The sequence below is a fragment of the Amphiura filiformis genome, chromosome 15 (assembly GCF_039555335.1).
Source record: "Amphiura filiformis chromosome 15, Afil_fr2py, whole genome shotgun sequence".
Lineage (NCBI taxonomy): Eukaryota > Metazoa > Echinodermata > Ophiuroidea > Amphilepidida > Amphiuridae > Amphiura > Amphiura filiformis.
Window position 1 is genome coordinate 17,121,193 of NC_092642.1, and position 72,089 is coordinate 17,193,281.

Below are 72,089 nucleotides of genomic sequence, written 5' to 3' on the forward strand. Positions count from 1 at the left end.
AAAGTTTACTTCAAGTACTGTTAAATATCAAAAATATCAATTTTTAATGATTTGCCATAAAATGTGTATTAAATTGCGAATTTTAAAAAGCAAAATTATTTGATATCAGAATGACATTCTTCGTATTCAGAATGCAATTCGATATGTCTGATGTGCTCTAATGTCCCACAATAAATACTGTGCAAACGTTCATCCCCCAGCCCTTAATGCGTGTGGCATTCGAGTCGGAAGGGAGCCCAAGGCTTGAGGGATAAGTGGATAAGGGATGTCATTTCTGCATCATGCGCGTAATTTTTCTCGAGGTGGCAAAATGTCCAAAACTATTGTTTTGATATTAATTTGGCTTTGACTTAAGAACCGCAATCTTGACCGGGTTTTGGGGGAAATTATGAGGTTATTATTTGAAACTCAAAAAACCTATACAAACATTATTTTATACCATGTTCAATGTCGCCAAAGTACACAACCTAGTCACCAATGGAAATAGAATAATATGAATGAAGTGATTGCCACAGCAGCAAAATTGGGCGTGTTATTTAAACTCTAAATTTGACGTTTAGCACATTTTGTGATATTGTCAATTTGCAACCGATTTTTAATCTCCCTTGCAGATTCACAGGAAAGTCAAGAGTACGCTCTTTGGGGTCCGACGTCATTGTCACTCAGTTTCACAAACCAAGAATCACCAGGAAACTGTACAGAGAAGGACGAAAACAAGAAGGGCGAAGGCATTTCCAAAATGAAGTCGAATGAAGCGAAATTGTACAAGACGGAAAGCGATTTTGAAATTCTAAGTAACAATGGACAATCAGAGGAAATATGTCATACGGTTGAGGTGAAAGACACACACTCTAACTCGAGCTATGATCTCTTGTTTGATTTAGAAGATGACGGTTTGGATCTTTATCTTCCAGATCAGCATGATCAGGGTGTGATAAGAAAATCAGAGACAGCTAGCCCGCAAATGGATGGGCTTTCCATTCTAGCCGATTTAACGACATCATTGTTTGATGACCATGACGATGGAATAAAATCCAATGACAATGTAAATCGCCGCTCTGTTTCAATTTCAAATAACGACATCGAAAACATCAAAAGCACCAGTCGTAATGGATCTGTGGAACCAACCAAGTCTCCAAATGTTTTTGCAAACCAAACTAAATCGTTGTCCCAGAAAAGTGATTCAGATTCCCTGCCAGATATTAAAAGTTGTCGAAGTAAGGAACTTGAAGATTTAGAGAATGAAAAGAGCAGTAATACATCCGAGGAACTATCCATACTTGAAAGCGAAAGTTTTGTGGATTTATTCTACAGGACCAGTGACAATCCGGGAGCAAATGAGCCACAATTTAACCGTTCAAAATCGAACTTACTGAAAATGTCAGAGAGCTCGAAAGAAAACAATGCAGTCGAGATCTCTCTACTTGCAAGCGAAGCTTCTTTTTTCTCCAACACCAGTATCGAGTCTGACATTGTCATGTTCTCGACACCACAAGAAACCTCGTCACCTATACGATTGAGAAGCAGTGAAATTATAACGACTAGCCCGTCTAACACAATGGAGGATAGAACTCCTTACACCAGAAACGACTTAGTAGGATGCAGGCTGGATTTTTCAGATGATGATTCGCGTGATGCTTCTTCCGATGTTGTACAAACTTTTGAAAGAGATCATCTTAAGACACTAGGGGACGCTAACGATAAAATGAACACAGCCCAAGATACAAAAACATCGTCGTTGCTCAGTAGTGACGATTTTGATGATACAGATTGTGACGAAGACAAGCAATCCAATACACCCGAGCTTAGTTTCGAAGATTATCTTCTCACCATCGACGAACTTCAACGCTTCAAGAGGAGCTGCGCAACAGCCAGCAGCTGCAGCTCTGTTTGCGATTTAGATACTGGATGTTCTGCAGAAATTGCCGACATAATCGCCAATGCCTCCTTGTCATTAGATTCGTCTTTTTCTGATGATGACGACGAAGATGACGACGAAGATGATGACGACAAATGCTCTTCGGCGAAGGCCGAAAATGACAATGCAGACTCAAAAAGTGTTGACGAAGGTAAAGCTGGTGCCGTCCAATCTTCCAATCAGAAAGCTACCAAAACTAAGGCAATACCTAAATATTCTAATGGAGAATTGCATCCGCGATCATTTGGATTTAACTCCATATCAAATGGACCTAGATCGTCCTCTGGAGGGTTTTGGGCTCGCCCATCGATACCAAGTCACCACGTCAGCAGTGTGCCCAACCATCATAGCAATATACCCGATCAAGGTCTTGAATTTTGTCGGAAAAGGGGATATACTCATAATAGGCATTCAAGAGCAAATAGGAAACTGTTTGATCCTTATGTTGACAGAAAAATAGCGCCTACAACACCGAGAAAGCGTCCGTGGCGTCCAAATGTACCTCGCGAACAGGGAGAATCGCATGAAGAGTGGCCGGCTCTTCCAGACGGGCCGTCGCCTGAGATACCCAATGAGGAAGCCAAGGAGCAAGCCCAGTCACAAACGTATGCAGAAGTGTTGACGTCACCTCCGAAGGTGAAACCCAAAATCGATCCCGCATTAGTGTCAACCTCTCATAAACCGATCCATGCTGCAAATATTGAGGATTCCATGGAAGCGTATTGTTCCATAAGACCATTAATGGTAGGAAGCTTTGTTTGCGCTCCGATTAGTCCTTGTCGAAGAGAATTCTTGATTTCAAATGGTGAAAATCCGACCAGGTTAAATAATGACGGGACAGTGTCTTTAGGAACTCAATTTGAAAGTAGTGAGGCCTTTAACGCAATCAGTTGTGCTGCACATGAAATAAATGGATTCCCAAATAACATCGTCAACTCTCGATACCATCAGGATCAGCAAAGGCCAGTTGAATTCCAAGATCCTGCAATCGTTGAAATAGGCACAGGCTTTCAAATTCCCTCCATGGTCGATTCCTCTTGCGGGACGATAGAATCACAACTAAGAAATGGTCCAGATGTCGACTTAATGAGTTTGTTTAGAAGCAGCAAAATGCCGATAATGTATTGCCGACCTAATGTGCAACAAGAAGATCCGGCCATTTTAGGCGTCCAAGGTTGTGGTCAGCAACCCTTGACCACTTTTTCACCTATGAGCCATGCCTTGCAAATACAACATGTCCAAGTAATGACAAACGGTGTCTCCCCATGTTATGCCAAGCCAGTAAGTGAAACTCCATCTTCTCCACCGAAGTCATCCAAGAAGAACGCCATGTTTGACGATCCTGCAATTATTTACGCCGATCGTCGGAAAAGTCCCACGAATCCGCCGCAACATGAATCCCTTCCATCGACAGAGCTTATCCAGACCGGTTTCTGGTCGGTACACGAAAACACACGTTGTTTGAACAACACGTTCGTCGAGAGCAACCCGTTGTTCAATCAATCAGCTGCTTTGCAGACTCAGACTACCTTTTCAGCGGGATATGGCAATCACGGTATTAGTCAAGAAACTGTTTTTCCCGGTCACGATGGCTATCAGCAGTTCCCTTTTCAACCTAAAGCGGCAACTTTTAACTTGATTGCAAGCATCGGTGGTACTACATTCTACAATCCACTTATACAAAATCAGGGGCATGACGGGATAAGTATATGTGGTGTGTAACATAATTATATGATCAAGACATTTCATCGGCCACTTTCGTATTCTAAAAAACCTCTAAAACCTACAGGCAAAGAAACAATATACATATAGTGTTTTTTTATGTACAACGCTAGAATGGATATCGTGACAAAAGTTAGCTTTCATTAAACATTTTTTTAAAGATTTCAAGAAGTATAATTGTAGGTAATGTCAGTTCACGTCCCAATCCTTACAAAGGCCTACCAGTACAATAACCCTTCGCTATGGGACCAGCAAAATCCGAAATTTGCTGAATTATGAAAATAGATTGACTCACAAAATCCGACTAAGCAAAAACGCATTCTTTTTCCCCGCACTGTCAAGCAGCCAGTTAGCTAGGCTCTGTAAAGCAACATTAGAAAAAGAGGCTCAGTTGACTTTTGACCACATTTTTCAAATTTTAAAACCTTTACACAATTAATGTCACTTCTTGAGGAATTTAAAAATACATTTAATCATATACGTTATACCGGTTATTTTTGCTCTTTCAAAGTCAAAGTCGTCATTAAAATATTATAAATTTAGGAGACTTGAAAAAATAATGCGTTGCAATAATTAAAGTCTTCACTGATATATATATGCACGAATAAAATGAAGAAATGAACAAAAACAATTATTTGTTTCTGCAGTGTTAATGCTATTTTGCTATATCACCAGCAATTATTATGACGTCCAAAACATGATAAATGCACGGGCATGTGGCTCGTAAAGCCATAATGTACGATCTTATAATATGAAATTGGTACATTTTTTTTCAAACCTGATTTTTTGGCATATTTGTAATGCTTACACATGTCCCAACTTGCACCTAAATAGTAAATGGAATCGGCCAAATTTTATGTGATTGTAGGTCAAACAGAGAGCAAAGTTCGACATGAATTATGACTTTTTGTCCTCTTATATAATACATGCTAAACGGCCAAAGTAACCAGTACGGTTTCTTTCACTTAAATTAGACAGAAACCCTTCCTGAAGTATTGTTGCATTATTTGGAGTATATAAAAATTATAATAAGAATAACAAATTAAAAATTTGAAGGAAATCAAACACTAGGGGTTTAAATCAGAACCCTGAAATGACACAGGTTAATGTGACTCACCTTTCCCAGTGATCATAAAGCAAGTCCAACATGTCCAAGGATGGCGAATTTCCAGTGACCGTCGCGACAGAATTTCGGTACGTGCGCGTCGTCGTCTTTTCAGTGGTCATTGTGCAAGTGCCGAAATTCGGTGACTAATTCCGTGAATTTGAGTGCATGCTATTAATATGAGCCCTTCTATATGACTCAATCAGCGTTTTAAAGAATTATTCCGGTTAGAAATTATTCCTGCTAATCCTGAAAATCCAGTGTTTGCCCCTTTCGAGTGATGCACAGCACAAGTACCGATACACTATTGCAAAAGTCCAGTAACCATCCCGTTCTTCCTATGTGTGACCAATGACCATACATATCACCATGGCTCATCCAGTGATCACGAGATGCGTCAATTAATGGTTCTTACACCCTCATTCCCAAATGAAAATGCTCTATGGACTTGTACTGTAGCTACTTTTGCCGTCAAAGACTGAAATGATTGTTGTTAATGTTGTTGCTCTAAAAGTGTTTAATTCCGACGACTTGTGGTATACGTCGTACAATGTATTTAGTCCATCAAGGAACTTCGGCAGCCGGCCATCCAACTGACGAGGAATCTTGACGGACTCTTTCAATACCACCGGTCTACATGTTTATATTTCTTTGTAATTGAATAGTGCAAGTTGAGAAAGAATATCGCTGTCCTTATCATGTTGATAGGACACGGTGGCGCAGCGGTACGGGCTCTGCCTTGCAATCGATGAATTGCGGTGCAAATCATCATGTTGGGCAAGGCGCTTAACTTTACTTGCCTCTCTCTACCCAGGGGTGAAATGGGGAGTTGTTATGAATTAATTGTCCATTGAGCACTAGTTGAGCGCCGCCCAAAGGTATGAGCATGCATAGCGCGCATTGGCCATTGTATGTCAGCTGACATATTCTAACATGTCTAACGACACAGCTGAATAAATGCAAAGCGCTTTAATACACGTAAATCATGTGAAAGACACTTCATTAATGCCACTACATACGCCCTCGCTCAATAGCGCCGCATAGATATACGCGTGTAACAACTGCCTCAATTCGTTGACGTCACTGCCACATTAGGGTGAAAAATGGTATAGTCAAAAAATCATGGAACTCACTTATCACGGGCCATGGATAATTTTTCCAGACACTTAATTATTATTTGATAGCTCCAGCAGTATTGACCCTTTTTGTACTTTAGTCGTGCTGAGCATGCCATTCAAAAAAAATGATCAAGGCATAGTGTTTTGGTTTCCATGGGCTCTTGTGGTAGTATAGGCCTACTATGTATATTTGATATCTGATAGACTTTGAAATTGAAGTACGGTACTTAAAACATTTTTGTTAAAGTAGCATTGATACACAAAGGCTTACTCAACAAATACTGCTGTCCAATCCACATTGTATACACAAGTATATACAAACCGTATTCAACAGATGTTTGTAAGACATGAGACTTTAGGACGCTATGGCACCATGATAAATGTTAGAAAACGTTTTTTTAATCGAAATTTTGCTTCAATTGTTTTTAATATAACATGAATCTCACATTTCATGTAGAATTGATTTTACTTTCAAATTCAATTTATCACGCGCTTCATTTCATCAGGAGAATAGTATGAAATTTATATGGTATCTAAAATCGATCGACAACCAAAACAGTGTTTCTACTCTATATCATAGGCTTAATCTCAGAGTTTTCAGCACAGTTGTACATCATGAACACAATCTATCGCACGGTAAATGCCACAAAATCATCACTAAGTTTTAAGAACGTAAACTTTCAGGTCTGAAAGCCTTTATTCGCCGGCATTTTGGCAATCGTGTAATGAGTTGAAGCATTTCACGGTTCAAGTTTTTAAGACGTTTACAAAAGAGTCCAGCAAAGTTTAAGGTAAGTCATCTGAACTTATGTATGGTAACATCATTTTAGCGATGTCTTGTGCACTGCAATAAAGCCTACACCTTAATTAAGCAGAGATTTACAAAGGTAATTTGAGACCCAGATGATCTTAAATCCAGATGAAGGACAGACCCACACTCAGGTATGACACTGTATACATGCGGGACTTTTTTTTCCACTTCATGACTCACCAAAATGAGTTTCATCATCACAAACACCACCCCACCAGTGTTGTAGTCGAGGACCTCATGGCCGAGGCCAAGCCCAAGGCCAAGGACTTGGTGTCCGAGGCCAAGGCCAAGGCCAAGGACATGGTGTCCGAGGCCAAGGACAACCCTCCGAGGCCAAGGACTTTTGTCTCCGAGGCCAAGGCCAAGGACCAAGGACTTTCATAATAATGAACCATACTAAACCACGCCCGATCGGGGGGGGGGGGTCATATTGTCGTCAACATAAGGCAATTTTATATGTACTTTAAATAACGCTGCACAGTAAGCCTATTTATAGAACTTTATAAAATAAACATGCCTAAAATGGACTCTTTATCCTAGTTTCAACCAACAAAACTCAACTTGTTCACTATATTGATTTGTTTCTTAGTCTTATAGGGAACAACCCAAAAGTTCGATGAAGTCCTTTCGCTAGAGCTACCACCTCCACTCTAACGCAAGTGTCAAATATCGAAAACTCCCAACCTGTATTCATATAGGATACAGTGCCGTCGCTATGGTGGATGGGGGTGCGACAATGCTTAGGATACTAGTGATCACGTTTATGGAAGAAACAAATATTCTATTTTATTTCGTATAGCGAATACCGTATATCGTATATTTCCTTCGTACAAAAAAAATAATTAGGACTTGCTGGATTTTCAAATAAAAAATAATCAGCTGCTTACAAAATTAACTTACAAGTTGCAGGTTGCGAGTACTGTACACTATATTGATTTAAAATCATTTTGAAGCAACCACTGTAAAATTTCAATATCGTAGGCCTACTTCAGAAAATACTGAAATTTTATATTAAATCCTTAAAAAAATCAACTTTGACCGATGTTTTAATGACTTTTTTACAAACGTAATCTGACTTTTCGACCCCCCCTCCCTCCCTAAGGCTGCGATCACATAGAAATATACGATATACGGTATTCGCTATACGAAATACACTCGTTCGATCAGGGTGAGTTCACATAGGAGTATACTATGTGAACTCAGCCTGATCGAATGAGCTGTTCCCTTATCTAGACAAGTAGATTACAATATAACACACTTATGTGTTTGATCCGCATACCTACCATTTTGATGTCAAAAGCTACACAGTTATGTGGTATATAATAATGTGCGACAAAGCAGTCTAAAATGGGCACTGATCTATCTTAAGATCAAACGCAGCAAAATGTAGCTGATGAGATTAACCAAAATAGATAAAATTCATATGATCACAGTTAGGCCCACCCGGTAATCGAAACATGTCCTACAGTAGCGTCCAATGAGTTTTTTAAAATATCTAAAGAACCTCTTGTGTCTATTCGATATTCCAATTTTAGGAATCATATTGGCTGAGTGGAATTTTAATATAAAACCACATATTTGGCCTCCATGTGCATGTTTTGCAAAGAGCAAAGATGATAGTTAAGAGTGCACCAAAATATTGACAAACTGTTATGTATTTCAATCAGGTACAATAAAAAGCTATCCTTGTCATGTTTCTCTGAAAAGTTTTAATTTATAACTAAACAGCAGATAGTACTCTTTCACTCTTTAAACATTTGCCTGCATTTTTGATGATTTTGCCTGTCCTTGTCGGGTCCTTGTTGTCGAGGACCAAGGACTTTGGGAGTCCGAGGCCAAGGCCAAGGCCAAGGACTACATGTCCGAGGCCAAGGACTACATGTCCGAGGACCAAGGACTTCAAAACCTGTCCTCGAGGTGTCCTCGAGGCCGAGGACTGTACTCGAGGACTACAACACTGCACCCCACCATCCTTCGGCTGCGGAGCAGACCATCACAAAATTTCTACATGCACAGCGACTTTTGGCAAGCTGAGTGCGACTCTCTTCTGCTTGAAAGCCTTCACCATACCCGGCAAGTTTTGAGTTCATAACATAATATACCCCTTCATCCAAAAGTAAGGTTATGACCAAACGTACTCTTTTAAGACTTATTTTATAAAAGGAAAACAAAAAACGAACAAAGTAGTTGTATGATATTATATTATAGAACGATATAACATAGAGATGAAAGGCATATTTTTCTTCGAATAATTATCTTCCTTTTGAAAGTTGATCGTTTGTTATTGTTCATGATTTTGTCTGTTTGTCAACATTTGTGGAATGGTTTCTTTTATTGTAAACAAAATACATATATAAAATGGGCTACATGTAAGTGTGATAGTTACTTTTTTAGTGTGTGAAATTAAAGAGTGATCGATATTTCATACGAAAATATTGTGGTACGTTTTTGTTATCATCGACACCAGAAACTTAAATTCAAATTGATTTGGAAGAGAAGCAATAAATGACCAATAAATCCGATTGATTTATCAACCATGAGTTGTGATAAGATACACTGTATTCGTGTAGTACCAGGACATATAATAAAGGCCTACATATACGTATCGACAGGTATATAGTTTATTGTTGGTTTTAACAAATTTATTGTGTCTGAGCAAACCATATCAGTGCCAGAGACGACAGATCGTCGATGATATGACTTCTCTGTTAACTTCCAGTCGTATTATATTTCAGGTCATCATGGTGGTTGTTTCTTGCAAACCTTTTGCACAGCAGACTATAGCCAATATCAGATATAACTTGGTAAAATAATGCGTACTGGACAAAATTGTAACACCAATGTTTTTGATTGCTGTCTCTGATCTGAGGAAAAAGAAGTATGGGAAAAAAGGCTAATTTGCATAAACCAAAATGGCCGGTAAACATGGTAAATGCAGATTTTCAAATCTCAAAATTGGACAAAATTAATATGGATTGAAAAAAACTAGTCTCATTGTAGTTCTCTCATTATTAGGATTCAGAAAAAGTATAGTTTGACCTATCTGCGATGTCATATAGTTCTTGAGTTATAGCATAAAGGTCAAACGTCAAATTTTGGCTTCCACATGGGTACAAAAAAAAAGTGTTTTTTCGAATTACTCGACATTGCGCGTCGATAATCCAAGTTTTTCGAATCTGTATTGATAAACCAAGATTTTGGATTTGAAAAAAAAATGGTGATTTTCGACGATAAACTAAAAATTTTGAATTGAAAAACTTGATTTATCGACTGAACATTGAAAAACTTGGATTTCCGATCGGAAAACTTGGATTATCGATGTCCAGTAATTCGAAAATCCAAGTTTTTCAATTAAACAAATTTGTACGGGAATGCTTTCGGATGCTGCTGCTGCTGACTTTACCTAATTTGCTGTTTTTGCCCATAAAATTATCAGTATACCATTTTTTTTTCACAAAAAGCACACAAATTTGACATAATTTGACGGTTTTAACCTTTTTTATGGGCACTTTTGATCCCGGCTTTTGATATAAAATTGGATCGGTTCATTCATTGAGCCCATATTTATTGGTCGAGCTACGAGTTTTAAAATATTGGACGAGACGTACATTATTATGTTTTGGATCCAATATTTTCACATACTTGGATCCATCAAAACATAATAATGCCCAAATAGTCCAGTCAAAGTGGGTTTTGACTCACCACTAATTGCAACAGAATTTTTTTCACTCCTATGAATGTCAGAGATGTCCACTGAACAGCATACAAAAAGTATACTAACATATACTTGGTGGAAAGGTAGTTTTTGGCGGGAAAAGGTCATACAGGGGTCAAATTTCAAAATCGCTCCAATCATTTTAAACTGAACTATACTTAATTATTCCTCTAGTCATAATCATTCAGAAAAAAATATAGTTTGCCATATCTGTGATCTACGGTTCTTGAGTTATAACCGAAAAGGTCAAAGGTCAAATGTTGGGTTCAACAGAGGTCAAAAATCTAAAAATTGTCTGATTTTAACCAAAATGGTCTCAAATTGTTCGGCTTGCAACGGTGGGGTCACTCCCTGGCAAGGGGGACACGTAGGACCGTTACCACAAGTACAAATTACCCCCTTTCGCAGTCGATTTCAAGGACAAATCATGAAATTTTACCCCCTTTTTCACTCCAGAACAAGGACAAAATGGTACTCTGAAACACCCCTATTTTTTAGATTCCGAGGACACATTTGCAATTGACCCTATTTCAACATTTCAAGGACGAGTCTTTTATGAATCTTTGCTAACGCTATGCACAAAATAGAACGGAGAACAATATTGATCACGGGATGAGTACGAAGTAGGAAACCAAATTTATTCCTGTGATTTAATATCTGGCCAGCTATCCACGGGATCGGGAGAAAATAATAAGAACCCCTTTTTTTTTAATTTTGCAGACATTTGTGCGATAAAACACCCCTATTTTTCCAATTTCACTGACAATTTTGTCCGCGGACAAGCCCTAAAATTGACCCCTTTTTCCGCGATTTTGGTAACGATCGTGCGGTCAGTATTGCAAGTTGAGTGACCCCACCGGGGCTTGCAAACATAATCCATTTAAAGAATATGTGCACTGTTTAGGTTGTTTAATTACATGTGTATCATCGAAAACTAGGTCGGGTCAATAGAATTCAATGGTCAATGACCTCTTTTACCCTGCTACCTAGGTAACGAAACATCCAAGATATGGCAAACTATTCTTATTTTGGAGTGTTTTTAAAGGACGAACACATTGAGACCATTTTCAAGGAGATCGGAGCATTTTTCGAAGTTGACCCACGTGGAGCCCAAAATTTGACCTTTGACCTTTTTGCTTATAACTTGAGAATGGTACATCACAGATATGACAAACTATACTTTTTCTGAATCCTTAAGACTAGAGGAATGCTTTGGTATAGTTTTTAAAAAGATTAAAGCAATTTTGAAATTTGACCCTCGTATGACCTTTTCCCGCCAAAAACTACCTTTCCACCAAGTATATTTTAGTATATTTTTGGTATGATGTTCAGGGGACATCTCTAAAATGTATAAAAGTGAAAACAATTCTGTTGCAATTAGTGATGGGTGACACCACTAATTTGTTTAGATTGACTGGACTAAAATGTGTCCAATTGGACGCATTGGTCTCCACTGAAAAACCCCTTGGAGATGGGAAATATTGTTTTGGTGATGCTATTATTTAAAAGAGGGAGCAGTAGTTATCGAGCCTAGACAGGACTATGCCACGGACCCCGGGGTGTGGGCGTGGTTGAAGGTATACGGGGACGTGCCACGGTTTTGTGGTACCTTTTCAGCGATTTTTGTATATCGACGGGTCCTTTAAAATAAATCGTCTTCCACCTCTCCTAATAGTCCTATGCTTGCCGAACTTCACTGGTTGAATAAATCAAGTTCAGTACCCTGTTCACGCCATACAAAATGCCTTAGTTTCTCTACCATATCTAACCATTCGCACATATAAATCCTACTAGGCCACTCTCTCATTTATTATGGCGTTTGTTTTATACAAAACCCTTGTTTATGTGTTTCTTCCTAATGAATAGATGTCAGAGGTTCCGTTGCCTTGGGATCAATCAGATACGGACATTAATGACTACATCTCTACATATCTCAGACCAGATGAAGATGTAGCCAGGAATTTGGATGTTGCCTTGGACAACTTGATGATTACACACCTGCGGGATGCAGTCACGTATACTATTTCACGAATTAGAAGAGTAAGTTTGTGGGGTGAGTTGGGGATGTGGGGTGAATGTGTGGGGGTGCCTTTGCTTTTGCAATACTTCCGAGGACTCCAACATAACAACACACCGACACACCGAGGACCGAGGACCTCGTACTTAACGAGGACCTAAACGGCATAAAAATGAGGTCTTACATACTGCAGTTACTGTCCGTTTTCCTATACACAATACACAGTGCTCTCACCATTGACGCGTGACCTGTACAAATGATGTATGTTGGGAGAATGGACACTTGCCTAGTTAACATCACTGTGTGAAAAATAACCAGCCAATATTTTATTTATTCTCCAAAACTTCTAGCAAATATATTTCTCTAACATGACCTAAAATTACAGCTAGGTTAGATGTTCAGAAATGGTCGCACTTTTGTAAAATATGAGTGAGGGCAAGGCATAGCTAGCCAACTCCCCGTGTTAATTGAATGGAGATTTGACCGAAAATATTGGTATCGGACCGCTCACTTCTGAAGGATGCCACAAAAAACGGTAAAAGCTACATTTAAATTATTCTAAATAGGTTCTAGAAAATAAAGTTTTGTAACATGTCCTAAATTTTTAGCTAATTTAGATGTTTGGAGAGGGTCGCACTTTTGTGTTTTAGGAAGGATATGTAAACGACAGATAACACCAAAAATATGAAGAAATTATTTCCAAACCGTGTTAAGTCAACAATCATTATGTTGCTCATTTTGAAGAATGCTGGTTAACAAAAAGCAGGTCTTTGTCTCATTTCGTGAACAAAAGTACACATACCATTGTTTCCTTTCGTTTCCTTTATAATCGGTTACCCAACTGAAGCTATAATACGCAAACTTTATTGCGATATCGCACATGAAAACAGTCACATGTGCACAGCCAGAGAAGATCCGATTTAATCAGTTGAGCTGTTTCAATGAGTGTTATCTTGGTTTAATAGCTTTTAATGGGGTTAAGTCCTGCAAAGGTCGAGATGAATTCTACTGTAGACATGACTGCATCATGATACCCTACTACCCCCTCTATAACTGACGTCTTTGCAGCGCTAACCTTTGTAATACTTGTTCGGTATTACCGAATTTTTGAGCACTTGACATGACAACACCGACACACCGAGGACATTTGGACTTGTATCATGTATGATGATATAGCACAAATTATTTGTGCTGTGGATTCATCAGTTCATTTTGTGAGGACATCCAGACACAGGAAAGTCTACTTTGATATGCTTTCATTAAGTGTGGATAACAATGATATTAAAATATTAATTATAAGCTATTATACTCGTAGGCCTACTTGTGAGGAAACAATTGAATATATGAATACAAAAGCCACCCAAGTCCATACTGTGGCCAAATTGATTTAAGCATGGGAATTTGTTGCTATGCATAGGCCTGTCATATGTATGAAAAAACAACTCAAATTCATCCACTGTGTCTATTGAGCATGTGAGAAATAGCATGTATGAAAGAACCACCCAAGTCCATGATTTGAGTCTTGTAACACATTGATTGAAATCCAGTATGTATAAAAGTCCACTTGTAACACATTCATTGCTTCAGAGTGACTTTTGAAAAAAAGTGGGTTTAATAAAGGAAAGTGTGTGGTTTATATTACATGGCAGAATGCTTGTCAACATTATACATACCTGTGTGCTTTATTTTGTATTATCTTACTAGTGGTAATCTCATTCAAACATTGTTGTCTTTGTATATGATTCAAAAAACCACCCAAGTCCAAAATTTAAAATGAACCCCACGAAGTCCCTGAAATGCTAATCGTCATACTTAATACAGTTTAACTCACTCATTTGCACGTAAAACTTACCATATTGACCAGGTAAATATAACTGAAGGAATTAAAATGATACACATGTTTTTCTCTCAAAATCACTTCCCATGGACTTGGGTGGGTTTTGTATTCATGTATTCAATTTGAGGAGTCCATATAGGCCTATGCATTTTCATTTCTCATAGCCTGCTGCTCCATTCCATCTCCTGGTTGTGACAGTTTGGTATGTGTGCGTGTTGGGGGGGGCTCGTGTGTTCAGTATGGTGATTATCACTTACGTTCTACGGGGGCTAGGACTCTACCGGTCCAAAATGTTTCATTTTGGAACTTCAATATCTCACACCAAATAACAGAGAATGATACGTGGGAAAAGGTATTTTCTATGATATTTGTGTTCTCTCTTGCAGGGCGGTGGTTTAGCTCAACGTATCCATCTGAAAGAAGATGAACTTGACTTCGAGCTCTACGTATTCATCGGTGACCTTCGCGGTATCGATGAGCATCGGCAGCGTATCGATAAGATATTGATAGAGACACGTGACGTCTTGGATAATCCTGACCTGATGCATCTTGTGATGGTCCGAGGGGAAGAAAAGGAGATGATCAAAGAAGGCAGGATCTCAATCAGAGTGACGGCTGATGATGAGTGGTTTGAAGGAAAGCTATACCCAACAGTGGACTTGCTTGGAGTCAAACCTAGCAATGGTATGTCGGAAAACATCTCAGCAGCCTACGTTAGTACAAGTAATGACACTATGATTAGGCTTATGTTGAAAAATAATACCCGCCATACACTTTGTAAGCACACTTTTTGGTATAAAAACAGTGTGACGATATTCTCGCGAGATCTCGTTTAAAGGTTGTGCGCGAAGACATTATCCATCATACACTTCGTAAAATTCACTTTTTATATCTATATTAATCTCGTGACAATAATAATTCATTCCATCTCTATTATTTACTTGCTGTAAACGAACAGCAGCAGTGCTACACTTAAGATATTATATCAATGACGCGCTGTGGAAGCTCAGAAGGTAAATAATTTTGCATGGATGAAATGAGACATGACTGCCTATGCCAGGAATGCCTCATGAAATAAGACATCGATATTAAACAACCGAGAAGTTTGGGTTTGCAGGATGGTACCTCAGAAAATCTGAAAGTGGACCCATATTTATACAAATTTTCCAACAAAATAGATACATAGGGCCTATATACATTGTTTTATAATACTGATACCCAGGTCTTTCAATTTAACACAATTTCGCAATTTGGACTCCAGTTAGATGAAATTGTGGTATTTTTTCACCAAAATATTCGAAAAAAAAAGTACTAATTTTCATATACCAAGATTGACCGAAAAGGTACTATTGTTATACCAGATCAGAGGCCTGAACATGAGCCACATAAATTTGAGGCGCATCCCCATATTGTCATTTGTACTAAGTGCCCCTAAGATTATAGAAAATAAACTGAACTGAACTGAATTGACCATAGATCATCACATTTAGATAATCTATGATTGAACTAGCATTGGATTATCTGTTTTTTCTTCTTGCAGCAACTCTGGAGATCATGTATCGTCAATACACAAGAGATGCAGACAAGGCGTGTTTCCTTCCCGCACTCAGAGTTCTTTACATCAATCTGATCCAATCATTACCACAGAATGTCAGAGACTTAATCCTGCTCTTAAAATACTGGGAAAAGTCTAAATTGCAACTCAGGGGAAGAAAACTACCAGATAGATTCTGGGAAGTGATATGTATTCGTCGGTGGGAAATGGCGGGCTCTCCGAAGACGTTCAATTGCGCACGTGGTCTCTTCGATGTACTTGAATTAGTAAGCGATTGGCGCGCAATTATGATCACGTGGGAGACAAGTGAACATAGATTTTATTCGAAGAAAATTGCTGATGAGAAAAGGCGGGAAATTGACAATCGTAATCGGTAAGGATACCTTATGAAACTTATGATTCAGATTTTGAATACCAGTTCAGTATAAATATATCAGTATAATTATATCTTCATGTTAAATGGACATTTTCTTTATGAAATAGACACAGCTACATCTGTGGTGCGCCTGTATTAAAGGCGGAAAATCCTACCAACCAACCTATACCAATCTGGAATTCTGGGGCTATATTCAATCATGCATTTTAATCAACGCTGCAAGTGCATAAATTCTAAGTATTTCATTTAGGGCCTAACTCACTATTTTGATCCTTTGAAAGTTGATTAGTAAATTAATACTTTAACTTGAGGTATTCAACAAACTTTTTGACTAAATGTTTAGGAGAAGTCATATATACCTTACTTTAATTCTACCCTCAATTAATATACGAGTATTGTGGCATATTCTTTGCTCATTTGGGGGAGGGCGGATAAAAGTGTTTTTACCGTTATATAATTTTTAACCGCAAATTTAGAACATAGTTATACAGGTCAAATATAGCAACCGGTAAGCATGTCAATTAACATGATTAAGTTGACGCGTTGAAGAAATGGTATTATTTTTTATCGTTTTATATTTTTATCAGTATTATTATTATTATTATTATTATTATTAGTGTTGTTATTATTATTATTGTTATTTTCTTCTTTTTTTCCCAGGAAAGGTGAGCAAGTTGCAGTTATTTACGATCCCGTGGATCCTCATTTAGACCACACACGTGGAATACGTTCTTTGGTTTGGGATGAAATAGCCAGGACAGCGATGGACTCGTGTGAAGAAAAACTGCTTAAAGTACTGAAGAAAACCAAAACTTGGACAATATGAACACAAAATAATGGTCTCTAACTTTTATATGAAACATTATTTAGTGGATCGCTACATAATATTGACTTGAGATGACCTCAGCTACCTGCTCATATAATTAATCTGGTCTACTCGGGCAGCTGATCCTCGTGTGATACTCGGGGAGTGGATCCTGGCTGCGATGGTTATCATATTATATGTAGGCCGACTAGGGTCTGCGCCTGTATAGAGCTGCATCCTATTATCAATTTCTAAGCGCTCTTTAGCAAAGTCAAAGTTCACTGAATTTTGAACCGTATGACAAAACAGGCGAAAATGGTAACTTTTTGCACAAGATTTGCAATTTAAAAGAGAATTGGCCATTGCTCATTGAAATGAAGCTAGTATATAAATAAAAATAAATGTCGGTGATTTAACGTGCGCTACACCTAAGTACCAGCACACTTCAACACTTATTCCGCTGCCATTAGGGTATATCAGAATCAATTTCCGCTTCCACAAGTCCGCAACTGATGCACAGGTACTCTCAGCGACGTAGATTGTGATTACCCCCAGTAGCTCCCCAATTTACACCTGGGTGGAGTGAAGCAATTGGGAATTCAGGTTGTTCAGTTCCCCGAATGGAGTCTGATTAGGAGCAAATTTTGACGTTTTTAACGTTTTTCCCCCGAATCCCCCGAATGACCAACAAAAGTGGGGGGGGACATGGCCCCCCTTTGCGCACGCCACTGTTAGGGACTCTCATTACGACTATCTGCTGCTGCTGTGAATACGTCCCTTTGCGTAATATCCTATGGAGGCGGTTGCAGAGAAACGAACCAGACCCAGAATGACGCAACCACATTTCTTGAAAGTAACTGTAAGCAGTGGTAAGGCCACTCGCGACCCCATTTAGAAAAAAAGGACAAAAAATGACATAGGGGGAAAATGGTATGGCCGCTATATGCAGGTGTAAAAAGAGTGGAAAAAAGAGTGAAAGAGTGAAATGGAGGACACCCTTTTTGAGTGGAAAAATGTTACTCTAAAAAAGTAGTCTGTATACTCTCGAAAGAGTAAATATTGCCTAAAGATAATGATAAAAAAATATATTGTTTCTTTCATTTTCGAGTGTTTTCCACTCAAAAACGGGTTGTCCTTGGTTCAACTCCTTGAAAGTGTGGAAATTCACTCTTTTACATTTAGAGAGCTCAAATGACAAAATTTGGTGAATGTGGATAAAAACGCATGTAACTGCATCAATATTCGCCCAAATTTAAAATTTGAGCCCTACATTAGCGGTTAAATATTGGAAATATGCAATTAAAGACTCATTCAGTGATTCCAGCTCAAGTTTACAAAAATTAAAATTGTTTATAAATTGCTTAAAAGTGAAGGATAAGTCATTCAAATTGTCATTTGGTATTTTTGAATAGACAAATTTGGCAAAAAACGAAGAAACAGCAGTATTGACGAAGTTGAAGCCCCATTCAAATACATGTAGCTAATTTAGATATACATGTATACTGTCAGTATCTAAATTACAGATTCGTGTAAAATGTCTTATTTTGTCTTAAATACACGGCTTTCGGCTGAACCACTAGCAGGCTATGCTATGACAATGACAAAGGTACCAAAATCTGAATTTTGATGATTTTTACGATCACTGAATGGGCCTTTAACATTCCCCCTATTTTGGATAATATGTTCAGGAGGGTTTTAGACTGGAAAGCAAACACATTCGTGTTCACATTTTGTCTATGCACCCATTATTTTACTTAAATTGCCTCGTCTACATGTCAAAAGAAATAAACTTCCGTCAGGTTGTTTCAAAACCCATAATTCAGGGGCGTAGCCAGCTTTCTTGGTGGGGGGGGGGGCAAAATAAAATTTTTGGGGCAAGGACGTCGGAAAAAATTGCAGTTGCATCATAATACATAGAGACTGTGTCTTCGAGCTTCCCGAAAAAGGCCTTATTTGGATGATGTGCTAGCATAGGGCGAAAAAATGATATTTTACACTATTTTCGCCCATTATCCTGCTGAAAAGGGCTTTACTGTTACAATGTGCGCGCGTAGCGCGGAATAAAATTTGTATTTTACACTATTTTGGCCCTGCTCCTTGCCTTTTTCTTTTCCTTTGCCCTCCTGATTTTCTCTTTCATTTTTTGTCAGAGAGGCACTTTTTTCTTTCATTTTTTTTGTCAGGGGGCACTCTGCCCCCTGCCCACCCGCTGGCTACGCTACTGTCATAATTGGTGCCACAGAGCATTAGGTGTAAGATTATACCCCACACCTCCTTCATCCATACCCAAATAAATAAATAAATAAATAAATAAATAAATAAATAAATAAATAAATAAATAAATAAATAAATAAATAAATAAATAAATAAATAAATAAATAAAAATAAATAAATAAATAAATAAATAAATAAATAAATAAATAAATAAATAAATAAATAACATTTCACTAAAATAAAGTTGGCTTCTCAAGTTTTTTCCACATGCTCAAGGGGGAATTAACTATATGTTTTTTTGCTACCACAGAATAGGTTTTGTGTTGTGGTGGGGGGGTGTCGAATGCGTGAACATTTCATATCAACACTGCAAAAACAAGTGTTTTTATTTAAACACCATATTGTGCTTATTGGTGTTATATATCACCAAGTGTTAATTTATGAACATTAGTGTTAGAACCATTAACATTAGTGTTAGACCATTAACATGAGTTATGTGTTTATTAAGTGTTGCTCTAATAAACACAATATGGTGTTTAAATAAAAACACTTGTTTTTGCAGTGAAGTATGCACAATAATTGGATTTTTAGCTTTGTGAGCAAAATGTTGTTTTTTTTTGCTTTTTTTTTTAAAAACTTCTTATGTCCCTCGAAATCTAATGGTGCACACACAGTCTGCGCACTGTGCAGTTTCCCTGCAGCAGACATTTGTGTAAATCTAATTCAACGCATAAGGTGTATCTTTTTACTGGGATAGCTTTTTTTAATTTTCAAAATGTAGGAAAATACACTACATGGAGTAAGCATATACTTCTACAAGCTTCTACATTAAATTATTACAAATACTCTTACATGTATTAGGCCCGTACTGTTTAATCATTGCATGTACTGCTTTTGCTTTTACTAGTGCGTTTCCGAAGCGAAGCTGGAAGCCAAGTAGGCCTACTATGATATAATACTACGTGACGTCATAATGATATTCATCGGGAATTCCCAGTTTAAATTTAGCTAAAATTCTTTATAAATAAATTTCCGAGGTCAGTGCGAATACAATACATTTGACAGCTAGTGTACATGTATTTTCTGGTGCCTTGTTAATTTTTCTTTAGGATTTCTGCAGTTAAAGTGAGTATAAAATCATTTTTATCTCATTTTCACCCTGACACTATACGAGTAAGAGGATATAGATCAGCAAGTACCATAGAATTGCCTTCGTTTGTGTTTTATTTTTACCATATAATTCGATGAATCAAAACACGTAAATCTAGCTTAAAGTGCATGCATATATATAATAAACAAACTTCAGCCAGTAAATATTAATATTTTGACGGGGTTTTACTCCAAATCACGTCGTTTTTAATCAAAATGTGCCACGTCTATAGCCTGTAGACCTACACGTATAATCGCACTTCCGGATAAGTATGTAACTGAGCCAGCAGTTTTATGAATATGTGATATCAGGTGGTGTTTACTTTAGAGTGATAAAAATAATATTATGAAAAAATGCATAAAATTATCATGAAAAATATGTGTATTTCAATAATTATTTAGCCTGCAATATTAAATTGAAATACACACCTACTTGAGAATTGTGCGTGGGCTATACATGTATTAAATAATTAGCAAGACATTTCACTGAACATGTATTTAGTCGTTTGTATTCACTGTATATTATATTCTAATTAGTTCGGACAATGAAGTGGTGAACTTTGTTTGACCACAGATAAGTTTAAAGTACGGTCATATTCTGCACATAAACCGTGGAAAGGTTAGCACTTTTATCATGTTTATTTATAAACTTGGGACTCAATACCTATAGGTGGTACTACACCCCTTGATAAATTTTTGACTATTTTTGTATTTTTCTCAAAAAATAATAATATACTGGTAACAAAAGTTATGTATATTACAGGGGCAAGGAATCCAGTTACTACACTGGAATTTCAGTGACTCAAGACGTTAAAATGATAAGAAAAGAAGTACCACCGCTAGAATGTACCTCACACCAACCCTAAAATCACAGACTTTCCTTGAAATCTTCTTGAGAAGAGGACCTTTTTCCCTGGCCTTTTTCACTGTGGGTGTCAACTGTTTTGGGTCAAAGATTTTGTTAGTCTGTAAAATTGTGAAATGGCCAAGAGAGAAAACTTGAAAGAGAGTTTAAATATGAATACCTAGCCTAAACGCGGGCCTAAACGGTGATTTGGCGCCGAATTCGTCAGCCTCGCTGGTGCGATAAGAAAAAAGCGGAAGTTATAGAAGTTATATCTTCATTTTGATGGACGGTCCGATTTTGTGTTTAAAAGATTGCTTTCAACCACATTTGTCATTTGTCAGAAGTCGCACATCTACATGCTTGTTCCATTTATGCAAAAATCTCAATTAATTTTGGTTCGGCAAATTTCTGATAATTCCTTTTAAAGCTTTTTAAAGGGGAGAACTTGGACATGGCAACCCGGGCATGGCAAATTTGCTGGATGATCGATTTGAGATAGCGCTGATACTGGATGGAAACAACATCAGTATAACTGAGGCACACTGCGCCTACCGACATTGCATTAATTTGAACCAATTTGTCCATTTATATAATATATAAATATATATGATATAATTTATTAACAACATTTGACTAGGCCCCCTATGTGATTGCAACAAGTGAAATCATTTTTGAAAGGGGGTTTACCGGCTTTAAGTAAAAAAAAATACACACATTCAGAAATCATTGGTCCATTGTGTGCGAAATACCCAGGGCAAATATTAATGTCGAAGTCCCGGTTATAAGTGCACATAACAAACTGGTTGAATAACCATTTTATTTATAACCCATTTTTCTCCATTTACACATTTCATTGAAGAATTACTTAAGGTGGTACTACCCATTGATAAATTTGTGATTATTTTTGCATTTTTCTCAAAAACTAAGAATACACTGGTAACAAAAGTTATGTATATTATAGGGGCAAGGAATCCAGTTACTACACTGGAATTTCAGTGATTCAAGACAAGTAGTTATTGATTTATTGATCAAATGTTGGTTTTCCCTCATTTTGACTGTAACTCCACAACTGTTGTCTGTGCTGAAATAAAATTTTCAGTGCAGTAGTTGTAGTCCTTGCCCCTATAATATACATATCTTACTTGTCACCAATGCGCTATAATTTTTGAGAAAAATGCAAAAATAGGCATAAAATTGCGGAGTGGCCAGGGGTGTAGTACTTAAGTTAGAGAAGAGGACCCGGATTGTGATTTCTACTATATAATTATGGTATTTGCATTCATTTTCAAGATGACAAATTGTATTAAGATGCAAATTCAATCATTACAGGTCAATCTCAGCTCCTGTGTCTCAGCTGGGTTTTTATCTTTCTTTCTTTTTGCATCCACCCCCCTTTTTTTTTGCCATAATAGCATTTCTTAAAGCTGTCCATAGAAAAAGTAAGAGAGAAATATGGTACGGTATATATTTTAACCAGATTGGAGCATTTTTAATTTTCAAGAGAATGCGTTCATCATGATTAATAACATAATTTCTCATTTATCAAAAATTGACTTTGGCGTAGTCTACCTTAGTTGACTCCCGGATTACTAGTAATTGTTTTTGTGGCGCCCTCTACGGAGGCGCCACAATATAGGCATGATTTTGAGAAAAGCTTCTAATTTCACTCTTGCTAGATTGACTTCGCAATTGTTTTGCTAAAATTATGCCCAGCTCAGAAATAAAACCACAATTTGCTTGGATTTTATTTTATTGTTGTTTTCTGATATGCACGGGATAAAATGGTGAGCGTATATTCTTTGTTTAAAATACAAAATTAGGATTTATAAAAACACCAAATAAATCCTGACCTTTGTATGCGTTCAACCAGTTTACCGTGTGCCTTAGAACCCGATAGACGGTGACATTTGACCATACACTAGGATCCACAACATGCTCATCTATCATGGGAACAGTTCTTAAACCCTAATACATTTGTACATTCATCCTTTGAAAATATGGGTACACAAACTCATACTCTGCAACTTGAGGTCAAATTTTGCACTATGATTATGTAATTGAGGTTATTGGACTATGCCATTGGGATGAGACTCGTGTGGTCCATAGTGATAAGATCAATTAACGAGGCCTCTTAAACTGATGGCTTTTGTTTGCTAATTACCATAGAATCTATATAGCGGTTATTCATTGGATTAAGTAAATAACTAAATCCTGTTATCTACCCAGCAATGTTTGCTTAATCTTAATAATTGTAACAAACTGTAGTGTACTAAATGGTACAAGACAGAAAAGGCAAACAGACAGAAATTTATAGTTTTAAATTAGAGAGTTGACAGGAAGTTGTAAGAGTTAAATTGTTATGGATATGATTGGTGTAAGCGCGAAAATGTTGAATGTCAGATCAAAGTCATCCGAGGTGAATTAAGTAATGTCAATCACAAATTGTTACAGGTCATTTGAGGTGGACTAAGTTTATATTTGGATCATCTTCTACTCTTCCCTGGAAAAATCATTATAATACCAAATCTACACACCATGGATTTTACCATATCACGTCCAAGTTCACATTGGGCGCCACATTCCTTTTTTAAAGGAATTTTTATTGATGACAGACTAAATTTGGCATTGGATTTTCCATAGTGACTGATCACTGATTAGCTTACCGTAAGTCCGTATGGTAAAGTATACATTTTCTGGCACTGGCAACGCCTATAGGGGATGGCTACTATGAGTTGTGTATTGGTGAGTTGTGGAACGAGATGTACTTATTGTGGGACTCATTGTAGCTGCTGTGTTATTTTTGTGAAATTTTTTGAGTGCAGCCCACTAAGTAATGTCCATCTTCACAACACGAACTCATATCTATTACATCAAAATACTAGAACTGGTTATAAAAAAAATTATATAATTAGTGACAGTAAAAGTAAAGTATACGTAGGCTTACGAGTATATTATTGAATACAACATATCGTAATAGGTATAATTATAATGGTATAAATACTGAACAATTCTGATTTAAGAATCTACCAAATTATGGATCGCGAAAGCCCGAGTAAAAAAAAAAAAGGAAGCTAACAAACAAAGTACGGTAATCCAGCGACCGGGGTTCAATCCCCGCTGAGTCCTGATTTTTCTCTCTCTCAATATTTTCATATGCCAGGTTGCTCGAGCCCCAATCACGTCATTTAAATTATAATTTCTCGGGCTTGCATCGTTTATTTCCGATCCTCGCATATATTAATTTGTGTTTCGCATTGTCTTACGCCCTGCCAGGGTGAAGCATATAGGCCGCCTCCTTCTTCATTAAACAAAGTACGGTGACTGAAAAAATCAGATGTGAAAATCTATCAATTGTGCACAAAGTTTTATGCTTAAATGCCAGATTATGCATAATGGGCAAGTTGACTACGGAGAAGTCTAGTACTAGGGTTACTGTGGTCGCGTAAAGCCAAGGATCGTTAATTTATGGTTCATTACGTGTGTTTTTGTGTTTGTTGGTGAGTATCTTTGTTTTGCCTCTGTATGCATGGTATATGATTATGTAGTATAGGAGCAACTGATGTGGATGGGTATACAATACACAATACGTTTCCAGTGATAAAGGCCTATTTTATTATATTCTTCTATTTACGATGTTTGTGATGATTACGTTTTAAGTTACTCGGTACTATATTCCTTTTATTTGTAAGCCTTGACGCCGTGTCATTTAGTTACATTTGTAGCCGAGTTCCTCATTTGTTAGCGGTGCGAGAGGTTGCGGGTTCGAACCCCGGCGGTGGTTAGTACGATTTCGTGTATAATTGAGATAGCTTGAAATTCCCTTGGACAAGAATCTTACTGCTAATTGTCTTGTTGTAACCTGTACGAAACTCGAGGAGCTGATCCTGGCTGCGAAGGTCAATTGTGGGTCTAAGGTGTGCGCTTCTTAGCTGCAAGTCCTGTGTTGTTGTTTAATGGTTTTATTGAATGATCTGGGCCATAGTGATCAGCGTTAACCTGTAAAGTTTGCCGAGGCTTGTGGATCAACGCCTAGGCGTTGCGCATGTGCGTAGCGCACTATAAATCACTGCACCTTTTCATCAATGATGAGGAGGGGTGTGGGGAATTGTCTATCTTGATATCGGCAAAGCATTAGTGTGGTATTCAACCCTATACTGGCTGAGTTTTCTGGCATATGTTTCTCTGTTGGATGTGCTGTTGGACTGGCTACGAGACTGCCTGTTAGACCGTTCCTTGAGAGCCCCAGTTTAGTGTGAAGGCCGTCCAGGGATAAACAGATCAATGTTGGTGTTCCGCAGAGACCCTTCTTTGGCCCCATTATGTTCATCATATTGATAGACAACACATCACATTTGCTAGATTATAAATCTCTGTCCCCTCAAGCCATTTTCAATGCGTTTGTCAATGGCTTCATCACCTTCAGGCGTTATAGACCACGTGGTCGTACAATATGGAGTTCTCAAGGTACCAACCAGCACTAGCTTTGACGCCATCCTGATATCCAAATGGATAACTGCTGCTGAGGGAGACTTTTTGGGCCTCGTTAATGCTGAATTCACTGCAAAACATATTTTACTCAACACTGAGTAATTTTTTACTCATTTGTTGAGTTGTGACCTATATGTTGAGTAATTTTGTAGTCAACTGTTGAGCTGTGACCTTTTTACTCAGCAATGATGAGTAAAAGTATAATATATAAAAGTTATAAAATAAAACGTAAAAGACAAAAAGCTGACGAATCCAACTATGGCGTCATATTTATGCAAAAAATGCTATTTTGAAAAAAAAAAACCCATAAAAATCATGAGCCTTACCCGTCATCAGTAAAGGTATTGCCAATAAGAGGGGAAAACGATCGTGGAGGGAATTCAAAGGATGGTATCATACCGCAATTAGCTCAAGTCATTTGGTTGTTTTGGTTTGGTGCATATTACCTTAGAGCCCAATACCAACAAGCGCGCGGCGGCGCTAGGAATTTTATTTGGCGGGGTGGGGTGCGGGTGGTAAAGTGATTTTTTTGGGGGAGGCAAAATCAACAAATTTTACACATTGCCGCAAAAAGTGGATTGTTTTTTTGAAATATTTTTGGGTTTTGCCTTAAAAGTGTGTGTGTGTGTGGGGGGGGGGGGCGAACTGGGGAGGCAAGAAAAATATTTGGTTCCCGGGTTACTGTAATCGCGTAAAGCCAAGAATCGCGAATTTATGGTTCTTTACGTGTGTTTTTGTTTGTTTGTTTGTTTGTTGGTGGGTATCTTTGTTTGTTTTGCCCCATGATTATGAGCAACTGATGTGGATGGATACAAACACGCAATACGTTTCCAGTGATAAAGGCCTATTTTATTATATTATTTTATTTACGATGGTTGTGATCAAGTTTTAAGTTACCCGGTACTATATAATTCCTTTCGCCTGTTCAATTCTTCTCACTTGTTCTATCAATGATGAGGAGGGGTCGGGAATTGTCTATCTTGACATCTGCATATATAGCATTTGACAGAGTATGGCATTTAACCCTTTCTGTCATAATTATGTTTCTCGGTTGGATATATGTGCTGTTGGACTGGATGCGGGACTGTCTGTTAGCATGGTAAGACCGTTTCCTGAGAGTCCCACTTAGTGGGAAGACCGTCCAGGGATAAAACAGATAAATGTTGGTGTTCCGCAGAGACCCTTCCGTGGCCCTCATATGTTTATTATATTGATAGACGACATCACACATAGACTCTTAAATCCATCCATCATATTTGATAGATGATAATCTCCGTTCCTTCAAGCTATTTTCAATGCGTTTGTCCATGGACTTTTTAGTCACGTGTACCCTCGCCTCGCGTTTTATTAGACCACGTGATCTTACAATGAGACCATTTCCCTCATATTCTTCATGCATATGGAGTTCTGCAGGTACCAAACAGCACTAGCTTTTGCGCCATCCCGCTATCCAAATGGATAACTGCTGCTGAGCTTACTTTCTAGAGTCTATGTGCTGAGGGAGACCAAAGAAGTTTTATTTTTGTGAATTTTGATCAGCTTTGACAGTTGAGGCACCATGATTTTTTTTTTCAGGTGTAGCATTCGGGGGCAAAGTGAACTTCGGGGGGCGAACTTTTGGGTTTTTATTGGGGGAAAAAATATTTGGGGAACCCCTTGGCCCCTCCCCGTAGTGCCGCCACTGATTGACTTTGATAAATATTTGAAATTGAAATTTTGGCCAAAATCATGTGGTGATTTTATCCAAACAAGGCTCTCTCCCCGAGACAAGAATCGTTTATAAGGTGATTATCATAATGATACACTGCCGAGGTGGGTGGTGGGGGGGGGTTGTACTCGAATACGGTATGAAGTGACATACCTGAGCCTACGGGAGTAAAACACTAGGGGTCTATCGGTGTAGGAGTTTTAACAAAAGGGGGTCATTCAGTGTGGGCTTCGAGCAAATGGGGTCATTCAATGTTAAGAGACCTTGTGTATAAAAAGACCTTGTGTACAAAGATGTGGTGGCAGACTTCAAAAAATCGATTTTCTTTATACATTGCACATGGTTAGACAATGAGTCAACATGTATAAATTTGGTTAAAATTTTACCTCTTCATCTATGGTTACCATGGTAACGGCCAAAATATGAATTGACCCAATTTTCACTATTTTTACCCTTTTCACAACTGGAAAAATGCTTAAATATTAGGTCATATTTCTGTGATGAAGAACGTGAATTAAAATAATCTTCTCCCATACAATAAAGTATCCATCCTTGTCCTTTCCAAAAATGAAGTAAACATAATAAATTAATTATTTCAATATGGTAGATACCATTTTGTAAAATAGGGGTGTTTTTCATTAATTTAATTATGAAAAAAATGATCTTTTTAAAAATGACGTAACCTCCAAAGTGGTGCTTTTTTTAAATTATTTTTTGCAGGGTAGGTAGATAAGGTATTGGTCTACCTATCTATAGAAAAAAAGTTCCGGTAATTGTTTTACTGGAAAGCAGTGTTGCCAGAAACTTTGAACTTTTTAGGATTGTTGACATTATAAGATAGTGTGGAAAAATAGGGATTTTGAGCATTTACTTCCACTGAAAATCCTGATTAGGGTTGATAATGTACCAAAAGAAATTGGCATCAATACACCGTAAAGTGAGACACGATTTGATAATATTTTAATGACAGTGTTGCCAGAAAAACGTCTCTCAGTGAAGCTGTTGCTCATCTTGTTATTATTAGCTATCATACAGCTATGCTGAAAAACGGCCAAATAGACCAGGTTAAAAATGAGCTAGGTCCCACACATGAAAGGAGAAACTGAGGAACAAGAATGTATAAGGTAAAAATCCTGTATCCTGAAAACTTTCCTGTGAGGGCGCTTTTTTTCAAAATGTCTGCCAAAATCCAATGAAAAACAATTATGCTCTTAAAATAGGCGGATAAAAGATAGAATTTGTTAGATTATGGATTTGTATTTATGAAAGTAATGTATAAATAAGTCGGTATATTAATAAGAAGATACTAGGAGGTCACAGTTGGGGACGCTTTTCAAAATGGCCGCCAAAATTAAAAGAAAAGCATTATACGGTTACCATAGTCAATTATGAGGTATAATTGACCAGATTTTGGTTTTTAAGTATTGATGACAGTAATGTAACGCTAAATTAAGATTTCAATAGGAAGGTACCAGGAGGTCACAGTTGAGGGCTCTTTTCAAAATGGCTGCCAAATCCAATGAAAAGCTTTAATATATATATGGTACACCGTCACTTAAGAGGCATAATTGATCTGAATTTGGATTAATATTTATCAAAGTACAGTATAATCAGCCACAAAGCCTCAGATACCGGTAATGTTATTGAAAAACAAATTGAAACATTGAAATAGTTGTCTTTGATGTAATCGTAGTCTTCAATCATTGTCATCTCTAAGTTATCGTTTTGAGGGTGCAAAAGAACGAGTCACAAAGTCAAGATGACCACTAAAATGTCCACAGGAATAATTTATTGTCCCTATATGTTCACGAAGGGCAACATATTAACTAAATATACTGCGCCAAGAAAGTATCCTTACCCCGGGGGCCACTCAACTTTGGAAGCGACGGTATGTGCCTGTCAACCCTCTTTTGAAGGCGACTAATACCCGATGACCCCCTTTTTTAAAAGTCATACCCGATGACCCCCCTTTTTTGTTTAAAGTCATACCCGATGACCCCTTTTTTAGTTGCGGCTACCCAATGACCCCCTTTTTTGGTTGCGTCTACCCAATTTCCCCTTTTTTCTAGATTAACATCATCAAATTGCAACAAGATAATGTTAAAACTTTCAAATTATGCTCCATTTTTTCAAAATTTTGCCGAAACTTTCCAAATTTTGCTCCATTTTTTCAAAAATTTCTACCCGATGACCCATTTTTGAAATCTTATACTCAATGACCCCTTTTTTCAAAATATTATACCCAATGACCCCCTTTTTTATTTTGTTTGTACCCAATGACCCCCATTTTTACAATAACGCTTTGTTACCGATAGGCCCCTACTTCGCGACACCGGTAGGCACATACCCGTCACTTCTAAAGTTGAGTCCCCCCGGATCCTTTTATCTAATCCTGCACATTATGACACCACATTGAATCCATTCCAATGTGACCTCAAGAAGAAAAGTTACAAGCAATTGAATAGACGAAGATCCAGTTTTAAAAGTGACAAATTGGCCTATACGATGTGCAAAATGATACCAACAAGCGCAACAAAGAGACTACACAGTTTCTTCAATGAAGCTTTATTTAATTTATTTCAGTTTTTACTTCTCTGTACTTTTCATAACTTGTATTTTTTGTCAGCTCTTTTGTTTCAGTTTTCTTTTGTTCCTTTTCTTTTAAATCAAAGGCACACACAAATTAGCCATTTACCACTCTCAAACCAGATGTCTAGTCCGTGTTGTTTTGAATAGGCCAGTGTGTCACTTTTAAAACTGGATTTTCATCTAATCAAATGCTTGTAACTTTGCTTCTTGAAGTTACAGCAAAGGCAACTGGCATTGCATGTGCCGTTGACCCGATGGCTTTAGTCAGGACATTTACACCTACCAGTCATGTATGAGGATTTCGCTTTAAACATTTTTTTTGCCAGTAGGCCTATATGCAAGACAATTGATCATTGTTGCATTTTTCCTTGACATAAAGCATCAAGTATGTTGAGAGAAAAACAAGAGGTATGACAATAAATTCAATAATGACATCCAAAGTTATCGCCAGGTAATCACAGTTGTCTTGTGATTTCAACAGTTTCTTTACCAACATCGAGAACAAAGCAGTCTATTGGTGTCAAAGAAGGAAAAGGTTTTAGCAGACTCAAAGTGCAGCTATCTTCTTTTCAGAGAACGCAACGTTTTCACAAAAGAAGATATATGACCTATATGCCGCTTTGATTTCAGATAGGCTAGATAATGAAGAATAATTTTCTTAATGTAGTGATATCGATGTGAGTGATCTCGAAGATAAACACACAATAAAAGAATTCAGTGAAACCAAGAAGAGTAGGAAGTAAATATCCTGCCCTTTGTCAATACATAGGGACAATTCTCTGGTGGTCATTTTGGAAATTTGGTGATCATATTAGCCATCTTGACTCGCTATAAAGCACTCTGTAGCTCGCTATATAGCACTCTGAAACACTTGCTTACAATGATCAAAGACAACTATATTTGAATGATTCAACAAAGACAACTATTACATTCTCTTATCAAAGACAACTTTCTTTCTTAACACTTTTATCTGTGGCTTTGTGGCTGATATCATGCCGCTCTTTTTGGTGGGCATTTTGAAAGGCAACCTCAACTGTGACCCCGGTATCTTCCTATTATTACATTGACTTAATTTTACTGTACTGGGATCAATATTAATTCAAGATCTGGTCAATTATACCTCTTTTCGCGTCTGGTCCCACGGGACCTGACGCTGATATAGTGTCTGAACTAAATCCCCAGTGAGTTCCAGTGACACATTCTAGAAGTTATCTGTTATAACTCGGCTGAAGATATACATACAGTGTCTGAGACAGAGACGGGCAGCATGCGTACCTGGCCTAGGTCGATGTCAGTGAACTTTCTCCATCCCACCATTTAATAGACTGGCGATATGAAACTAGGCCAAAAAAAATATTGTTGTGTTGCCCTCAAGTACACAACAATTTTTGTTGCCATATTTTGTGACAGGGATTGGTTTAAAAAATATGTTAACCCTTAATAAATTAATAAATGGTGACAGAAAGAGTTTTCAGTTTTAACTGAAAACTGATAAATTAAAAAAATTAATTAATTAATTAATTAATTAATTAATTTTAATTAATTAATTAATTAATTAATTAATTAACGAATGAATGAATGAATTAATTAATTGTCATCCAAGGTCAGAGGTCATCAATCAGAGGTCATCCTTGGTCAAAGGTCATATGGGGTCAATGGTGTCAAAAAGTATCTATCAAATTAGAGAAAACACCTGTCGCTGCTATATTACTATTCAAACAGTTTAGGCCTACTAAACTATTCAAACAGCATACAATCAGTTAGACAAATACAATTTGCACATTCACTTAAGTCTTTTTTTTTATAATTGTTCAGACATAACTCAAGTGCATCTTATATCTCTAATACCACTATAATTGTCAAGATATCAAAACTTTCTTATCATTTTTATATTTAATTACCACTAACTACAATTATTTTTATATGTCGAATAATAAAACGCCATGAGAGTACATATTATACTAGTATTTGATTCCTGATTCTTCAAGTCTGTTTCCATGCCCACAACGCACCCAATCTTCTCTTTGGACCAGACGCATCCCTTTTTAAAGGGATTTTTATTAAGTGACTATTTTAAGTTTAACGGTGTACTGTGTTAATTGGTCCGACATTTTGAAAAGTGCCCTCAGCTGTGACCTCCTGGCACCTTCCTATTAATATCTTGACGTATATTTGCATTACTAGCCTATAACTGCTATCAATGCTTAACCAAAATCTGGTCAATCATACAATGGCGTAGCACCAGTTATCATAGGACGCGTCCCCAACCCATCTCGGTGGCGGTCCGAGGTGTCAGGGCTCCAGCATTCAGATCGATTGGGGCCATGTAACCCCGTGCCCCTATGACGTTACGCCACTGCAATCATACCTCATAAGTGACTATTTTAACCATATATATGCTTTTCATTGGATTTTGGCGGCCATTTTGAAAAGCGTTCCCCAACTGTGACCTGTTGGTACCATTCTATTAATACCTTGACATAGTTATACATTACTTTCATCAATACAAATGCGAAATCTAGTCACTTTTATCTTTTATGCGACCTTTTTAAACGTATAGTAGTTTTCATTGGATTTTGGCAGCCATTTTGAATAAAGCGCCCTCACAGGAAGTTCTCAGGATACACGGTTTTTATTTTTACCTCATAAATTCTTGTTGCTCATGAAAAACTGGTCCAGAAAAACTATGTGAGAATGTTTCCTTTCATGTGTGGTAACATTTTTAACCTGGTCTAACTCTTATTTTATGGAAAAATACCTATCTTTATGGCAACACTGTTTGCCTATATTAAAATTACCGCAACTTTTTTTTATTTATTTGGGTACAGTACTATCTAGTCCAGCCACACTGAAAAATATAACATATAGAAAGCACTCCTTTGGGGGTTACATCTCATTGAATATTGCTATATTTCAGAAAGTCAAAATTAAGAAAACACCCTATTTGAAACAATGGAATATCCCAAGTAGGACAGACTGTTTGTTAAAACAACTGTATTTTTAGAAAGCTTAGATGTTGCCAATTATGTCGTGGAACTCTCAAGGTTTACCTCTATTTTTCCTTTATATGGTGAATCCTGAAACTTGTTATATTTTTTGCCTTGTAAAAGTGCCGAAATAGTCTAAAACCTGTCATTTTGATGTTTTGGCCGTTGCTATGGTAACGAAGGTGCAGTGATGAAATAATTTTGATTTTTGTAGACTTCGACCAAAGTTGCATCCTGATATAAAGTAAGAAGAAATTCCATTTTTTGAAGTCTGCCAACTATTTTTGATTTTCTTTGACTGGTACGCAATACTACTCTTAAAATGCTAAAATTTGGATGTCATTGACAGTGAAAAATAACTTTCTGGGCAAAAATGTGTAACACTTAGTAAAAATGCCGCAATTTAAAAAAAAATATGTTAAAATACCGGTGAAACACGCAAAAATGTGCAGATTTGATGTAAACTTGATGTAAAAGGGGATCCCTGGATGTAATCTGACGAAAAAGGAGATAATTGGGTGTAGAGATTGCCTTAAAATGGATTCTATTGACAGACATATGACGCATACCAATATTATGGGAATGCCCGCCCCCGGATATACTGTACTGTTCTGTGATTCATACTATTCCCTATTCCAGAAAAATACAGCACTCAATTTTTCAATCCTGTTTTGCCAAATGAAACAGCAAAATCCGAATCCTTTAGTTAGTTCTAACTGGCAATAAAATCAAATTAAAATGTTTGTGCAATTTGAGGGAGAATAGGCAAGAAATGCATTTTTGCACTTTTTCTTACAAATGTAGCCACAAAATTAGAAGATTTGGTGCAAATCTAAGCAAAAAAAAAAAAAAAAAATCTAAGAACTAACTCATAATTCTAATATTTTATGTTATTTTGTGAATTGTTTTATGAAAAATATTAGAAAATGTGTTTTCCTAAATAGTAGGAAAAAATTTTAAATTCTGGTTTTTTACACGATTGTAATGTACTTTAGTCAATAAAGGTACTCTGCAAAAATCAAGACTTTAGGGAGCGATCGTTATTTATGGCAGGGGGGGAATGGGTAAATTTAGGGGGAACACGAAATTTTTTGTGGTCTTGAGGGGGGAACCTGAAATTTTAGTTGAACCAGGAGGGGGATTGTTAAATTTTAAATGGAGAAAATTGGGAAAACAAGGGGAACGCGAAAATTTTGAGCGGACGCGAGGGGGAACGCGAAATTTTTGTCGATATTTTTGCCAAAACAACCATTCCCCCTGCCGTAAATAACGATCGGTCCCTTAGGTGCTGTAGTTTTGTCAAAATCCGAGATTTTGAATAAAACGATGGAACCGGCGTTTTATTATACGATGGAAATATTAGTCGAACACGTATGCACAGTACGTACACGGCGTGCGGGATACGCATACACACACACCCCGAGGATCGCACCGTATTACAACCGCGGGAGTAACATGCATGGGCGCTAGTAGTAAATTCCAATTTTCTATGCTTTACCTCACTTGTTGGGCTCAAAATTAGAAGGGGACATGTCTGACGGTAAAAGCTAACATTTTATGGAAAATAAATACTAATCTATTTTTACAGATTTTATAATATGGCTTTAAATTAGTCTTTGTACAAGTATTTGGGCTTGGTTGTCACAGCATACGAAAAACGCCCTAAAAATGCATGTTTTGGCCCTTATTTCTAAAAATTGACCAAATATTAAAAGTATGATTTTCATTGGCAGTTAGAACTAAGGGATTGGGGTACTATGCAAATGAAAATGCAATAATCAAACAAACATCCCATCAGCAAATAAGGTGACAAGTGTGCTGTACGAAAATCGAGAGGTCAACCAAACAACTAAAATTGTGTAATCAGGACAATAGAAAGTAACAGATTAGTGGTTTTAATGACAATTTTGTACCGCTCTAATGGAGTGAAATTCCACTCTGAGAGTGAATTGCCTGCCATGTTTAATGTAACCAATTTTCGCTCTTGTCTTTGAGTGATCACTGTATGCACTTTTGTTTTACTCGTTCACTCTTTTTCACTACTTTACATTTTAGAGGTATAATTATCAGTTTATGCAGCATGGTTTTTCAAATAATTATACAGCGCTTATAAAGTATCCTTACACTTGGAAAATAATCACAATTTCTGAACAATACTGGGGTAAAATAGATGCACTATCTTTTCCTGCACATTTTGACACCACATTGAATCCAATGTGACTTCAAGAAGCAAAGTTACAAGCATTTGATTAGACGAAGGTCCAGTTTTAAAAGTGACAAACTGGCCTATTCAAAACTCCACAGACTATACATCTGGTTTGAGAGTGGTGAATGACTAATTTATGCGTTTGGCTTTAATTTAAAACAAAAGGAACAAAAGAAAACGGAAGCAAAAGAGCTGACAAATAAAGTGAAAGTTATGAAAAGTACAGAGAAGTAAAAACTGAAATAAAAACTGCTTTAAATAACGCTTCACTGAAGAAACTGTTGTCTCTTTGTTTCGCTTGTTGGAATCTGTTTGCGCCTATAGGTCAGTTTGTCACTTTTAAAACGGGCCCTTTGTCTATTCAATTGCTTGTAACTTTACTTCTCCACATTGGATTCAATGTGGTGTCAAAATGTGCAGGATTAGATTGTGCATCTACTAAAAACAAATTTACCTCAATATTTTTCAGTTTTGAAATTGTGATTATTTTTCCAAGTGTATTAAAGGATACTTTATTGGTGCAGTATAGATATAGAGCAAGATTTGTTTTTATAGATTTGTTAATTTCGCTAGTTTAAAACCTTAAAGAGGAAGTAGCAAATCGTAAATGAAACAAGTGAGACGGAGAAGATAATATATACAAGTATATAGCTATATTTTTATGTTTGGCCATCAAACACAATTATAGGAAGTTCCCCGTGCCCCGAGTTAAGTCAGCCGCAAAGTAGTGGCCTATATTTACGTATTCAAATACACTGTAAATCCAAGTGTTTAGGGTTTCTGTAACACTTTTTAAACACGGCAAGGTATTTAATTTTTCATTTACACAGTAAAGGTATAGGACATTTAAACACCAAAGTAAACACATAAACACATAGAGTAAACATATGAGAGTATTTAGCCCGGTATTTAGCAGAGGTGTATCATTCGAGTCCGGACTCGGACTCGAGTCCGGACTCGAGTCCACTTTTTGTTGGACTCGGACTTGGCTCGGACTCGGACACAAAAAGACTCGGCTCGGCTCGGACTCGGACACAAAAGGACTCGGACTCGAAGCCGAGTCCGGTCCGAGTCCAGTCCAATTAAATCCATGTAAAATGTGTAATGATAAATCTAAAAATGTCAAAATAGATCTCAAATTTGTTGACAGTTTACTTATTTGAACATTTTCCAAATTAATTGGGGGCTGTCAAATCTGTGATCTGTCATATATCCTACATATCCAGCAAATTATTTAGATTTATCTGTCACTTAGCAGAATCATAATTATTATTGTTATCATTAATTTAGTAATGAAATAATTGATAATTAATTAAATGCATAATTTGAATATTTGGACTATAAAAAATATCTAAGAGTTTTTTCATGGAACTTTCCAATCCATTAAAATTTAAGAGAGAAACATGACCCTACATCTCAGCTCCCACTCAGTAAATTGGTATGTCCATGACAGGGCTACGGTGTCTGTAGTTTGTGTGTGCTCACTACTCACAGCACATTTGTGTGGGACAATTTTGAAAAGATGTTTAGAATTAAAGGTGAATTTCTGTTCTGATTAAGTTCTGATTATTATTATGATGATGATGATAAAGATGATGACGATGATGATGCAGAGATGCCAACATTAACATCCAGAAAATAGAGAGGATTCAAACAAAAAATAGGGATACTTTCAAAATTACATGCAACTTCAAGGGCACAAAATTTGCCAGAAATAGGGAGGTTGCCAAATTTGGGTGTCAAAATGGATAAAAATGTTTACAATAATAGGGAGCCTCCCTAATGTATTTGAATACATTGCAATTCATTTACACATCTTTATGCTTCACACAGCCTAGTGACATTTCTCTAGTCCTGAGTTTACATGTAGTGTGCCACACACACACAAATACCCCCACATGACTGCTGTCTGATACAGGTGGTCTGATACATGTAGTTTTTACCTCCAGGAGTTACATGTAGCTGCTCATGGATATGGGTCTTTGAAGTATTGTGTGTACCATGTGTACGGTTGGTTGGTTGGTTGACCTGGGTTGAGTCTTTGAAATGTCAACTGTGTGGGGTGGGCGGGGTGGGGTTTGGTTGGGTGGGTGTGTATAGGGAGAGCGGTGTGTGGTGTGGTGTAGTGAGTGACCTTTGAGCAATGACCTTCTCTTTCTGCAATTTTATCATCAAAATGCCTTAAAATTATGCGGAAACTTTGAAATTGTCTTTTTTTTTCAGCAAATTTGTATTGTAAATTTTCAAATAAGAAACAAAATATAAAATTTTGCTCCAATATTTGGAATAATGACCCATTTTTTCAAAATTTTATACAAAATGACCCCCTTCTTTCAAAATGTTATACCCAATTACCCTAGCTTTTTCATTTTGTTATACCCAATGACCCATTTTTCTACAATTTCCTACTAAGCAATGCCAGTAGGCAGATACATGTCACATTCAAGTTGAATGACTCCCCCCCCCCCCCCCCCCCCCCTCCGGTCATGGACTCTGACCGAGTCCGGACTCGAGCCGGACTCGAGTCCGGACTCGGGTCTTATTTTGTGTTGGACTCGGACTTGGCTCGGACTCGCACCCCGGACTTGGACTCGAGTCCGGACTCGGACACAAAAGGACTCGGACTTGACTCGGACTCGGATACAAATGGACTCGGCTCGGCTCGGACTCGGACAAGCTGGACTCGGGTACAAGTCTGGTATTTAGATTCTATACATTCAACATGTTTACTTTCAAAAATGTTGACACAACATGTGCGGTCAAATCCCCTGTCAAATCTGAGGGCGCCATTTCCAAATTCTTCAGGATAGTCACGTTAGACAGGTTGATGATCTTGTCACCACTACATTTATATCAGGTGGCATGAAATGCCACACTGATATATTGTTGAGCAGGCTAATCTTATTCTCCTTCTCCCTCCATTTCTTTCGTTAAAACCTCTTTTAAAATGCTACTAGTGCCTTTGCGCCGATCTCGACCAAACTTGGCCACAAGAAGCACTGACCCAAGCTCTATGTTGTTAACAGTTAGGGTAAAGTCATGTAGGGGTTATTAAAGGTCATTATGTTAAAATCTTTAAAATGCTACTGGTGTCAGGCGCATGTAACCCAAGCTTGATATAAGTTGTTCACCGATAGGGATCAAAGGTCATATAGCGATTATTACTATTAGGGGTAATTTAGCGAAAAATTTAAAAATGCTGCTTCTCCTTTAAAATACATGCTATGACCACCAAACTTGGTCGGAAGAACCACTGGCCCAAGCTTAATATAAATTGAGGGTCAACCTGAGATCAAAGGTCAAATGAGGTCACATGCTAAAATTAGCCCAATTTGGCTTTGACTTGGTTCAAAGCATCCTTGATATGAGGGGAACATGAAAAAGTAAACTTGAGGTCACTCGATGTCAAAGGTCAAATGAGGTCAATGTTAAAATGGACCCGATTGGACTTAAACTCGGCGCAAATCATCCTTGATGAGTGGAGCATGAAACGGTCAACATGAGGTCAAAGGTCAAATGAGGTCACACGCTACAATTGGCCTGATTGGGCTTAAACTTGGTGCAAAGCATTATTGATATGAGGGAACATGAGCAGGTCAACGTCAGGTCACCCGAGGTCAAAGGTCAATTGGGCTTTAAACTTGGTGCAAAAAATCCTTAATGATGTAAACATGAAAAGGTCAACCGGACGTTACCCGAGATCAACGGTTAAATATTGAAATGGACTTGAATGGGCTTTAACTTGGTGCAAATCATCTACGCTACGAAGGGAGCATGGAAAAGTCAAAAACATCCTTCCATTTCTAGCACTTGTCCACATTAAATATCCTCAACAATATCATAGGCTACATATCATACAAAGCTGCCACCTGATATTCGTGCTTCTTGAACATGAACAGCTGCTCTAGTTTGGTCTTGCCATCAACTTCGTAATGAAATCAGCCGTAGATGAAAACAAGGAAATGTATAAACCTTCTACCTAGGCGAAGCTCAAGGTAGACAAGACTAGGCTGATGACACACAGTGACATCGCCCCGATATCTTCATGGTCGAAATCGCCATGGTAGGTTGAATCCACAGCCACCCATGGCCATTTTATTCGGACCTTATGAGATGCATAATTAGCGAAGTGACCTGACTAAGGCTACTGACAATAGACGGGGTAATTGATTTCTCGCTGTGTGAGTAAGCTTGTATACGACATTGCGGTCAATGGTTATACTGTCTCCACTTGAGTGAGTGCCGCTATAGCCTGCTGCGCTCTCTGGAGTCCATACAGGACCAACGCAATATAAAATTAGAGTTTTGGTCAAATTTTGAGTTCAAAGCGCACGGCCAACACGTATTTTCAAGTGTATGAGACCACATCTGGTTTCTTGAGAAAAAATCATTTACGGGAGATATTCATCATTTTCTAACCCAGTATCCGAAGATTTTCGTCTGATATCAAAATCGTGCATAGCAATTCACGTGTTTCGATCCCGTGTATTCATTTTAATGTCTCTGCTGCACCAAATAATTATTAGCCAGGCGATGTCGGTGTGTGACATAGCCCACTAGAGGATTCTGATGCCAAGATGACAGCTATACAACTGAAGCCATCTGTGCAACAGCTGAAATTTGGGACTTAAAATCATGTCAAATTTGGCTGAAAATTGGACTTTTGGTAGGTATATAGCGACGGGTCAAATTTTCAAATTGGTATTGATGGGATCGATGGTCCACTTTCAAATTCAAATTCTCAGCGGCATACCTATCCAAACCAGGATCTGTGCCCAAACCAAACTCGAGTACTCCCTCTCCTCGGACCTTCTGTAATCTAAGGGGTGACTCACACTCACCCTAGCTTCCAAACAATGGATAGTCCATTGAAGAACCTTAATCTTTTGATCAAAATGCTATCTGTGCATGTAAATGTAGTTCAAACGTTCGTGACATAATGGTAGAAAATATAAGCAAAAGGTTCTCAGCGAAATATTATTGTTGTTTATTGATGCAAATGAGGTGGGGAATTACCGAAAGGTCTCGATCGGGACTTTCCCGTTCACTATTTATGTTCGACATTGAATTAAACGCTGGACATATTGGAACCCTTTTGCAACATTTTTTTAAACCTTTGGAATTGAACTTAAGTAAGTACTTTTATAGAGGATAAGTTTTGATATCTATTTTGTAATATCTCTAGGCTACAATCCGTGTGTATACGGTAATGTTCTGTTTTTGACTGTTGCATCAGAGATACCTCATGGTGTAGCCATGTCATAAGCTTCTTAGCAATGAAAACATTCACTAGAAAATTGTAGACTATAAGGTATGCTATCATTTTTACTAGGAAGAGCCCCCATGTCACAAGGGAAAAAGCGGTAAATCGCACATTATTTCACATTATTTGCACATTATTTGCAGAATCTCTCCTCTTTTTTCAGATTATAAACTTACTTAACAGAAATTGTTGGAAATTTTGGCGAACTTAGCGTTTTTGAGCGATTTTGCTCGTTTTACCGCTGTTTCCCTTGTGTCATGGGGCCTGTATCACCCGCCATACACCAAATTTTTTGAAGGGGAAAAAATGCATTGTGGGGGGGGGGGTGTTTGGGGGGGGTCAAAAAAATAAAATGTTTGAAATTGCCCATACTTTCAACCTCTGCAATTTTAAGGCAGTCAATATATAGGATATTGCACAATTTGAATTCCAAAATGTGGCTTTACCACAGGGTTCAATGGGAGAATTCAAACTTTAAATGGCTTTTTCCGGAATTTCAAGTGCTTTTTTCCTCTGGCGTCAAAAAAATTAGAATTGATTCCGGATCAAAGTTTCGCAACGAGAACGCGCATATTACTTAGGGCTTTCGAAAGAAGCGGGAAATTTAAACCAAATTTGCTCCACAGGTTCCAAAGTACACAATGTGCTTACACTCAGTGATTTACCAGCCTACCTTGTATGTCCGATGTGTGAAATCAATGCAGCCAATGCTTAATGGGCTGTTCCAGTTAAAATCCTTACACCCTCTAGATGGAGGTCATGACGTCAATCTTGCACAGAGGAGTGTAAAAAAAGCGGGAAATTTAAATCAAATTTGCTCCACAGGTTCCAAAGTACACAATGTGCTTACACTCAGTGATTTACCAGCCTACCTTGTATGTCCGATGTGTGAAATCAATGCAGCCAATGCTTAATGGGCTGTTCCAGTTAAAATCCTTACACCCTCTAGATGGAGGTCATGACGTCAATCTTGCACACAGGAGTGTAGATATCAAATGCGGTCACCCATTCAGGCAACTCCATTTGATATTCACACTCCCTGTGTGGAAGATGTCTTGCCGGGTGGGGAGTATGGAATTCAAGTGGAATAGCCCAACATTTCTTCTTTTGTAGGATTTGAAGGATTTCAATATTTAAGTCTGTTCCAGATCATGATTTTACATTTGAAATCACTCGCCTTTAAAAAAAAAAAAAAAATCTGCAGGGGGGGTAGGTGGGGGGGCTGAAAATTTGAAACGTTCAAAATCACTCATATTTTTAACCACTGGAATCTCAAGGCAGCCAATGTGTAGCATATAGCTCAATTTGGACTCCAACTTGTATATTTTGCATAGGGTTCCATGTAAAATTAAAACTTCAAATGCATTTTTCTGTAATTCCAAGTGCTTTTTTCCTCTGGCGTCAAAAAATTAGAATTGGTTCCGGATCAAAGTTTCGCAACGAGAACGCGCATATTACTTAGGGCTTTCGAGATAAAAAAAAAAAAAAAAAAAAAAAAAAAAAAAAAAAAAAAAAAAAAGCCGCAAAAAATTGAAATCGATATTTTGCTGCTGTGTACTGTACATACTCAATGTGTAGCTGATACAGTGAAATTTGACTGCCACACTCTTGCAGCCAATGGGCTATTCCATTTGACATGCATACACCCCTAGATGGAGGTCATGACCTCAATCGCGCACACAGGGGTGTAGATATCAAATGGAATCGCCTATTCAGGTAACTTCATTTGAAATTCACACTCCCTGTGTGGAAGATTAAGGGCATGTCTTCCATAGGGGTGTATGGATTTTAACTGGAATAGCCCAATGGTTTAATCACCTGTTTGAGTTCTGCATGTAAAATCATCTGCAAGTAAGAAGCCCCCATGTCACAAGGGAAAAAGCGGTAAATCGCACATTATTTCACATTATTTGCACATTATTTGCAGAATCTCTCCTCTTTTTTCAGCTTATAAACTTACTTAACAGAAATTGTGGGAAATTTTGGCGAACTTAGCGTTTTTGAGCGATTTTGCTCGTTTTACCGCTTTTTCCCTTGTGTCATGGGGCCTAGGAAGGATGGGGTCCCAAATATGTCAGTCCCAACAATGGCGGCAGAAGTATTCAAATTTAAGGTGGGTGGGTGGGTGGGGGTGTAGGGGGGTGATCGGGTGACGAGCATATTTTGTTCCGGATCTAGTTGGACGTGACTACAAATTTAGAATATTTTAGCCCCAAATGGCTATTTTATTGCTATTTTATGCGCCACTGCAAAATGTTGCAATTTTACCCTATTTGGGCCATTTTTTTCTTTTTTTTCTTCTTTCATGATTTTAAGGGGCGGGTGGACCCCATGCAAAAATTTAGGGAGGGGCGCTTCCGCCGCCTATGAGTCCCAAATACATAATGAAATATGTAAGTGTATAGAGTCAATTTTGTATGACCCTCTATCTTGGGTTGATAAGTAAACACCTCAAATAAAGAAAGTCCGCAGTTATATAACCCACCCTACACCAAAACCTGATCTTGTTATGACAATTTGATTGTTATTATAAGGTCGTGTGCAGAATCTTATTAGCTCCAACTCGATACCAAATTTGCTACCAAACACTCTAAATTGACAAAGATTGATACATGAAAGTTGGTGCATTTTCAAAAGTTGCAAATGAAAACGATGGACGCGGTCGAAATTGCTAAGCGTGGTCAAGCATAGACCCTGGAAGGGTCAAGCTTGCTTGCCCGCGATGCCTCACTACAATGCGCGTTTTATTCAATTGTTATTTGGAAACGCATGGATGAGAGATGAGAATGAGGCGCCGCTGTGTGGCCGTGGGAAACACACCAAACATACAAGATATTGAGTTGAGTTGAACCATTTTTACAAACAGCTATATTTTTTTAAAAATCTTAATGAACAGAGTCATTATCATGTTTAAACTGTTTTACATGTAGTAAAATCTGAAAACATGCCTCCACGAATCTTTTAAGTGTTTTTTTAATTGTGTGTACCATGCACAGTGTCCTCGCCCCGATATCGTCATGGCAGAAATCCTGGAGATGGTAGGTCTAATCCACTAGTTCCTCAACAGCCACGCATGGCTATTTTGTTCCGACCTGTTAAATAGTTTTGAGACTATGGGATGAGGGACCTACGACAAAGGATATTGACAATAGCCTGGTCACTGACTTCTGTAGAGGTCCGTGAGCCTGGTAGGTCATCTGCTTTAGACTATCTCCACCAGTTGTCTATACTGCGCTAGTATCTTTTAATGTTCCGTAACCCTGAGTATTGACGAATGAGGGCAGCCATCTTTTTTTTTTTGTTCTGCACATATAAAATCCGAATTTTTGTCAGTTTTTGATTTCAAAACGCACGGTTGGTTTTCAATACGCATACTTAAGATTATCATGTACTTTTAACACATATATTCAAGTACAGGTCTTACAAATGGTTTTTATAGAAACCAAAAATAACGGGAGATATTCATCATTTTCTACCCCGGTATCCAAAGATCTATCGTCTGAATATCAAATAACAGATACACCACTCAACGCTAGTGCACAACTCGGCTGCTCAATTCCCCCAGTCCACTTGGAAAGGTCAAGAGCGCGAGCGGTTACTTTAAATTATCTCATTGCCACAATGTGGTTTAATCGTTCGGGAATTATATTCGTCGTAGAAGTGACGTAATAATGGAATAGATGAATACAATTTTTGAACAAATCGCCCTGCACTACAACACTCACGCGATACCTATGCATTGAACCATAGATGCCAAAGAAATGTTGATCACTCGCACCTGTAAAATAATTATATTTATAAAGAGCGGAATTGTCTAGTTACCCTCTATCCAGAACCGCAATTTACATCAGGTAATAAAGTAGATAGGTAAAATTTGATTGTAACTGTACAGTTGGGTATGATTAAAAAAATTCTGTTTTTTGCTTTTATTTTTACGTCTGAGGTGAATAGAATAATGGTAATGGGCACCCTCGACCATTCCGAGATCTCCAGGGTCAGGGGCCAAAATTAAAAAGTGTTAAAATTTGGGTAAAGTCAATTCTAAAACATTCCTCTTACCATAAGGATCCAGATAATATATAGTTTGACCTACCTGCGACTTATCAGTCTGGAGTTATTAGCTGAAAGGTTGAATGTCAACATTTTGACTTCATGGGTAAAAAACACAATAGAAATGGTGCCCAAAACATCTATGCAAAAAATCGCCTGTCCCCACCCCTTTCGACCTGCCATGTCTCACAAAATAGGTCAAAGTTAACAAACACATGATTCAATAGGCTTTTTTTGCCATGTGTTACCCAGGTAACAAAACACATGAAATGTGGCAAACTAATCTTTGGTTAAAACGTTTTTCCAAGCGGAACAATTTGACACCAATTTGATCAAAATCGGAGCATTTTCGATTTTTTACCCATGAAGACAATGGTGGAGACAAAAATATGATATTTGACCTTTATGCCTATAATCCTATTAAACCACTTTGCTTGTAACGTCATTGCCCGGCAGTATGCGCGCGAATCATGGCAATTTCCATTGTTCTTTGCTCTGCAGTGTGCGTACGCATTATAGTTTGCTGAGGGCACGTGCATTTTAAATCGCTCATCACATTTCATATAGTACAAGAAAGCAATTGAATAGTCTAGAAGTTCGCTTAAGCATATCCATAGACCAGTCCCTGGCCTTTGTTGATAAACAATGATGTCAAGTGGTCTATACTAAGCAAGTATAGCATACAATAGGCCTATCCCTACAATGGTTCTTGTATTTATCGTCAGTCAAAACATGTCTGATTTTTGGTGGAGTCAGAACTCCACAATATATTTACGTAAAAAGCTGCTTTGTGCTACCAGTAAGTTTAGTATATAGAACGGATGCAGCGCCGTAAATGTAGAGTCAGGGGCTTGAATCTGATTTTGTGGTTTGCACTTATTAGGGGTGCTTATTAAGGTGCTTATTAGGGGAACGCTTACTAGGGGATGCTTATTGGGGACTGTTTATCAGGGCGAGCCACATAATAGAGAGACGATACACTTCGGCACCAATTCTACTGACCATCTTTCTTTCTCCCTGCTTCGTAATGTCTTTATGTATTTCTTTATTTATTTTGTCATTGTAAAGGGGAATACATTAGCTGTCCATTGATGTACAACACGATATGAACATGTCACAAATAATCTGAGATATAGATCCTTGGAAAAACTTCTGTTGAGGAGTTTGAGATATTGTTTGAGATTAGAATGATGCAAAGAATTCAGCTACAGCATGCCTATCTACGTATTGGGTAATAGTATGCTATTATCCCATATATCCCATAATTATTTTGCACATTTAGGCTGGATTTATGCTAAAATATTTCATTTGGTAATTGTATAATGTACTGTGTAAAGTGTGCTATTTCGCATTTTGCTTGAGTTTAGCTACAATATTTTATATAAGAAATATTTCAAAGTCTAAATCATAATTATACAGAAAGTTAATTAAAACAAGCCTGCTTCTCCTATAGAGCTATGATGATTGTTTTTTAAATATTCAAACTTAAAACCTCATTTTCACGAAATTGTGATTTTATGGGATAGCTCACTTTGCCTCTAATATATAATATATATTAGAGGCAAAGTGAGCTATATATATGGCACCTATAAAGGTAATCGATTATTTCTTTCACAAGTACGAATATATTGATGACATTGAACGAGAGCGTTTGTGTAGACTTTACTTTGGGGTTCATGGCAACGGGAAAACCCATTAAAGGTCTGAAATGTTTTATATCAGAATATACTTAATTCTGTCGACAACCATGACCTTTCGATCTCGATTTCCTGTAAAATACATCCGACAATTAAAATTCTATAAATATACATATTTGTTGCATGTGCCCCTTAATCATTGTCAAACTATTAAAACAAACGTTCTCTTTCATGCGCGTATTTTTTTTGGGGGGGGGGGGGCTTTGGGGGCGCCAGCCCCCCGGGGTCAAAACAGGGGGCGGCCAAATCGAAGGGGCGGCGGAAAGAAGAAGGGCGGCAAAAAGAGGGCGGCGGAAGAAGAAGGGGCGGCAAAAAGAATTAGTAAAGAAAAAAGGGCGGAAAAAAAATTGTACTATATATCAAAATGTGTTGCTTTTGGGGCGGTAGCGCCTATAAATCCTTTTTTTTTTTTTTTTTTTTTTTTTTTTTTCTTCACTTTTTCAAATGACCGTAAACAAAAATCGGGCTGTTGAGGAAGGGGCGGCGAAATTGGATTTTCTTCAGCCCCCCGGGGAAGGGGCGGCCACGCCACTGTCTTTGTAGGGGTTTTAATGCATTCTTCAATCATTGGAATGAGAAGCATATTCAAGACTGCTGGTACATTAAATTACAAAGCTCGTCCAACTGATTCCTCCTCGTAGTTACTGGAGATGTTATATTTGGTACCAAATAGCTAATTAGCTATAATGGGTTTCAATGACCGATAGAGAAATTGCATGTTTTATATACTAATATCAGGAGTTATTGCCATCCTATGTAATCAATTTGTTGGTTGTATTTAGCACTAGGGGTACAACAGTGAATTTGTTTTGTTTTTTTGTTTTTTTTGGTTTTTGGTCCAACGTAAATCGCACATCTGCTGCCATCTTCGGGCCACTCTCATCAGTGTCAAAATATCGTGACGTAGATACTGCCTTTACAATTGCAGTACCACAAAATGTAAATCCCTCCTTTACATTAGGAGCACCACGGTATTCTGTTCTGTGTTTGATCCAACGGACGTCGCTCATCTGCTGCCATCTCCAGGTAATTTTCATCAGTGTTAAAGTTCATCATGACGTAGATCCATCCTTTGCAATAGCGGTACCAGGGCCGGATTTACCATAGGGCCAGATGGGCCCGGGCCCAGGGCCCCCAAATTTTGGGGGCCCCCAAAATTGCCCTGTGCAGTGTGCATCTTCCATTTTAGCCGAAAAACACCATGTTTTGGGCCAAAATATGGTACAAACATTTTGCTCGCTTTGCGCGCACTGTATTGTTATATAGCAAAATTCAGCTTCAATTTGGGCTAAAATAGTCTCATACTGAAATTTTTCGCGCGCTGTGCGCAAATGTCCATATAGAATCTAAAACTTGGCCACTAGAGTGCACATGCCTTCCTCGCGGTGCGTGTGGGGGCCTCCAAACTTTGGCCTGGCCCAGGGCCCCCCAAAAGGTGAATCCGGCCCTGAGCGGTACCGCAGAATAAATTTCGGTAAAAAGTCTTTGCGGTTTTTTCTACGACGGAAATTAAATCGCACATCTGCTGCGTCTTCGGGAGATCCCTCCTTTTAGATCCCTCCTTTTGCAACAACAACACCAGAAAATGTTAATTCCTCCTTGCACTGGGAACCAACTTGTTTTCCTTTAAACTGCCGTATATTACATATGGCTCTAAACTGACTATGTAGAGCAGTTTATGATGACTACTATATCATGTATATTGACGCCCTCTGTTTGGTAACGTTACATTAAAGGTCAGGTCTATTGCAAAAAGAAGTTTATCTCTATTCGAAGATAATAATTATTACATTACAAGTTGACACTCGTTGCAATTTTTTATGCGTATTTCTCCTGAAAAAAAGAGAAATTGTGTGGGTAAACTTCGGGCTCGTACGTGTTCTTCCCCAGTTTGAAGCGAAATTAATTTTAAAGGCAGCGGGCTATGACGTAGGTAAATGAAGCGGACATTATAACATGCTCTCATTTACTTGTGTGACAAGTTTGACATTAGCAACAATGAGTTGTACTATTATTTACCATAACAATGCTGCATAGCAATATGCAGACTATTGTTCTCATTTCGGAAACAAAGCCCACACAGTATTGTTACTAGGTGTTTGCTTTGTAATATTTCATCCAGACTGAAACTATAATAACTACGTGAGTTTGTGGACTTAACACGGTTTATATGCTAGTCTCAGATGAAATTCTAAGCTCAAATTATTTATTTATTTTAGGCCTAATATTTCTCATGATATTGATATACATATGAATTGTAATATCACAACTTACTAATATATAAAAAAAGAAGCAGCTGATTTTATCCATATGTTTAAAAACCATTAAATTTGTAATACTTAATTTCGAGGTTTTTCTGTGAACAACAACAGTATACGTTCTGTCCATTGAGAGCGTTTATAGTCCCTTTTCTCAAAGCGGGCACATCTCATTTCATGACGTCACCTTTTTTCTAGGCCAAATGTGTCTCGTTCGAAGGAACTCACCGCTTAAGTTGGATTTTGCGGAATATCAATTTTAAACGTCTTATTTTCTCAAAAAAGGAGTCAATTTCATTGTCTAAAAATGTAATTACGAAATTTCGGAATCATTTATGAGTTTGTGGACTTAACACGGTTTATATGCTAGTCTCAGATGAAATTCTAAGCTCAAATTATTTATTTATTTTTTAGGCCTAATATTTCTCATGATATTGATATACATATGAATTGTAATATCACAATTTACTAATATATAAAAATGAAGCGGCTGATTTTATCCATATGTTTAAAAACCATTTAATTTGTAATACTTTTTTGAGTTTTTTTTCTGTTAACAATAAAAACGGGCACATCTCATGACGTCACCGTTTTTCTAGGCCAAATCTGTCTCGTTCGAAGGAACTCACCGCTTAAGTTGGTTTTTGCGGAATATCAATTTTAAACGTCTTATTTTCTCAAAAAAGGAGTCATCTTCATTGTCCTTATAATATTAGCTTGCCAATGATATGATGTTGTTTTTGCAATATACCTGTCCTTTAAAGGTTAACAAGTTTCTATTACAGTTCACAAGCAAGAATGTGAGCGTTGGTGTAAACTCATTACTTCGAGTTCATTATAGCAAGTACCAGATTACGGGGGAAACTAAATGCCAAAGTGTGAACTGTACGCTGATTATAGTACATGTACTGGTATTTTATATTGATAACCATGGCCTATATTTAAATAAATTTTGACAATTTGTTATCAATACTATGCTATAAATACTTTAATATAATTTAGACATTGACTGCCAAGATTAGAGTCCATAACCCTTATATATTTTACAAGAATAAAATAAAAATCGTGGATTCTACCACAAAACCTATGTTTGGTTTCACCAGCCCATCCCGGTCCCCACCCTCAATGTTTGGTGGTCGGCCTAACCCTCGGGATAGCCGGTGGTTTTAAAAGTATCACTAAATTGATAGCATAAGATATGGTTCTGCGATTATGGCAAGTCATTTGGGTGCAAATACAAACGTTTTATGCTAAATAAATAAATAAATAAATAAATAAATAAATAAATAAATAAATAAATAAATAAATAAATAAATAAATAAATAAATAAATAAATAAATAAATAAATAAATAAATAAATAGATAAATAAATAAATAAAATAAATGAATAAAGGGTGGAGATAAAAGGTCATTAAATTAAACATTTAAGTGTTGTCATTTTGAACAGGATCCAATAAATAAATAGGAATAAATAAATAAATAAATAAATAAATAAATAAATAAATAAATAAATAAATAAATAAATAAATAAATAAAGGGAGGGATAAAAGCTCATTAAATTAAACATTTAAATCTTGTCATTTTGAAGAGGACACAATGTTGCATTATTTTAGTGCAAGAAGCAAGCGTTTCAATAAACATCAATTTGGTACAATGATCTATCTGAAATCACTACTGCTAAAACTATGCAGTGAAGTAGAGAAAGCGACCTATCATTAACAGGGAAGAGCCCCCTCAACTGGGAAAAATTCGGTTTTGGCTTTCCGTCCAGTAATGAATAGTTTCCTGGAGAAAAAACAAAACGCTTTATATGGTATTCCTGTAAAAAATTATATACATAAAAGATTAAATCTTGTCTAAACTGATTTGTAATAAATTAACAAATAGCCCTAATAAGGGCCTCCCTCACCAAATTTTCAGAAAATCCGGACTGTATACATGCTATTTATTTTACTTGGCCTAATATTTTGACATGTTTTGAAATTTAATATATTTTGATGTTTTTTTAATACCTGTGCAATATTTGGTCAAAATCATGTGGGAATTTCCAAGATATTAATAAATCTTGCCTGAATTGTTATGAATCAACTTGATTGCATTAGAGGGGATCGCCATCTGTATTTTGCATTCTTATTCATCAACTCAAAGGACTTGCTAGTCTGAAAAGTGTGGACAAAACTTTCTGTAATAACCAACCATTCCTAGAAATTTCATGAGTGCCTTCTTGTTTACAGGTGTGGGGTATTGTGTAATTGCATCAACTTTGGCTTTTATAGGTTTCACCTGACATTGACCTACAAAATATCCCAAGTATGTAACTCTGGCATGGCTTACTTTTTACCAGATTGACTGTGAATTGTACCTCCGGCAGCTTTTTAAACAATTGATGGAGTTGTTCCATGTGTTGTTTCCAAGTTTGGCTGTAAACACTCAAATCATTCATGCTTCATAACCCTCCATGTCAGCCACATTTTTGGGTCCCATTCTTTGGAAAGTTGCAGGCGCATTATATTTCAAAACGCAATGGCATAGCAGAGATAGAGTAGCAAGACCTTTGACTGAGTTGCTTAAAAAGAATGCAATATTCAGATGACAATCCCCTCTCATGCAATCAAGTTTATTCAATATCAATTCAGACATAACTTTGTACTGATAAAGACTAAATGGTGTACAAAAAAATCTTTGCACGGTGTGTGAGTGGAACCTGCGAGCACCCTTACAAAAGATCAAACTTTCCTACCTTGTACCAAATACCAGGGGTATGACATCAAGTTAGGCAAAACATTTTACCGGCCAAGTTCACGCGTAATGTTCACGCGAATTATGTTACATTATTTTAGCCCCCAATCAAGGTGAGTTTGAATGTATAGAGGATGAAGTGCGCGCGGAGCGCGAGAACATTTACAATTTGATACTAATTTTGCCAAAAACCAAAGTACAATACCAAATATTGCCTGTATATTTACAGTAAGTCTACTTGGACTTGGGAATTATTTACCAAAGCGGGGATTTGATATTGTGTTCTCCCATCCAAAAATGGGGGAGGGGGCATCATGGGCATGTCCCCCTGTCCCCCGGGATTGACGCTCATGGTAATACCCTATATTGCAAAATGACATGATTGACGCCAATGGTGATAAGCTTAATCATCTTGATTCAACATCCGTTTCCGAAAATTGGCGATATGATATCATGTTTATTATCTTATTGGACATGTTGGCACATCAGATAACGTGGTATCTAATGTCATTAAAAACAAGAAATGTCTTTAAAAAGACAACGCCATGGATGCCGGGAAAAATATTTTGAATAAAATTATGCACTAAATGTAAAATAACTATTGCACAGGTTCATTTTCTTTCCTTTTATAATATAACAGCTAACACTATGGTAGTTCTGATCTTGGACGGCTGCATATAACTGAACTGGAAAATTGTGCAATGTGTTCCATAGTTTCTAATGTAATTTATGTCCATTCTACCCTTCTGGAGCTCGATCCTCTACGTGTAGTCATGGTAGTCGCATTGCATTTGGTTACTGGCATTTAGAGAAAACAAATAATCTTAGCTCCGTGTTTTGGCCTAAAAATACTGCGATAACTTGAAAATGTGATATCTTCTGATTAAAGCCACTATTTTCAAAATTCAAAATTTCCATTCAATATTTCATGCTGCTTTCTAATAGTTTATCTTCTTTGTAAATAATATGAAAATATTTAGAAGCAGTTCTTTTCAAATCATCTTGTACATGTGAATCCATATAAATGCTATGCCTTTGTTTGAATCGTTATGTTGAGAGAAACAATTTGAGACTATTTTGATAAAAATCGGATCAATTTTGAACACGACCCCCACAAAAACAAACAAACAAACAAACAAACAAACAAACAAACAGACAAACAAACAAACAAACAAACAAACAAACAAAAAACAAACCCTAGATCATGCAATGTTTCTTCTTTGATGCATAATTTGTGAGTGGGTATTCCCCAATAGCTCCGATAATTTCCCAATCTTTGTGCTATTCATTACAAATTTTACGCTCATTTGAGCATACGTCGACAACAAAGTGTAAGTACATAATTCTATCGAAACATTCATAACTTTTTGTTGATATTATCATTTATTCGTATTTGAGAATTATTTCGAATGTGACAAATTTCTGCATCATGTTGTATCTAATTAAAATAAGCTGTAAGCTTAACATAGCAACAATTATGCCTCTCCACGACAAAGGGATATTACTTGCTAAGATTGAATAAAATGATGTGAATATGCAGCATAACTCAGTGAAAGATTAGCATTGCAATATTTCAATTTACAAATGCATCATCACCTTTCGAGTTACGAGGATACCCACTGGCTACCGCTAGATTCTTATTCTAAACACCTCAAGCAAAGATTTGTCGGTTTAAAGGAGGATTTCGTGATCCTAGCATCCTCTTTTTATTGCATTTTTTAGTGTATATTCACGAAAATTCTTATTCCCAAAATTTCAGTTGATTCCGATTTTGCATTTGCGAGTTATGCATGATTATGTGTATTACACTGCTCCATAGGCCACTGTTGCAATTTCGTTCTGGTATACCATAACGAAATTCAAATTTGACGATATTTTTGCTAAACGAATTAATCTGCAAAAATTTTTGGGTACATAAACATTATGTAGCCAGAGGTTTCCAGTGGTCATGATGCAGTCATGTCTACAGTAGAATTCACCTCGACCTTTGCAGGACTTAAACCCCATTAAAAGCTATTAAATCAAGATAACACTCATTGAAACAGCTCAACTGATTAAATCGGATCTTCTCTGGTTGTGCACATGTGTCTGTTTTATATGTGCGGTATCGAAATGAGCTGGTATAATACAGCTTCAGTTGGGTAACCGATTATAAAGGAAACGCAAGGAAACAATGGTATGTGGACCTTTGTTCACGAAATGAGACAATGCTATTCTTTTTGTTAACCAGCATTCTTGAAAATGAGCAACATAATGATTGTTGACTTAACACGGTTTGGAAATAATTTCTTCATATTTTTGGTGTTATCTGTCGTTTACATATCCTTCCTAAAACACAAAAGTGCGACTATTTCCAAACACCTAAATTAGCTAAAAATTTAGGACATGTTACAAAACTATATTTTCTAGAATTTTATAGAATACTTTAAATGTAGCTTGTACCGTGTTTTGTGGCATCCTTCAGAACTGAGCGGTCCGTTACCAATATAGCTCAATATTTTCAGTCAAATCTCCATTCAATTAACACGGGGAGTTGGCTAGCTATGAGCTAGCTATGCCTTGCCCTCACTCATATTTTACGAAAGTGCGACTATTTCTGAACATCTAACCTAGCTGTAATTTTAGGTCATGTTAGAGAAATATATTTGCTAGAAGTTTGGAGAATACTTTAAATATTGGCCGGTTATTTTTCACACAGTGATGTTAACTAGGCAAATGCAATATACTTCTAACATACACTATTTGTAGAGGTCATGCGTCAATAGTGAGAGCACTGTGTATTGTGTATAGGAAAACGGACAGTAACTGCAGTATGTATAAAAATCTCAACTTTTTTTCGAGAAAAGTGGGGAGAATGAGGCTGTGGATCACGAAATGCCCTTTTAATATACCCATCTTTCCAATCACAATCAAGTTATTTGTTTCTGTTTTCTATATATATCAAATATTGCATGTCACAGCAGTGCGTAGTATATGAAAATGTATTACAATTATTTCAATGATGATGATTTGGAATCTTTTTGCTATTAAATGTGTGATTTTGTTTTCTCCTTCAGACTCGCTTCAGCCAAAGGGAACACATCTACCGGTAAGTCACTCGAATAATGAATCGCCATTTTAATTGATAAACAAGAACAACCAGGATAACAACTCTCGGAATTACAACAACAACAACAACAACAACATCAACAATAATAACTAATAATAATAATAGTAATAATAATAATAATAATAATAATAATAATAATAATAATAATAATAATAATAATAATAATAAATAATAATAACAGTAATAATGATATCAAGTATAAAATGCAATTATAATTATTACTATAAATAAACATAGAAAAATTGAGTAGACAATATTTGCCAGTATTTAAAATATAAAAGAAATCACAATAATGGAAGGTTTTATATATATTTTAAGACCACCATTTGTTATCAAGGTTAATGGTCAATGAATGTCCCAGTGAGTTCCAGACATTATTTTTCTGCAATCATTAGACAGTCATTGTTTGTCTAGGCTGCAAATAGAATAGCACCCTCAACGGTCATATGTCTACGCCTGGTTCCAAGCGCAGGAAAGCTGGGCATACATGTAGAAGAGTTCACTTTTAAGTGTGTGAGTTCACTTAAAAGTGTGTAGGAAAGTGCTTTTCGGGTTATTGATGAAGTTAGAAACTGCTTTAACTCTAGTCCTACGAAGTTGGGGAGGGAGGGGGATTGCACCAACCCCAAGGTTTTTCATCCGGTACATGTATAATAAAAGCATTTTAAACCTATTCATTGCATTTCTACATGTTCCTCATAATCAGTACTTCTTCTCATGTAAACTAGTTTTTAGTACTTTAGTGATTAAGTGTATCAATTCTTTCGAATTTTTGACAATTCAAAATCATCACTACCCCTTATGCTGACGATTTTAATTTAATCACCAACAACAAGATTCAGCACCAAAAAATAATCAATGAACTCCATAGGAGAGCAACCAGCATGGGGCATACTCTGAAACCCTCCAAATGCCGTTCTCTCTCTCTGTGTGGTGGTAAACCAACTTTGGTTGATTTTTATATTGGTGATAATCTTGTGAAATCTGTCAATGATGATCCTCAACGGTTCCTTGGGTCGCTGGTTACGTTATATGGAAAAGAAAAAGAAATGTATGAACATATTGTCTCTAAACTTAACGGTAAATTAACCAACATAGATTCATCTTTGATTCGCAATGAGTACAAATTGGCCATATACATCCGTTACTGCCTTCCTTCATTGAGATTCTGTTTTACAGTCCATGATCTTACTAGTTCAAATCTCCAGCTTTTGGACCGCAAAGCTGAGCAGTTCCTGAAAGGCTGGCTAGGGATTCCAAAGCATGGTGCTAATACAGCCTTGTTGCACATGATGTCACGAGGTCGTCACATCCCACGCATTTCGGATGTATATCGCCAAGCTCATTGTGCCTCATACAGTAGATCAAGATGCAAAGCTGATCAAATAACAAACCTGGCTCTGGACCTTAAGCTCCAACGTGAATCTTCCTGGGTTCGTAAAATTTCCATCACTAAAGAATGCGAAAACATACATTCCCTGGCTATCAGTAACCCCGAAAATACCATATGGGGTAAAATCAAACCTCAGGTTAAACAAAATCTGAAGCATACTGCAGTTACTGTCCGTTTTCCTATACACAATACACAGTGCTCTTTCCCATTGACGCGTGACCTTTACAAATAGCCCTACGTTAACAGTATGGGGATATGACTAGTTAACGTCGCTGTGTGAAAAATAACCGGCCAATATTAAAAGTACTCTTCTAAAGTTCTAGAAAATATAGTTTTTAACATGTCCTAAATTTTAGCTAATTTAGATGTTTGGAAATATTCGTACTTTGGTGTTTTAGTTAATGTTATAGGTAATAGTACATTGCCTAGTTAACGTCGCTGTGTGAAAAATAACCGGCCAATATTAAAAGTACTCTTCTAAAATTCTAGACAATATAGTTTTGTAACATGTCCTAAATTTTAGCTAATTTAGGTGTTTGGAGAGGTCGTACTTTTGTGTTTTAGGAAGGACATGTAAACGACAGATAACACCAAAATATGAAGAAATTATTTCCAAACCGTGTTAAGTCAAAAATCATTATGTTGCTCATTTTCAAGAATGCTGGTTTACAAAACGCACGCCATTGTCTGATTTCGTGAACAAAGCCACACATAACATTGTTTCCTTTCGTTTCCTTTATAATCGGTTACCCAACTGAAGCTATGAATACCAGCTTTATTGCGATATCGCACATGAAAACAGTCACTTGTGCACAACCAGAAGATCCGATTTAATCAGTTGAGCTGTTTCAATGAGTGTTATCTTGGTTTAATAGCTTTTAATGGGGTTAAGTCCTGCAAAGGTCGAGATGAATTCTACTGTAGACATGACTGCATCATGGGTTGAAACTGATAACTATTGGAAATCTGTTGTTGAGCCCCTCTTGAGCCAGGGTGATATCCCTAAGCTGTTGGAAAAATGTGAAACCGATTTAACCTGGAAATCGTTGATATATTCTTTACCCTGCCTTCCTTTACAAATTTAAAACGCTGGGGCAAAATACCTGTCCCCTCTGTAAGGGTAAAGGTACCTTAATGCACATACTCAATAATTGCCAAAATATGCTAGATCGATACTTATGGAGACATAATAATGTTATTCGTATATTTTTATCCACATTAAAAGAGGCTGAATCGTTTAAGTGTGGCAATCTACAAGTATATGCCGACATTGAAAATAATACCATCGGTGGCGGTACAATACCACCCAACATATAATTGCCACATCCCAAAAACCCGACATTGTTTTATTTTGGCCGGCAAACAAACGAGTCATTCTATTTGAACTGTCGGTGCCATTCGAGCCGAACATTGGTAAAGCCAACTCTATCAAACATGATCGGTACGCTTCCCTTGTTTCCGACATCACCGACGCCGGGTATGATTGCTCGTTAATTGCCATCGAAGTCGGCTCTAGAGGCTTGATTGACACCGACAACAAAAATAGGCTGACTCGTTTGTCAAAACAACTTAACACCCAAAAAAATTCAAGGTATTGAAAGACCAAATTACCAAATCTGTTCTCATGTCATCTTACTCAATCTTCAACTCAAGACATGAGCCAAAGTGGAATGTCCAAGAAGTCATATAACTTTTTTCTCACCGCCATGATGTATTTCCTCATTGTTTATGTGTATATTTGCTGTTTGTAATAGTGTTTACCCTTGCCTGAGATCGGTATGGATCTCAGTTGATCTTGGGGTTATATGTGCTTCTTCTTTTGTTAATAAAGATGATTAAATAAAAACTCCGTCTTTCAACGAAAATATAATACATTTCCACAGTTAATTTTTCCCACTTTTTCTTGTGTCAATAATTAAATTAAATTAATAGTATGTTTGTGGTGTCAATTACATAAGAATGATTGAAATACTTATGAATATGAATAGGAAAGTTCGTTTGATTGATTTCAACCCACCGCCATCGCATCTATAAAGGCAGGGTTGTGCGTTTGATTGCTGGGCATGGAAGAGTTCACTTCAGTGTGTAGGAAAATGATTGTACGAAACGGCTTTAACTCTAGTCCTATGAGGTTGGGGGTTGCACTAACCCCAAGGTTTTTAATCTGGTATAACATGATAACAATAAAAAAAGGCGTTTGCCCCAAACAAAAAGCTACTCGTATATCCTTTGCGCTCATTTTAGTGATAAAAGTATTACCCCAGCACCTTACCCGACCATCAAAAATAGGAGGGGTCGATGCCCATTATAGGTTTCATGACTTTAATTTTGCTCTTGTCAAATTATCACAAGAGATATCGACTTTTTAGCGGCCAAGCCAGCTTATGCAATAGCTCTGTCCTTTAGTTCGTAACAAACATTCTGTCGAGCTTGTTACTTGGTAGTTAGGTTGAAATAGTCTAAACTTCTGTACAATTTCCATATTTTTGCGAAGGCACGCTCACATCATGCCGGCATAGCAACATTATGTGGGGGAAAATTATCATTAAATAAGCTAAATAAATGTTCAGTTTGATAATCCGTCAACAGGTACAAAATTGACCTTCAATTAATCTCCGATGTCCTTGAAATGACCATGGATAAAATTGCTAAAATATATTTCAGGTATATAACAAAAAATTGGGCTTTTGTTTGACTTTTGGTAACCTTGAAACGATCTTCATTCCCGGGGGGTCACTCCCATTGTGGACTGTACACCATCCGCGATAATCAACTTTTGAAAAGCACCCTAAACAAGGATTTAACCATTGGCTAAAACAATACCCTAAACAGGGATTTTATTCCTTGCATCAAATTTCATACCCTAAATTTCATGTCCGCGTGTTAGCAATTATTATTATTATTATTATTATTATTATTATTATTATTACAAGGATTTATTAAGCGCATTTCCACAAAGTCCAATGCGCTTTACATGATAAAAATACATACAAAGTACAACTACGAGTGACATAAATACGTATCAAAAGCCTTATATAAAAATTGCAATATTACCAACTTCAACAGCAAAAATATACATAAACATATCTGCATGGAAATTCAAAAGAATAGATTATTGTATTAAAACCATTGTATATATATGAAACATCATTAAAACCAACATACATAAAAGTAGCCAAAAATGCACATTCTGAGCGGCGCGTACGTGCACAGGCAAGTTGTTCCATAGTCTGGGCCCTAAAACAGAAAAAGACTTGTCCCCAAAGGAACGTTTAGTACGGGGTATGGCAAGACGAGTATGATCTTGGTTAGATCTGAGCCCTTGACGGCCAGAGTTGTATTTAGTTAAGACATCTTGTAAATAAGTAGGTGCAGAACCATAAACACAATTGTACACATGTACTAAGATCTTGAATTCAATTCTCTGCTGGACTGGCAACCAATGCAACTCACGAATGAGTGGGGTCGCGCTGGTGCGTTTGCTGACCTGATAAATAAGACGTGCCGCACGATTTTGCAGCTTTTGCAGACGCTGAACATCAGAAACGGACAAACCCCCAAGCAAAGAGTTGCCATAGTCCAACCGAGAAAGAATCAAAGATCTCACTGCATGTGCACAAGTAGAACGATCAATGTAACGACGAATCCTATTTAAATTTCTCAAATGAAAGTTTACACTTTTACACAAAGAGCTAACATGATTTTTCATTGCAAGGCTATTATCAAAAACAATACCAAGATTTTTAATGGAAGCAGATGGGGCAATCACAGATCCACCGATTTTCAAATCAAGGTGAGATACAGCATTTGCATGCCTAGCAGATGCAATCAAGAAAAGCTCTGTCTTCGAGTCGTTTAACTTTAACTTGTTTGCAAGCATCCACGATCGTATTTCAGCGATGCAATTCGTAAGCCTACAACGTGCAGCAGCTGTATCTTCCTCAGACTTAGGATTGAAACTAACGTAGAGCTGTGTATCATCAGCATAAATGTGATAAGCCACCTGAAAACGCCTGATAATATTAGTGACCGGTTGCGCATACGCTGTGAAAATCGGTGGACCTGCGACTGCCCTTGTGGAACACCATACTTTAAGGGATGATTTTCAGAATAGTCTCCAAGAACACAAACCCTGTTACTACGATCCCTAAGGTAACTATTAAACCAGTTCTTGGCAGAGCCTGTTATGCCAAACTCCCTCTGCATTCGATCAATAAGAATATCATGATCTATTGTATCGAATGCAGAGGAAAGGTCCAAAAGGACCAACATTATTGCTTTACCTTTGTCAAGTTCATTCAACATGTCGTTTTTCACCCTAAGGAGAGCAGTTTCTGTACTATGGGAAGCTTTTTATGCTGACTGATATGTTTCAGTGAGATTGTTGTCCTGGAGATGATTATTGAATCTAGAAACAGAAAATTGCAATTTTGCTACCTTTTTTTCCAATATTTCATGTTTTTGACACCCTAAACGCGTTACGCGCGTATCGTGCCTACCCACGAAAAACTACCCTTTTACGCGTTTTCATTATCGCGGATGGTGTACAGGCCACAATGGCAGTGACCCCCGGGTCTTCATTAGTGTAACCATATCAACTTCATATAAAGGCCTAATAATTTGTATTCAACTTCAGAATTTTCCCTTTGGACTACAAAATAGACCCCCCGTGTTCTAGATCAATCTGAGTTACTGAGTATAAAACATAAAGACTGTCTATAGCCAAGATATATGAGCAAGGATCATCATTGTGTCATGTATTGCAGTAACAGAAGCATTTTAACCAAACAAATTGTATATACTGGAAGTATCCCCTTAATGATCTTTGACCCCAAATCTGTTTTCACCCCATACATCATACACACTGGTAATGTAATGCAATGTGTAAGTTTAATCATTGTATCATGTAATTTCTAGAAGAAGATGAACGTTTACCCAATGCCCCAAATCCCGGGCCCAAATCACGTTATTATCCCATATTACCAATGCACGACGCATGACATTTGACCCTACAATGGGTCATGTCACATGTAAAGTTTGGAGTACTGATACATGTTTGATATAAAATGGGATGGATTGAGTACAATGCACAAATTGGTCGAACCACGAGTTTAGTAAGAAAAGAAGTATTTTGATTGTATTAGATCATATACAGGAAATACCCTCTTAATGACCCGCGACCCCTTTGTGTACGCCCCATATATCCTGGCCAAATCTTATTATTATGTCATAATCTGCTGGAGAAGTTCACACATATATTGGACGAGCTATGAATCAGAGAACTACATTGGATTGTTATTGTGATATATATAATACCCATCTGAGGACTTTGCCGTGGCATATTTTGCAAATATGTTTGTTTTATTTTTTCATAATGTTCATTCCAAGTGTTCCAAATTCGGCAGCCCTTTTGCAGTGTTTACGTGGTGATTAGCACCAAATAATAAATCAGGTGTGCTATCTAATAATATGAAAAAAAAATTACAGAATTCGAAATGTCACAATAACACGGCATAAACCGCAAGGATAAAGTTTCTCTGAACAGGATGCAATTTGAGACTATGGAATGTTCTCATAATAACATCATCTCACGATTTCGCAGAATTTGGTGTAAGACAATACATGCAAAATCCGCCACATTTGGACAATTTTTAGCTACTCAGCCCCGTACAGCTCTTCGTGGTTAAAGCGTTTCTCTACACGCCACTGGGGTGCAGGTGGAAGCTAGGCAAAACACCCGGGGCAAAACATCACTATCACTCAGCCAAAACTTAATTTTCAGCGTTGCAAATTGTTTTCTTCCATTTGTAATGCAGTCTACTGTTGTAGACCATTTTAATTTATCATCACTCTGATCATGGACAATCCACCAATGACCTGTTCTGATCCAACATCCATGGGAAACCCTTTTTCTCTGGGCAGGGCAGGCACTGGGGATGTGTTGTGTTTTATGCATGGAAATGGTATGAATAAATTGTTAAATCAAAAAGGGAATGCATCAACCTGACCAGGAAACTTGCGGAACAAAATGTTGCTCGTGACACAGATTGTCAAAATAATTCTTGGAATATCAATAACATTAATGTTAGTCGATTAGTTTTGGAAACAGAAGCTAACAGAATAATACGGTTAAATGTCAGTTCAGTTTGGTAAATGTTTATAATTAATGTATAACCTACTTCATTGGCCACTTGTTTTTACTGTTCATCCTAGAAAGTCACCATAGAAAACATCACCATCAACAAAACATACCATTTTTCAGTTGCCGGTGCTCAAGCGATATCATTAGCAACACGTATGTCTAGAACCGGGACTGGTATTGGTGAGACCACTGACAAATGTGATGTGGTGATCCATCATGGATAGTATTGTGACGGGATTCGAAATATTAAATATTATAAAGTAGTATCCTTTAATTTTGCTATCCAAATCACGTAGTGCGCCTTTTTAAAGGCGAATTTTCGTTTGCATTACGTCATTATCAATCAATCAATTAACTGGTAATAAGCCTCGCTGATTGGCTGCTTACCATGCGGTCTCGCTGGAGTGGAAATTTCCCCACTCCGGTGATGATCGTTCTAGGTAATTATATTTCTCTTGTTCTTTCGTTATTCTTTTATTATTTTTATTATTATAAATGATACTAGGAATTCAATCATTCCAACTCATCTTAGATTATTATGTATAGAACACGTAGAGGTGATTTGGGAGTCATGAAATTAATTTTAGGATGTGTTTTGGAGCGATTTTGTGTGAGCAATTCGAGTGATGCTTCGTTGTTTTATTTTCCGTGTGCGTGTATACGGAAAGCATAGCATCTCTGCACATTTCTTATCGGGTTTGGCCACAAATTCACCCCCAAAATCATGCTTTATCGTGTTCGTATTTCAAAATCATATGTTCTAAACAATATGGTATTCTTTGCTGCTCATGTTGGTATATAACAGAACTTTCTAGGTGAAGCGGAAAGAGAGAAATTGCTGATTTAGTTCGTCTATCTTAGATTATTTTATAATTAAATTTATTTGGGTTCCATTATTGCTAGATGGCGGACGTGCCAGATTGTGCATATCAATGAGGTCAAAGGTATACGTACCGCACAGCGCATTACTAAGTAGCGCATATACATGTACATGCGCTAATTGCGTTACTCGGGTTTTCCCCGAATAATATTTTGGATCTTGGATTTAATTAATTATTTGAGATGGCGAGTTGCGTATAATATTAATAGGGTTTATTATATTTTCGCGTTGTATTATTTTCGTTTGGAAAATAATACTCTCACTCTCGTTCTCACTTTTCACAATTTATTATGTGTTTATTTATATTGTCTGACTTTTGATATTATTCATGATTATTAGTATGCAAACATTGTAGCCTCAGCTAAAAGCATTTGTTAATAACGAAATTACATTTTGTCAAATCATGGAGGCTTTAACATTTGGATCAGAGTATTTATGTGAAACTCATGCAAGTCACGCTCAGATACTATTTTGAGATTAGTTAGGGTTTTATTACAAAACATGTCATGTACAGGGCTATGATCTTATTTAGGCCCACAAATTGTGTGAAGTATATTTAAATATTCATGTATTTTTGTTTTTATAATATGTGAATATTAAGTGCTCACGGAAAGTTATTGGTAAGATGATATGGTATATTTTTATTATTATTATATGTGATTTCAACAGACATGATTGTGTTATATTATGGTTCCGTGCACGTGTATGTTTGCTTTTCAGTGCTTCAGACAGGCCTGTGTGAGAGTGCGGATCTACGGAGTAGTGCACTGGGTGAGGAAATAACACCCTGTAGGAAATAACGCCGAGGCTGCGGAGGCGCCCGGGGTTATTTCTGAGCGGTAGTGCATCGACTATTAAAGGGTGAGGACACCCCGTAGGAAATAACGCCGAGGCTGCGGAGGCGCCCGGGGTTATTTCTGAGTGGTATATCAACTGAGTCAGCTGAGGAACCTGAAAGGAAGGAGAGAGGCAATGGATCAAAAGGTACTAGCACGGATCCATAAAGGAGGAGAAGGTCCAAGGGGCCCATGCAGTAGCGTGGCGCAGCCCAGGACACATCATCGGGTAATGGTAGCAGAGAGGAGGTCTGGGGGCCTAATTGCTGCGGAGAGTAATAGTGGGCGAGTTAATGGTAGCAGGGAGGAGGTCTGGGGCCTAATACTGCGGAGAGTGATATTTGGAGAGTTAAGGGTAGTAGAGAGGAGGAACACGTCGGGTAGGACTGGTGTCCTGGTTCTACGTGGACTGGTGTCCTGGTTCTACGTGGACTGGTGTCCTGGTTCTACGTGGACTGGTGTCCTGGTTCTGCGTGGACTGGTGTCCTGGTTCTACGTGGACTGGTGTCCTGGTTCTACGTGGACTGGTGTCCTGGTGCGACGTGGACTGGTGTCCTGGTGCGACGTGGGCTGGTGCCCTGGTACTGCGGGTATTTGGAGGAGAGTTGGAGGAGAGTTGGGCCAGTCCGAGTTGGGTGGTGGAGGAGTTTGACTGGTCCGAGTTTGGGTGATGGAGGAGTTAGTCGGTCCGAGTTTTGAGTGATGGAGGGCTTGAGCTTTGAGTGATGGAAGTAGTTGACCAATCCAAATACTGAGTGATGGAGGTAGTGACAAGGCCTAATGGTATAGTAGGGCCTAATGGTTTGTATGGTGCTATTGTTTATAACACATAGTCTGTTGAAATCTGTATTGTTGTTTACCATGTCGTAATTCTAAGAATGATGATGCATAGAGATATATACGTCATGTATCGGAAAGATACATACGTATGTCATCTTTTATGTATTGTTGAAAATCTGGTCTGCACCTAGAGAGGGGCCTCTATGTGCAAATTTTCAATTGCGTTCAAAAACTTAGAGGTATTTTTCAAAATATTAATATGTGCCAATGCATATTATATGTCATTTGCATGTATTATACCTATTGGCATGCGCCGCGTGGGGCCATGCTGCCCAATTTTTCGTATTCCCATAGGTAGTTGTGTTCATATCATATTTGTCAAACTTTGTGATGATACTTTGCCACTACATGATTGCATGTCGTACGCAAGTGTCGTCAATATTAGCATGGCGCTTCATGGGGCCGCTATGCCCAAATTTTCATTTTGTACTAAATAACTTAGATTTTTTGTAGGCCTAACATGTTATATAATTATTATTAACACATTTTTCTTATTTGACTCCGGTGATGATCGTTCTAGATTCTGGTGTGGCGTGTTCTAGCATGTTAATTTGGCCCGGGTTTACAAATCAGACTGTTGCCGTTGTGTAGCGTGTTATTGGTGGTACGGCAACTTGTGGTTACTGTTACCTGCTGCCCGGTTATTGTGACGCGTGAGACAGCCTGCTGGCCAGATTAAAAGCTAGTGTTGATCGATATGTGAGATGGTATTACTTTGTGGAGATAAAGTATATTCTGGAAGCCGTAGTATGTAATACAGATAAGACAAGTGCCACGAATAAATCAGTATACATTGTTGAAGTAAAACAAGATATCACTGTAGTTTCTTTGAGGTCCATCACAGTCTCCACCAGTGCATAGCCGGATTCTAGCTCCGGCAAGCCCACCTATAAAGCCACTTGCTAAGTACCTAGCCGCTCGGTCCCGTCACAAGTGGTGGCAGCGGTGGGATTTGTTTGGAGATTAGGAGGAGTTGTGAGTTAGATGGACCCAGAAAACTGCGGGGATGTAAACGGAGAGTAACAAGTGGTGGCAGCGAGTAGTAAACCCGAAGTCGTGGAAGACCGTGAATTCAAAGAGAGGTGGAAGAGCAAGTTGAAGTAAAAATAGAGGAACAGAGAGAGTATTGAGCAATGTCGGGAAGTGAAGTAGGAAAAGATGGAGGTAGCCCTGGATGGAAGGAGAAGTGGGAAGGGCCTCGGCCCGGTGATAGTAATGCATTGGAGTTAAAGTCAACGGAGGGCAATGTTGAACCAGAGCAACGGGAGGAGGCAGGCGGTAATGAAAGTGATATTGAGAGTGAGTCCGGAAGTGGTTCAGGCGCTGTTAGTGACTCTGATATGTGGGATGAACCTGATGATAGAGGGCGAAAGGTTGCACGATTTAAGAATATGGCTAGGGAAAGAAGGGATAGAACTTCTGAGGAAGAGAAACAGACTCAGAAGAAGAGAGAAGTAGAGCGGTTGCAAAGAGAGTAGAAGAAAGACTCGAAATGTGTCGGAGGAGGAAGCACCTGGTAGTGATGCAGAGGTTGAGGGTGATGGCGCTAAACAGGAGCGCAGATGGGGACGGTACAACCTTAGATCTAGGGGATCTGAGAAAATGGCGCCAAGGTTGGAGGCAAGTGAGGATGTTGACTCTCGAGAGCAAGATGCCCTGATGAGAGCAGCGAGGAACAGGCTTGATGTGAGTAGTAGAGATGCGGACCAAGAGTTGATGGAGGAACATCAACGCTACCAGTCGAAAATGGCAGAGCTGGATAGGGTCAGGCGCGAGCACGAGAAGGAACTTGCAGATAGGGAATGGGGGTTGAAGGTGGAAGAAAGGAGTATTGATGATGCAAGAAGGGCTTTTGAGGAAGCAGCTCGGGATGCGCAAAACCTGGAGATGGCACGCAGGGAACGGGAAAAAGAACAAATGGAGGAAAATGCACGGGCAGAACGTAAAATGCAGAAATTTGAGGCTGATGCCCAAGTTAGGAGACAGGAAAGGCAAAAGAGGAAACAGGAAATGCAAGAGGAGGAAGAGGAAGGGAAGCAGGAGTTACAGATGATGGATCAAAAAATACGGTTGATGGAACGGGAAGCACGGGAGAAGCAGGAGAGAATAAACCAGTTGCGAGATAGTCGTAGAGAGCAGGAAGAGTGTGAGAGGGTGGAACGAGAAATGGCGAGAAAACGCGAAGAAACTGCAATAACACAGCATGAAGAATGGCAGAGGAAAGAATCCCAAGAATGGGGAAAGAACACTGAGAGTCAGGCACTTCAAAAGGAACTTGAGAGTCTGGACCGAGAGAAAGAACTCCGAGTGGCAAAATTGCGAGCATTGCAAGACGGGGAGCGTGAGCAAAAGTACGGGCCTGTGAATATGGCATGGCCATCCAGAGAAGGAGTGGAAGTAGGTTGTCAGACCGATGATTCCAATTCAGGAGAAGAAGTGAGACGGCAGTCTAAGAAACAAGGTCGGCAGAATGGAAGAAAAGGACTGCGCCAAGGGCACAAGGGTATTGGCACCGCAGAGCAAAGCCAGCCGCCCCCCTTAAGGCGTGATAAGAGGCTGAAGGGGAAAAGCCAATTTGAGGCCAAGTTTGATCCCTATCGGGAAAGGCAAAAGCAAAGGGTACTCTGCGTGGCCAGGAGACTAAGTCAGATCAAGTTGGGGATAAAAAGTCCAAAAAGGAGAAGAATAAGGTACGGATGTGTTCGAAGAAGTCACAACTGGCTAGCGAGACTGAAACTAGCAGTGAAAGTGAATCGGAGTCTGACTGTAGGCCTAAATCGTCTTCCAAGAGAGCATCGGTGTCAAAGAAGAAGAAGGCGATAGAAGTAGAGAGTGAAACTAAGAGTAGCGATAGCAGTGGGAGTGACTCTGACACATTGTCAGAAAGTGAGGACAAGCCTAAGAAAGTCAGGAAAGGGGCCAAAATGAGCACTGCAACGGCAAAGCTACTGAGAGAGTCCAAGGAGTCCAGTGAGGATGAGACTAAATCACACGCAGGAGTGAAGTCAGGTAAAAAGAAGTCTACAAAGGGGAAGAAGTCGCGGGGGAGGAAGAAAAATAAACCTGCATTGACATCCACGGATGAGTCCACCAGTGCAGACGACACAGTTAAGAAACGAGGAAGTATGAAGCCCCCAAAGTTCAATGGGAAAGGCTCATTTAAGGACTTTGCCGCCCAGTTCGATGCGTGTAGAGACTACAATGGCTGGTCAGATAGGGAGGCAGCCTTCCAGATGTTTTCTTGTTGCCAAGATGAGGCACTGGCCACGCTGAATGTGAATGATATTAATCCACGTGAGGTTCGTTATGCCAAAGTAGTGAAGGTACTTAAACGAGAGTTCGGCCCACGTGAGTGTCCCGAGAATTACTTCCTGTCTCTTTCTCGGCGTGAGCAAAAGCAAGGGAGAGAGCCTCCGTGAACTGGGGAAGCAGATCAAAAGGCTAGTGGAGTTGGCGCACCCAAAGTCTGAGAAAGCGGAGAAAGATTACATCGCCAGAGAGCATTTCAAGAGGGCGATAGCTGATACAGAGTTGCGCAAGGAACTCTTCCGATCGACCCTAAAACTCTGGTGGATGCTATAGGGCTTGCTGAGAATGTAGAGTCATTCTGCAAGACAGAACAAACCAGGGGTCGGGAGAAGCAGGTTGGCTATAGTCGAATAGCGACTGAAGAGAGAGACTACTCACCCAGAGATTCTGAAGTGAGTGAGTTGATTGCGCGTGTGAGCGAGATGGAGCGTGACTTGAGGTCAGTTAAGCAAGCCAGACCCGAAGTTGCCTCTGGTAGGGGAGAGAGAAGTGATAGTCTTGGATACCAAAGTCAAGATGAAATGGTGAGGGTCTTGCTAGAGAAGGTGGAAGGAATGGAGAAGACGATGAGTGGCGTGAGCCAAGGTCCAGTTAATAAGGGTCCTCGGCCATCCCCTGCAGCAAAGTCACAGCAACCACCGCCAAATGGTAGAGTGAGTCCGCGTCCTCCAGCTCGTCAAGACTCCCCACGGAGATGCTTCAAATGTGGAGAGCCAGGGCATATGCAGAGGTCCTGTCCCAGCAAGCTGGTGAAAGGGTAGACCAGTGGAGTGAGTGTCGCAATTGTGGAGGCCGTGATCATGCTTGGTGGCAATGTGAACGCCCGTTGGCATGTTTTGAGTGTCATCAGGAAGGACACATGTACCGGAATTGTCCTGCAAGATGGCAGGGAAACGAAATGAGGCCAAACCAATGGTCCTGGGGGAGGCCACCTATGAGGAGGGACCAAGGCTGGAGACCGAACCAATTTGCGAGACAGGGGAACAATCAGAGTCAGACACCGGGGAGACCGAACTTCTCACGGACATAAGAGAATTCGCCTTGGGGATAGGGGAGAATGAGCCCGGGGAAATAAAGGATCTATGGGTTTCAACTGTCATACAGGGAGAGAGAGTAATGCTTTGTGTTGATTCAGGGGCCTCTAAAGTAACATTAACACCAGAGCAGTACCGTCAGATCCCGCAGGCGAGACGACCACCATTGAAAGAAGAGAAGGTATACTTGCGACAGGCTGATGGGTCCAGAGTACAGATAATGGGATCAGCCTATATGGAAGTGCAAGTTGGTAGTCATGTTGAGAGTGTGCCAGTCTACGTTGCACAAGTCAGCGATAACTTGCTGGGAACGAATTTTCTGAGGAAGTGCGGAGCTAAAATAGATTTTGATAGTCTGCAGCTGATAATCCGTGGCGAGAAAGTGGATTGTCGCACAAAAGATGACAAACCGTTGTATTCAAAGCTGGTTACGTCATCCGAGATTCGTATACCTGCAGAACATGAAATGGTGGTCCCTGCATGCTTGGCTGGTAACAGGAGAGGTAGCATGATGTGCTTGGTGGAACCCATAGATCAGGGGATAGAAGATGATGACTTGATGGTAGCCCGAGCCGTAGTAGACGCTAGCTTGGAGATCATACCCGTGAGAATTATGAATTTGGGCTCAGAAGAAAAGGTGCGTAAGGCGGAAAGGTAGTTGCCCGTTTGCTCCAGATTGAGGAGGAAGATGTTGAAGTTGAATGCGAACAGTCGGTACGCAGATGTGAAGAAGTGGGAGCAGAAGTGGAACTTCCAGAGCATCTAAAAGAGTTGTATGAGCGATGTGCCATTGACTTAGAGCCTGAGGGGAAGAGACAGATCTTCGAGTTGCTTGTCAAGTATCAGGACATATTCTCGAAGGGCGAGTATGACATAGGGCGTACCAAGTTAGTCCAGCATAGCATTGACACACAGGGTGCCCAGCCTATTAGACAGCCATTGAGACGCTCTTCACCTGAGCAGAGGACAGAAGTTGAGAGACAGGTGGCTGAGTTATTGGACAAGGGTCTGATACAACCTTCTGACAGTCCATGGGCAAGTCCAGTGGTTCTTGTGAAGAAGAAGGATGGGTCAAAGAGGCTGTGTTTAGATTATAGGAAATTGAACGAAGCTTCCGTCAAAGCGCTTATCCGCTTCCGCGGATTGACGACTCGCTCGATGCGCTAGGAGAGGCGAAGTTCTTTTCTACTTTGGACCTTGCGTCAGGCTACTGGCAAGTAGAGCTGGACGAAGATGCCCGTGACAAGTCTGCATTCAGGACAACAAGTGGCCTGTATTCCTGGAATGTACTCCCCTTTGGGCTGTGCAACGCACCTGCCACGTTTGAGAGGTTGATGGACAATGTGCTGGCAGGCCTGCGTTGGGAAGCGTTGCTGGTCTACCTAGATGACGTCATTGTATTTGGCCGTACAATTGAAGAGTCCCTGACAAGGTTGTCCTCAGTGTTTGACAGATTTGGGAGTGCCGGGCTGAAGGTCAAGCCAAGCAAATGTTCCCTACTACAGAAAGAGGTCCGGTATTTGGGGCATATTGTGTCCGAGAAGGGATACACACAGACCCGGACAAGATAGAAGCCGTGAAGGACTGGCCGACACCAGTTACACAGACACAGGTCCGTAGCTTCCTGGGACTGGCGTCGTATTATCGGCGATTCATACGTGATTTTGCTGATACGGCTGCACCATTGCACAGGTTGACGGAGAAGAGTGCAAAGTTCCAGTGGAATGAAGATTGTGAGAAAGCCTTTGGCACATTGAAGGAAGCATTGATAACGGCACCAGTTCTTGCTTACCCTAAATCAGCAGGACAGTACATCCTGGACACAGATGCAAGTAATTTTGCAATCGGTTGTGTACTGTCACAAGAGCAAGACGGAGAAGAGAGTGATTGCATATGGTAGCAAGTCACTGAAGAGAGCTGAGAGGAACTATTGTGTGACGAGGCGAGAGCTGCTAGCGATTGTGGAGTTCTTGAAGAAGTACAGACATTACTTGGGAGGGGGCCAAGTGAAGGTGAGGACAGATCACAGCTCCTTAAGGTGGCTGTCGAACTTCAAGAATCCGGAAGGCCAACTCGCCAGGTGGTTGGAAGTTGTGCAAAGCTTCGATCTCTGCCTTGAGTATCGCCCTGGTAGGCGTCACCAGAATGCAGATGGCTTGTCTAGGCGCCCATGTAAACAGTGTGGTCGATGGGAAGGGCAGATGGCCAAAGAGGCAGAAGAAAGCCAAAGACAGGAGGCAGAAGTTGAGGAGGCTGAGTTAGTGGAGACAAATGAGGTTCCTATGGCCACGAGTGAAATTGGGACCCAGACAGAGCCAGAACTCGAGCTGGAAAGAAGGCGTGAGGGGCTGAAATTGCCCAAGTCAGCACTGAAAACGAGTATAGTAGCGGTGAAGAGCACACTCCGGTGGTTGAAGGAGTTGGTGTTATGCTGGACACACCAGTGACAGAAGCAGCAGAGAACAGTGACACTGAAGTATGGCTAAGGCATATCACTACCATGCCTGAAGTTTCGCTGACTTCTATCCGAGAAGCTCAAATGGCTGATGAGACCATGTCACCCATTATAGTGTTGAAGGAATCTGGGGGTGAACGACCCAAATGGGAAGACGTTGCACATCAGTCAGCTGCACTAAAGACCTACTGGGGCCAGTGGGACATGTTGACGGTGAAAGAGGGCGTCCTTCTGAAGCGATGGGAAAGTGACGATGGCAAAGAATTCAAATGGTTACTAGTGCTTCCGAAGTCACTAAGGAGGAAGGCACTTGATGCACTGCATGCATCGAAGACTGCAGGCCATTTGGGTAGAGAGAAAACCTTGCCAAGGCTGCGAGAACGGTACTACTGGGTTGGTATGAGTGCTGATGTCAGAGTTTATGTGCGGCAGTGCGTAGACTGTGCCCGTAAGAAGAACCCTCCGTGCAAACGCCGAGCCCCGTTGCAGCAAACCCGTGTTGGAGCCCCCCTGGAGCGAGTGGCAATCGATGTCTTAGGGCCCCTTACGGAAACTTACCAAGGAAATGCATATGTCCTTGTGGTGGGAGATTACTGGACTAAATGGATTGAGGCATACGCCATACCTGATCAGCGTGCTGAGACAGTAGCAAACAAATTAGTGCATGAATTTGTGTGCCGGTTTGGAGTCCCCCTAGAACTGCACTCAGACCAAGGGAGGAACTTCGAGTCAGAAGTTTTCAGCGAGATGTGCAAGATACTGGGCATCACCAAGACAAGGACTACCCCTTATAACCCGAAGTCTGATGGGTTAGTGGAGAGGTACAATCGTACGATAACCAATGCAGTGTCGCTGATGTTGTTACCACTACAAGACCAGAAGGAGTGGGACAAGTGTCTACCCTATGTGGGCTTTGC

The 72,089-nt window shown here is 38.6% G+C and overlaps 1 protein-coding gene across 1 annotated transcript; it reads left to right on the forward strand.

The window, feature by feature from the left end:
- The first annotated feature begins 6,543 nt into the window (after window positions 1-6,543).
- On the forward strand, window positions 6,544-17,676 carry LOC140171329 (2'-5'-oligoadenylate synthase 2-like). The gene is made up of 5 exons (XM_072194569.1): window positions 6,544-6,654; window positions 12,256-12,429; window positions 14,630-14,927; window positions 15,784-16,171; window positions 16,835-17,676. The coding sequence occupies exons 2-5, from the start codon at window positions 12,256-12,258 to the stop codon at window positions 16,998-17,000; spliced, it is 1,026 nt and encodes a 341-aa protein (XP_072050670.1). The 5' UTR covers window positions 6,544-6,654; the 3' UTR covers window positions 17,001-17,676.
- The last annotated feature ends 54,413 nt before the right edge of the window (window positions 17,677-72,089 follow it).

What these genes read in the sequence shown, in the direction of transcription:
- LOC140171329 (XM_072194569.1), top strand. Translation starts at nt 12,256, where the DNA reads ATGTCAGAGGTTCCGTTGCCTTGGGATCAATCAGATACGGACATTAAT. An exon ending in CTATTTCACGAATTAGAAGA is followed by an intron (nt 12,430 to 14,629) that starts GTAAGTTTGTGG and finishes TCTCTCTTGCAG; the next exon opens with GGCGGTGGTTTAGCTCAACG. An exon ending in TGGAGTCAAACCTAGCAATG is followed by an intron (nt 14,928 to 15,783) that starts GTATGTCGGAAA and finishes TTCTTCTTGCAG; the next exon opens with CAACTCTGGAGATCATGTAT.